The following is a 72,089-nucleotide window of genomic DNA, read 5'->3' as shown; positions in this document are numbered from 1 at the left end:
CAATGCACGTTAGTGTATGATGTCACAAAGCAGTCCTTATAAGGGCCTCAATGCACGTTGGTGTAGGATGTCACAAAGCAGTCCTTACAAGGGCCTCAATACACGTTGGTGTATGACGTCACAAAGCAGTCCTTATAAGGGCCTCAATGCACGTTGGTGTATGACGTCACAAAGAAGTCACGAGGCCGTCCCACAGCGCGACAAATGCGGTTTCCTCCTCCACCCCCCCTCCCTACCGAAATCTTTGGCCTTTCCGCGGTGAGAGCGTGGAGCGGTTTTGCAATTTTTGCAAAATTTGGGCACAAAGCGGCGGTATTACGACAAAGCTGCAAACGTCACCCACCGACGTGGGGGTTGGCCATGTTGCGCACGCACGCAGTTTTGTTGGGGTCCGTGGCTATCCCGGACTCGCTGACGATGTGCCCCAAGTAGCGAACCGATGTCTGCAGGAGATGACACTCCTGTGGTTTATACGTAAGATTGGCCGCCCGAACGTTTAACAAACACCGATCGCGACCGCTGCAGCTGCTCCTGGAACATGCATCCGAAGACGATCACGTGGTCCAAATAAATAAGGCACGAGTTCCATTGGAGGCCTGCTAGGACCAGCTGCGTGAGTCGCTGGAACGTGACCGGAGCCGAGTGGAGTCCCATCGGGAGACAATTAAACTGGAACAGAGCCCGAGGTGTTCCGAAGGCAGGATTTGGTTTAGAGCTCTCATCAAGAGGCAACTGCCAACACCCCGATGACAAGTCAAGTGTGGTAGAAAACCCACACGGCCGACAGGGCATCCAATGAATCGTCCATCCGTGGGAGCGGGTGTGCATCTGCCACGGAGACCCTGTTCAATTGGTGGAAATCCACGCGAAGCCGCAGACTCCCATCGTGTTTCTTAACGGGAACAACGAGAGCTCCCCTCGTCGACCGCAGTGGCGAACGTGGTCCTCTTCCTGACGACTAAGCCCGTGTGAATTCTGGCGTACGGAAGCGGCGTTGCCCGTGACAATGCGGTGCTGCCATCAGGGACGTGCGCCCAAAGTGTCATATTTACCCTGACTGAAAATGTTTTGAAAATTCGCCCCGCTGCTCGCCGGATAAAATCGGAATTCTTGCAGCGCAGCGCGTCCATCCATGATTCGTCCGGCTCGCTCCTCCGCTTCACCATGGCCACGAGACATCTGTGGTCGCCTTGCCGGCCTCCCCACGACACGCGGCCACTGCATGGGCCAGAACGGTGCCCGCCTGGACGACCACAGCACCCAGGCCGTTGTTGAACACTCTGAACGGCTACGTATGCATAGTCACACCGTTAGTGTCAGTAGCATAACTCTCAACCACTTATCAGTGCCCTACCTTATTACAGACCAACTCAGACCTTACTGATCACCCCGTGGCCCTTATAAATCTCAACGTTCATCCTATACATTATACTACACTATACACTACACGGCTGTCAACCCCTTATCGGCGCTCTGCCTTATTACAGACCAATTCAGACCTGGTCGATCACCCCGTGCCCCTTATAAATCTCAACGTTCATCCTATACATTATACTACACTATACACTACACAGCTGTCAACCCCTTATCAGTGCCCTACCTTATTACAGACCAATTCAGACCTTACTGATCACCCCGTGCCCCTTATAAATCGCAACGTTAATCCTACAAAGTCCCATCACAAGGAAGAAACACAAACAAATCGACACGGATTTGTATTGTTGTTTGCCCATATTGAAACGGCTGTATGCCCGTACGGGCCTGGGAACTCACTTTGCCTGCGCAAAGACCACGACGGGGTAAAAGCGTGATGGGCTTCTACAGCTCCGCAATAGTCGAGTGTGAATAGTCGCCTAATAGTCGCTATTGGCTATCAGAGGTTCTCCCCAACAACCAGTCAAACAACGTGTGGGCGGTCATCTTGGGTAGGGGGGTGTGTGGTGGCTTCTCCCTTACCAAGATGGCAACCCCCCTCCTACCACGAGTCACGTGGTGTTGATATTTTGTGGGTGTTTTTTAATTGGTCAGCTCCATTGCACGTGACATTGAACTTTATTTCATAGCCCGGATTAAGGCCCATGGTAAATAGCATAGAGTAGATAAGGCGCTGCTGCGTTTTAGACTATACCAAGCATAGCCCGGAAGAGGGGGAGGGGGATGAAAAGCATCAAAACTCAAGACGCGCTGAATAAATGTAGCGAATTTGTTTGATGTTTAATTATTTCATCCATAGCGACAAGAAGCAAGAGGGGCTCGCTAGCGTTAGTGAAAGGTGGGGTTTGCTGTGTACCCTCCTAAATTAAAACAATTTAAGTTCGCCGGTGGCATTCACCCCTCCCTCGCCCGCTGCTCGCGTTGGTTTCGCCCACGACCCTCTCCCTCCACCACCAAACTGTCGCGTTTTGGCGGGAGAAGGCGGCTGTGTGTTCTGAGGAGACTAACAACCAGCACCACCATCACCACAACATCTATAATCATAAGTATAACTACTACTATAATAGCAATAACATCTACAATCGTAACTATAACACTAATAATAACATCAACAACTTACAACAGCAATAATATAAACAATTACAATAGTAATAAAAACATGAACTGCTATAATAACTAATACTGTAATATCAACAACTACTACGACTATAATAAAACAAAAACGTGAACGAGAGCGAGCGACACAACGGGGGCGGTGAGTGAGAGAGTGGAGCCGACCTCTCGCCCTCACAGCCTGAGGCCCACAAAGACGCGCGGGCTCTGTCAGCCTCACGCAGTCCGTCAGGGAGACTACACGGGGAGACATTTGTGTTGTGTCTGTCTGTGTGTGTGTCTGTGTGTGTATGTGTCTGTGTGTGTGTCTCTGTGTGTGTGTCTCTGTGTGTGTGTTGTGTGTGTCTGTCTCTATGTGTGTGTGTGTGTCTCTGTGTGTGTCTGTCAGCCTCACGCAGCCCGTCAGGGAGACTACACGGGGAGACATTTGTGTTGTGTCTGTGTCTCTGTGTGTCTGTGTGTGTCTGTGTATGTGTCTGTGTGTGTGTCTCTGTGTGTGTCTCTGTGTGTGTGTTGTGTGTCTCTGTGTGTGTGTCTCTGTGTCTGTGTGTCTCTGTGTGTGTGTCTGTGTGTGTCTCTGTGTGTCTCTGTGTGTGTGTCTCTGTGTGTGTGTCTCTGTGTGTGTAAGCCTCACGCAGCCCGTCAGGGAGACTACACGGGGAGACATTTGTGTTGTGTTTGTGTGTCTGTGTGTGTCTCTTGTGCCAGGGGGCCAGGCGTCTATGACGTCTCCTGGCCAAACCCCAATTGGCAGAGCCAGGAGATTGAATACCTACCCTCGGGGCTACTCCAGAAACAACGAAAAGCCACTACGGGTGGCCACGTGGAATGTTCGAACGCTCACTGCAGAGGAGAGGCTGCCACTCCTCTGTCGGGAGCTGGACCGGTACCGCCTGGATCTATGCGGCATTCAGGAGGTCCGGTGGACCGGCTCTGGCTCCTGCCACCATGAGGGGTGGACAGTCCTCTACTCGGGGCAGCAGACTGCCAAACAACAGGGTGTGGGTCTTCTTTTGAACAAAAGAATGAAGGGGGCGTGGGAGCGTGGCGGTGAGGTATGGGAAGCTGTAAGCCCCAGGCTACTTTGGGATCGCCTTCCCATCAACCGGAGGTGAGGAATGGTGGTCGTGGTTACTTATGCCCCCACCGAAGATGAACATCCGTGGAGGGATGCAGGCAAAGCCGATGAGTCAGATGCCTTCTATGACCTTCTGTCACAGGTGCTGGCTAAAGTGGCCCCTCGGGATAGAGTCATCATGTTGGGTGACTTCAATGCCCGAGTTGGTCATGATACTGGCACCTGGTCTGGAGTGATTGGAGGGCATGGCCCAGATCAGCTCAATAACAACGGTAGGAGGCTGCTAGATTTTTGTGCAGCCCATGGGCTTGTAATTACCAACACGCTGTTCCGGCATCGGCGCATCCACACAACATCATGGATGCATGCCGGGTCCAAGCAAGAACATTTGCTGGACTACATAGTGACGGACCAGCGAATGCGAGCCCATGTCCTTGACACCAGGACCTACCGTGTAGCTGATCTGCCCTCTGACCATCGACTAGTCATCTGTAAGATGCGCCTGCCATTCTTCCACTCCGGTGGTGGGTGTACACCCAGGACCCCATTCCAACCTAAAGTGGCCTGGTCTCAGTTATCTGATGAAAGTTGCAAGCGAGAATTTCATCATCGCTTGCGGCTGGGATTGGCATCGTCCCCGACTCCTCCTGATGTCGAGGGTAAATGGGCGAGGTTTAGGACTGTGACTCATGCAGCTGCAATGGCTGCTTTGGGTACGTGGTCCAGACCTCCCCAGACACCCTGGATGACAGAGGAGTTGTTCAGGATGGTTGAGAAAAAGCGACAGGCCCACTGTCATCGGCTACAGAATCCCACATCAGAGAATGAGGCTTACCGCAGCCTTCGCTCGGAGGTTCGGAGAGCCGTGAGGCGCTGCAAGGATGGGTGGTGGTCGCGGGTTGCTGAGGAGATGGAGTCTGCCTCAGTGGCCCGTGATCACAAATCTCTATTTAACTCCATCCAAAAAGTAACCTGCAGTGCCACACCTATTACCATCATTAGGGGAAAAAACGGTGATCCAATTTCCGACCCCCAGGAACAGGTTCGCAGATTTGCTGAGCCTTTCTGTGAGGTCCTGGGGGAGGGAAAATCCCTCAGCCAGGAAAACATCGTGGCACAAAGTGAGGATGACCCTGCTGAGGCTGCGGTGCCTCAAATATTGGATGAAGTCACCCCCTGTGAGTGGCTGGCTGAGGTGCCATCTGCTGAGGAAGTATTGAAGGCGATCCGGAGTCTGAGACCAGGAAAGGCAGCGGGCAGAGATGATCTCCCAAGCGAAATGCTGAGGGAGGGTGGCGTTTGTGCACAGACTGCCCTATATGACATCATAACAACAGTCTGGACCACTGGACGGGTTCTGCAGGATTGGAAGGATGCCCTGGTGGTCCCCCTTTTTAAGAAGGGGGACCGCACAGACTGTAACAACTACAGGGGCATCTCACTCCTCAGTGTGCCGGGAAAGGTCTTGGCAAGGATTATTCAGCATCGCCTTGCCAGGCACGCTAAGGAGAGGCTTGCGGAGCCCCAATGCGGTTTCAGGAAAGGGCAGTCCTGCACAGATGCCATATTTTCTGTCCGTCTGCTACAGCAGAGGTGTAGGGAATTCCAACAAGACCTACATCTCTGCTTTATTGACCTGGTCAAGGCCTATGATACCATCAGTAGGCCTGGGCTCTGGGTCGTTCTTCGTGCTTTTGGAGTACCTGACCCTCTGCTCACGATCATTAAGGACCTTCATGATGGTGAGCGGGCCCGGGTAAAACTACGTGTCCGGGAGTCAGAGCCATTCCCTGTACACCTTGGGGTGCGACAGGGATGTCCTCTGGCTCCCACATTATTTAACATCTATTTTGACCACGTAGTTCGTGAAGCCTTCAATAGCTGTACCGGGGGAATCTCCATATGGTACAGATATAATGGGAGGCTAATCGATGCCCGGGTGCGGTCAAGGGATGGCTCCCTATTGCTCAACCACGTTATGTATGCTGATGACTTGGTAATAGCTGCTCAGTCAGAGGAGGAGTTGGAGACGCTGCTGCTGAGACTGGAGCGTGCCACTAAGAGGTGGGGCCTTACCATCAGCCCCACCAAAACTAAGCACCTGCCTGGGTATTTTGTACCATCGGACACTCCACCCCCACAACTCCCAATCGGTGATGGGGCAGTTGTGGAGAGAGTGGAGAGTTTCCCATACCTGGGCAGTGTGCTTATGACTGGCTCCAGTTTAACAGCAGAGGTCTCACTCCGAATCAGTCGAGCGGCAATATCTTTTCATCTGTTGCGTATCGCTGTGTGGAAGCTACCTGGTCTGTCGCTCCACACTAAGCTTCAGGTCTTCTCGGCCACGGTCATTCCCTCCCTTCTCTACGCTTGCGAAACGTGGACCCCCCTAATGGAACATCTTCACCGGTTAGAAACATTTAGGCTGGCCTGCCTACGATCCATCCTGGGTTTAACCAGACTGGATTGTGTGAGGAGCTCACAAATCCTTGAAAGATCTGGGCAGGGTCCCATCGGTGAGCTCCTCCGGCAGGCAAGGCTGCGATGGCTGGGTCATGTAGCCCGCATGCCCAGCCACCGCATGCCGAAACAGCTTTTGTTTGGCCGGATTGAGGGGGCTAAGCGGGCGCGGCACGGGCTATAGAAGAGATGGAGTGATGTGGTACAGGAGGACGTGGAGCTGAGTGGACTTGCCGATGACTGGTACCAGCGGTGTCAAGATCGGCCTCTGTGGAGGAGGCTCGTGAAGGATGCTACTGGGCAGTTGGAGGCAGTCGCCCTCCAACAACAACGGAGGGCGGAGGAGCGACGCTCACAACAGCGAGCGGAGCGCCGGGTGGCTAAAGCACAGCAGGTTGGCACAGTAGGGGGCACAGGTGGTGCATCAGCCAGTCATCTCAGTCAGTCGACCCGTGGCACCTGGGTCTGCCCCGTGACCTCCTGCCAGCGGGCGTTCGACACTTCACGTGGCCTCAGGGTGCACATAGCCTGGCACAAGCGTCGTGGTGACGTCACCGCCACTTAGTGGCGAATGGCGGTTGTTGTTGTCTCTGTCTGTGTATGTCTCTGTGTGTGTGTCTCTGTGTGTGTGCCTGTGTGTGTGTGTCTGTGTGTAAGCCTCACGCAGACCGTCAGGGAGACTACACGGGGAGACATTTGTGTTGTGTCTGTCTCTGTGTGTGTGTCTCTGTGTGTGTCTGTGTGTAAGCCTCACGCAGCCCGTCAGGGAGACTACACGGGGAGACATTTGTGTTGTGTCTGTGTGTGCGTGTCTCTGTGTGTCTGTGTGTGTGTCTGTGTGTGTCTCTGTGTGTGTGTGTGTGTGTCTGTGTGTGTGTCTGTGTGTGTGTCTCTGTGTGTGTCTGTGTGTGTGTCTGTGTGTGTGTCTCTGTGTGTGTCTGTGTGTGTAAGCCTCACGCAGCCCGTCAGGGAGACTACACGGGGAGACATTTGTGTTGTGTCTGTCTCTGTGTGCGTGTCTCAGTGTGTGTGTGTGTGTTGTGTGTCTCTGTGTGTGTGTGTCTGTGTGTGTGTGTCTTTGTGTGTGCGTGTGTCTGTGTGCGTGTGTCTCTGTGTGTGTGTCTCTGTGTGTGTGTGTCTCTGTGTGTGTTGTGTCTGTTGTGTCTGTGACTTCAATGCCCGAGTTGGTCACGATACTGGCACCTGGTCTGGAGTGATTGGAGGGCATGGGCCAGATCAGCTCAATAACAATGGTAGGAGGCTGCTAGATTTTTGTGCAGCCCATGGGCTTGTAATTACCAACACGCTGTTCCGGCATCGGCGCATCCACACAACATCATGGATGCATGCCGGGTCCAAGCAAGAACATCTGCTGGACTACATAGTGACAGACCAGCAGATGCGAGCCCATGTCCTTGACATCAGGACCTACCGTGGAGCTGATCTGCCCTCTGACCATCGACTAGTCATCTGTAAGATGCGCCTGCCATTCTTCCACTCCGGTGGTGGGTGTACACCCAGGACCCCATTCCGACCTAATTTGGCCTGGTCTCAGTTATCTGATGAAAGTTGCAAGCGAGAATTTCATCATCGCTTGCGGCTGGGATTGGCATCGTCCTCGACTCCTCCTGATGTCGAGGGTAAATGGGCGCGGTTTAGGACTGTGACTCATGCAGCTGCAATGGCTGCTTTGCGTACGCGGTCCAGACCTCCCCAGAGACCCTGGCTGACAGAGGAGGTGTTCAGGATGGTTGAGAAAAAGCAATAGGCCCACTGCCATCGGCTACAGAATGCCACGTCAGAGAATGAGGAGGGTTACCGCAGCCTTCGCTCGGAGGTTCGGAGAGCCGTGAGGCGCTGCAAGGATGGGTGGTGGTCGCGGGTTGCTGAGGAGATGGAGTCTGCCTCAGTGGCCCGTGATCACAAATCTCTATTTAACTCCATCAAAAAAGTAACCTGCAGCGCCACACCTATTACCATCATTAGGGGAAAAAACGGTGATCCAATCTCAGGAACAGGTTTGCAGATTTGCTGAGCATTTCTGTGAGGTCCTGGGGGAGGGAAAATCCCTCAGCCAGGAAAACATCTTGGCACAAAGTGAGGATGACCCTGCTGAGGCTGCGGTGCCTCAAATATTGGAAGAAGTCACCCCCTGTGAGTGGCTGGCTGAGGTGCCATCTGTTGAGGAAGTACTGAAGGCGATCTGGAGTCTGAGACCAGGAAAGGCAGCGGGCAGAGATGATCTCCCAAGCGAAATGCTGAGGGAGGGTGGCGTTTGTGCACAGACTGCCCTATATGACATCATAACAACAGTCTGGACCACTGGACGGGTTCCGCAGGATTGGAAGGATGCCCTGGTGGTCCCCCTTTTTAAGAAGGGGGACCGCACAGACTGTAACAACTACAGGGGCATCTCACTCCTCAGTGTGCCGGGAAAGGTCCTGGCATGGATTATTCAGCATCGCCTTGCCAGGCACGCTGAGGAGAGGCTTGCGGAGCCCCAATGCGGTTTCAGGATAGGGCGGTCCTGCACAGATGCCATATTTTCTGTCCGTCTGCTACAGCAGAGGTGTAGGGAATTCCAACAAGAACTACATCTCTGCTTTATTGACCTGGTCAAGGCCTATGATACCATCAGTAGGCCTGGGCTCTGGGTCGTTCTTCGTGCTTTTGGAGTACCTAACCCTCTGCTCACGATCATTAAGGACCTTCATGATGGTGAGCGGGCCCAGGTAAAACTACGTGGCCGGGAGTCAGAGCCATTCCCTGTATACCTTGGGGTGCGACAGGGATGTCCTCTGGCTCCCACATTATTTAACATCTATTTTGACCACGTAGTTCGTGAAGCCTTGAATAGCTGTACCGGGGGAATCTCCATATGGTACAGATATAATGGGAGGCTGATCGATGCCCGGGTGCGGTCACGGGATGGCTCCCTATTGCTCAACCACGTTATGTATGCTGATGATTTGGTAATAGCTGCTCAGTCAGAGGAGGAGTTGGAGACGCTGCTGCTGAGACTGGAGCATGCCACTAAGAGGTGGGGCCTTACCATCAACCCCACCAAAACTAAGCACCTGCCTGGGTATTTTGTACCATCGGACACTCCACCCCCACAACTCCCGATCGGTGATGGGGCAGTTGTGGAGAGAGTGGAGAGTTCCCCATACCTGGGCAGTGTGCTTATGACTGACTCCAGTTTAACAGCAGAGGTCTCACTCCGAATCAGTTGAGCGGCAATATCTTTTCATCGGTTGCGTAACGCTGTGTGGAAGCTACCTGGTCTGTCGCTCCGCACTAAGCTTCAGGTCTTCTCGGCCACGGTCATTCCCTCCCTTCTCTACGCTTGCGAAACGTGGACCCCCCTAATGGAACATCTTCGCCGGTTAGAAACATTTAGGCTGGCCTGCCTACAATCCATCCTGGGTTTAACCAGACTGGATTGTGTGAGGAGCTCACAAATTCTTGAAAGATCTGGGCAAGGTCCCATCGGTGAGCTCCTCCGGCGGGCAAGGCTGCGATGTCTGGGTCATGTAGCCCGCATGCCCATCCACCGCATGCTGAAACAGCTTTTGTTCGGTCGGATTGAGGGGGCAAAGCGGGCGCGGCACGGGCTAGAGCAGAGATGGAGTGATGTGGTACAGGAGGACGTGGAGCTGAGTGGACTTGCCGATGACTGGTACCAGCGGTGTCAAGATCGGCCTCTGTGGAGGAGGCTCGTGAAGGATGCTACTGGGCAGTTGGAGGTAGTCGCCCTCCAACAACAACGGAGGGCAGAGGAGCGACGCTCACAACAACGAGCGGAGCGCCGGGTGGCTAAAGCACAGCAGGTTGGCACAGTAGGGGGCACAGTTGGTGCATCAGCCAGTCATCTCAGTCAGTCGACCCGTGGCACCTGGGTCTGCCCCGTGACCTCCTGCCAGGGGGCGTTCGACACGTCACGTGGCATCAGGGTGCAAATAGCCTGGCACAAGCGTCGTGGTGACGTCACCGCCACTTAGTGGCGAATGGCGGTTGTTGTTGTTGTGTCTGTGTGTGTTGTGTGTGTGTCTCTGTGTGTGTGTGTCTCTGTGTTTTTGTGTGTGTTGTGTGTGTGTGTCTCTGTGTGTGTGTGTCTGTGTGCGTGTGTCTCTGTGTGTGTCTGTGTGTGTGTGTGTCTGTGTGTGTGTGTGTCTGTGTGTCTGTCTCTGTGTGTGTGTGTCTCTGTGTGTGTGTGTCTCTGTGTGTACACCACCAGCAGGTGGCACGTGTCCACAGCAGGTGGCACATGTCCACAGCAGGTGTCACGTGTCCACAGCAGGTGGTGTCACGTGTCCACAGCGCGTGTCTCACCCAGGCCCTCCTGCTGCTCCGCGTGGCCACCAGGAAAGCGGTGGCCGCCTCGTCCGTGGGCCTCGGAGTCGGCGGAGGTCGGAGTCGCCTCATTGAATCGCGACGGTCGATTCGTGACGGTCGACAATCGACGCGCGCGGGACATAGAATCTCTTCGGCGATTGGTTGATTTCTCATCAAGCAGGATTCGACGGGGAGGAATCGCGCTGACTTTAGATGTCGAGGAATCGATGCGGCGATTGGCTTGCGACGGCAAGCGTCAGCTCAGCGCATTTCCCGGCAAAACCAAAATCACGAAACCACGTGGTCTGGGTACAGTGAGTCCAGTCCGGGGTACAGAGAGTCCAGTCCAGGGCACATCGAGTCCAGTCCGTGTACAGTGAGTCCAGTCCGGGTACAGTGAGTCCATCACAGACACAGTGAGTCCATCACAGGCACAGTGAGTTCATCACAGACACAGCGAGTCCATCACAGACACAGTGAGTCCAGTCCGGGGCACAGCGAGTCCATCACAGACACAGTGAGTCCATCACAGACACAGTGAGTCCATCACAGACACAGTGAGTCCATCACAGACACAGTCAGTCCATCACAGACACAGTGAGTCCATCACAGACACAGCGAGTCCATCACAGACACAGTGAGTCCTGTCGGGGTACATTGAGTCCATCACAGACACAGTGAGTACAGTCCGGGCATAATGAGTCCAGTCCGTGCACAGTGAGTCCATCACAGACACAGTGAGTCCATCACAGACACAGTGAGTCCAGTCCGGGCACAGTGAGTCCAGTCCGGGCACAGTGAGTCCAGTCTGGGTACAGTGAGTCCATCACAGACACAGTGAGTCCATCACAGACACAGTGAGTCCAGTCCGGGCACAGTGAGTCCAGTCCGGGCACAGTGAGTCCAGTCTGGGTACAGTGAGTCCATCACAGACACAGTGAGTCCATCACAGACACAGTGAGTACAGTCCGGGAATAATGAGTCCAGTCCGTGCACAGTGAGTCCATCACAGACACAGTGAGTCCAGTCCGGGCACAGTGAGTACAGTCCGTGCACAGTGATTATCCGTCGGTATTTAAAATCCGGCGCATTCACACGCCCCACGACGCCGTCGTATTATCATTATCGATGATCGACCGCACGTCTACGTTGAACTTCTTTTGCACCGTACGTAGCCAACCGCGATAATCGGAGGTGCGGGGGTGGGGGGAAGGACAAACAAGCTAGACACAGCAGAAGCACTTCTAAAGAAATGATACTCTTTGGTTCTATTCGGTAAAGTCATGTAGGTAAAAAATAAAACAAAAATCACGACGTTTCGGCCACAACACAAGCGGCCTTCATCAGGTGAAGGGACCAGGCTGTCTCGAAGACTACGCTGGAGTGAAAGTCTTCGAGACAGTCTGGTCCCTTCACCTGATGAAGGCCACTTGTGTTGTGGCCGAAACGTCGTGATTTTTGTTGTTTTATTTTTTACCTACGTGACTTTACCGAATAGAACCAAAGAGTATGGATCCTTGCAGTCACGAAAGCTTCAAATCTAGAACTAGAGAAACGAGTTTCTCAATCGAGACGAATTAACAAGTGGCATAGCTCCGGTGGCTTCCTGACGTCGGAAGGGAAGAGCGTTCCAGACGGCCGCAGAAGCGCAGTCCGGAGCGCGTCGCTTGCCGTCGTCATCTGGAAGTCGCGACTCGAATACCGCAAAAGCGTTGCCGCCAGTTTTAATACGAAACGCGCCGAGGTTATTTTGATTTAAAGCTTTCGTGACTGCAGTAATTCATATTCTAGGCTCTTTCGGTAAAGTCACGTTGAAGGGAATGAAATGGTTGTGGTTTTTTTCTGTTTGCCTTTTAAGGGACGGCGTGACCCACCGTCAACTTTGAGCCGAACGAGCCGACTGACGAGAGGTCCCATTTGCCTTTCCCAAATCACGTCCCGTGACCATGAATGTCCCTCGCACCGCGAGACGCCGCCTGAACCACTGGGCGGGAGAAGACCTGTTCCCCGCCGGGCACGCCTGCACCTCGGACGGCCTCCTCGGCGGCGGCGGGCCGCCGACTTTGCCGGCGGCGGGGGAACAGGCTCGCCAGGGCCGAGCGTGGCGCCCGGAGGACGTTGACGGCACCGTGTTCGGAGAACAGGCGGCGGCGGCGGCGCGTGGAGCCCGGCCGGAACGCGGCGCCGGCGTCGGCGGCTTCGTCGCCAGCGCCGGCGGCCGCGAGTACCCCGAGGGAGCCGCCACCGCCGGTGCCGCGCGAGACGACTCCGCGGGGTCCCCTCGCGAGCCGGAGAGGCGCGCGGGCGGCGTGGGCGTCGAGGAGCTGGCGACGCGGGGGCGAGGCGCTGGCGGGGCGAGGAGGACGCGGCCGCCTTGAGGCGGGACGGCGGAGGGAGGAGGGAGGACGACGACGATGACGCGGCGCAGGTTCGCGGGTCGAAGCCCGCGCCAAGCGCGTCGGAAGCGGCCGGGGGCGAGCCGAGGGCTCGCTGCGAGCGCCTGCAGAACGATCTGCGGGTGGGTTTGGCCGCTCGGCAGGAGGCGGACGGGCGGGCGAAGCGCTGCCGGAGGCTCGAGCGTCAGGTGCAGCAGCTAGAGAAGTCGCTTGGAGCCCTGCAGGAGGTGAGAGGAAGCACGGTAACGTCATCTATCGCGGGGGTCACCAAACTACGGCCCACGGGCCGGATCCGGCCCGCGACGTCAGTCCATCAGGCCCGCCGACGGTACTTGAATTTGGTTGATAAAACGTATGGAACACGAGACGTTGTGATACAATTTAAATTTAAATATGTTTAGAATACTAGGAGATCTTCACACGTGCGGAGACCTCCTGACTGCTATGTGCCTTAAATTTACTATTTTAAATTGTAAATTATTGTATCTAGATGTTCTTGTTTATTGTAATGTTTGCTTATTTCGCGCCATCCCAAGTCCTTCCCCGGCTCGTGGTAGCTCCGCCTACGCTCTGACGTTACCGTGGTTTCCATGGCAACGTCATGGCAACACGTTGCCATGGTTTCCATGGCAACACAAACACGCATCTTTCCCGCCCCCAAGTATTGAACAGAATGATTTTGCGGCCCGCGCTCGTCATTCTATCAGTTATCCGGCCCGCTGTGAACAAAAGTTTGCTGACCCCTGATCTATCGCGTTGCTCTCTCCTCGCCCGATGTGTTTTGACGGAACTGAATGGTCTAAGTATGACGTGTGACTGAATATGCCCATAATGCGCCCGATTTTGTCATATCTAAGAAGCTAAGCGGGTTGAGTGTGGATTGTGCCAAGGACTCACGGCGGGGCTGCTCGCTGCATCCCACGTCTATGCTCCTCGCCTTCAGAAAGTCTCGTTGACCATTCTGGCGAAGTATGGTCAAATAACCCCGCACGAACTCAGTGGCGTGGACAGGGCCTCATCCATCCAGTAGATTGACGAAGGGCTTTGCGTGCATTTCCTTTCCGTAAAAAAAACAAAAATTAAAATTCTGCCTGTTACCAAATCACACTAAATGTACTTGTGGGGTTTCTCTGGGTGCTGTCATTTTTGTTTCCCCACACGGAGCCCAAAAACTTGTTGGTGTCGGCAAAGAAGAATTGCAAAGCGGCACGCTCCAGAAAAAGTCTCCAGACTCAGTGTGGGGGGCTTTGCTGAGCGCTATTTCACGCACGTAATTAACATCGTGGTATCCGGGGACTCCTCTACTTACAAACATTCGACTTATGAACTTTCAGCGATAAGAACAAACCCCTGTCCATATGTCCAGTCGGCCTGTTCGGACCGAGATTCGTAAGTTCAACCTCCCAAGTTGGCATCTACATCTACAGGAGATTACACAACTTGTAAACCCATTCCCCGTGTTGACTTCAGGATGTGACTATGTTACACACACACACACACAGCTTCAGGACGTGACTATGTTACACACACATACAGGATGTGACTATGTTACACACACACAGGATGTGACTATGTTACACACACACACAGGATGTGATTATGTTACACACATATCACACACACGATGTGACTATGTTACACACACACACACAGCTTCAGGACGTGACTATGTGACACACATACACAGCTTCAGGACGTGACTATGTTACACACACACAGCTTCAGGATGTGACTATGTTACACACACACACACAGCTTCAGGACGTGACTATGTTACACACACATACAGGATGTGATTATGTTACACACACATCACACACACGATGTGACTATGTTACACACACATACACGCAGGATGTGATTATGTTACACACACACATATACAGGATGTGACTATGTTACACACACACACGATGTGACTATGTTACACACACACAGGATGTGACTATGTTACACACACACACAGGATGTGATTATGTTACACACACACAGGATGTGATTATGTTACACACACACACAGCTCAAGTCCCAACTCGACCTGAGACCACACCCGAACAAACATGCAGGCGCTTTATACAGTGAGGGAAAAAAAGTATTTGATCCCCTGTTGATTTTGTACGTTTGCCCACTGACAAAGAAATGATCAGTCTATAATTTTAATGGTAGGTTTATTTGAACAGTGAGAGACAGAATAACAACAAAAAATCCAGAAAAACGCATGTCAAGAATGTTATAAATTGATTGCATTATCTCTCCCTGTGTAACATTCTTGACATGCGTTTTTCTGGATTTTTGTTGTTGTTATTCTGTCTCTCACTGTTCAAATAAACCTACCATTAAAATTATAGACTGATAATTTCTTTGTCAGTGGGCAAACGTACAAAATCAACAGGGGATCAAATACTTTTTTCCCTCACTGTATCTCTCCCCCGTGTATCTCTCCCCGTGTATCTCTCCCCCTGTATCTATCCCCGTGTATCTCTCCCCCTGTATCTCTCCCCGTGTATCTCTCCCCGTGTATCTCTCCCCGTGTATCTCTCCCCCGTGTATCTCTCCCCGTGTATCTCTCCCCCTGTATCTCTACCCCTGTATCTCTCCCCCTGTATCTCTCCCCCGTGTATCTCTCCCCGTGTATCTCTCCCCCTGTATCCCTCCCCCTGTATCTCTCCCCCGTGTATCTCTCCCCGTGTATCTCTCCCCGTGTATCTCTCCCCGTGTATCTCTCCCCCGTGTATCTCTCCTCGTGTATCTCTCCCCCGTGTATCTCTCCCCCGTGTAACTCTCCCCCTGTATCTCTCCCCGTGTATCTCTCCCCGTGTATCTCTCCCCCGTGTATCTCTCCCCGTGTATCTCTCCCCCTGTATCTCTCCCCGTGTATCTCTACCCCTGTATCTCTCCCCCTGTATCTCTCCCCGTGTATCTCTCCCCGTGTATCTCTCCCCCTGTATCTCTCCCCCGTGTATCTCTCCCCGTGTATCTCTCCCCGTGTATCTCTCCCCCTGTATCTCTCCCCCCTGTATCTCTCCCCCGTGTATCTCTCCCCGTGTATCTCTCCCCCTGTATCTCTCCCCCTGTATCTCTCCCCGTGTATCTCTCCCCCTGTATCTCTCCCCTTGTATCTCTCCCCGTGTATCTCTCCCCCTGTATCTCTCCCCCTGTATCTTTCCCCCGTGTATCTCTCCCGTGTATCTCTCCCCCTGTATCTCTCCCCCTGTATTTCTCCCCGTGTATCTCTCCCCGTGTATCTCTCACACGTACACACACTCACACGTACACACACTCACACGTACACACTCACACGTACACACACTCACACGTACACACACGTACACACACTCACACGTACACACACACACGTACACACACTCACACGTGCACACACGTACACACTCACACGTACACACACTCACATGTACACACGTACACACACTCACACGTACACACACTCACACGTACACACACGTACACACTCACACGTACACACGTACACACACTCACGTACACACACTCACACGTGCACACACTCACACGTACACACACTCACACGTACACACACTCACACGTACACACAAGGAGAGATGTGTGGAGTGGTTTTGGATGGAGGGAGGTGGGAGGGGAGCCGAAAGCCTCAACAAACCTTCACTTCTGCCAGGGTTAATAATTCATTGGTGTCTTCTCCAGCTGGGTCAATCATTAATCGTACACACCCCACTCACTCTGACTCATTCCATTCTTTTAAATCCTCTCGCCTGCTCGTCTCCCTCGCAGGAGGAAAAGAGGAGGGTTGGTGAACCGAGCCGATCCATGCATCACCACCACCAGCAGCAGCACCACCACCACCACCAGCACCACCACCACCAGCAGCACCACCACCAGCACCACCACCACCAGCAGCAGCACCACCACCAGTAGCAGCACCACCACCAGCACCACCACCACCAGCACCACCACCACCAGCAGCACCACCACCAACAGCAGCACCACCAGCACCACCAGCACCAGCAGCAATGTCCCCAGGCTCCGTCTCCGCGCCCCTCCGCAGCTGCAGGAGTCTGGCTCCATCTCCTGTCGCCGTTGGCATCGTCGCCGTCTTGGCGGTGGCCGCTGCTTACGAAGGTGGGCGCAGCGTTGGTGGTGCACCAGGGGTTGGTGGTACACACACAGCGTTGGTGGTGTACACACAGTGTTGGTGGTGTACACACAGCGTTGGTGGTGTACACACAGCGTTGGTGGTGTACACACAGCGTTGGTGGTGTACACACAGTGTTGGTGGTGTACACACAGCGTTGGTGGTGCACCAGGGGTTGGTGGTGCACCAGGGGTTGGTGGTGCACCAGGGGTTGGTGGTGCACACACAGCGTTGGTGGTGCACCAGGGGTTGGTGGTGCACACGCAGCGTTGGTGGTGTACACACAGTGTTAGTGGTGTACACACAGCGTTGGTGGTGTACACACAGTGTTGGTGGTGCACACGCAGCGTTGGTGGTGCAGTGTTGGTGGTGCATCAGGGGTTGGTGGTGCACCAGGGGTTGGTGGTGTACACACAGTGTTGGTGGTGTACATACAGTGTTGGTGGTGTACACACAGTTTTGGTGGTACACACACAGCGTTGGTGGTGTACGGTGCTTTTTTCAGGAATATTTTTGCTGGCGTTTTTTTTCACGGATTTTCTGTTTGCACAGTCACCACATAGTCACTCTGTTTTCTCGTTCGTGTTTTTGTGTTTGTTGCGGTTGCACCCGATTCAAGAGCCGAACGGCTCACAGGGGCTATAACCAAAATAAACTGAAACTGAAGAAAAAAAAACATCTGATAAACTGAAGGTGACAAAAACACAAAGCGGCTCGTGGCTCCGCACAACGATGGCTCTTTGAAAGCTCCGCGTCTCTCTCCGCGTCTCTCTCGTTCCCCGCGGAGTCAACTCGTTCGCCGAGACGGAGCGCTCCGACGGAGCCTTTGACGCTAGCAGGCGAGGCTGCTCGCTTGTTTAGACGACGCCGACGCCGCTCGAAGCGTCTCACCGCGTGCTGAGATGATGCACAGCGAGCGGTGACCACAAACTGATGATGATGATGCCCCGCGTGGCGGCCACGTCAATTCTCGATGTGGGGGTGGGGGTGGTCGGGGAAGCGGAGGACACGGAGGGAAAAATCCACGCGACCACATGAAGAGAGAGTGTGTACGTGTGTGTACGTATGAGTGTGTGTTTGTGTACGTGTGTGTACGTGTGTGTACGTATGTGCATATGTGTGTGTACGTGAGTGTGTCTGTGTACGTGTGAGTGTGTGTCTGTGTACGAGTGTGTGTGTTTGTGTACGTGTGAGTGTGTGTACGTGTGTGTACGTGTGTATGTGCGATAGTGTAGCGGTTAGCGCGCTGCGCTATGAACCTGGCAACACGGGTTCGATTCCCGCTCACGGCCAACACCAGTGACGATTATTCGAACCGGTCCCGGGCCTACCTTAGGTCGACTCAGCCTCAAATGAGTACATTGCCACTAGGGAGACAAAGGCGGTCGGGCGTGGTGCTGGCCACCCACCCCCTCGTGTACAGTTTCGGCCTTCATAGGTGCTCGCTAACAGCACTTGCCCCTACAGTCTGTTAAGGCTATATGGGGATCTTTGTCTTATCTTGTACGTGAGTGTGTCTGTGTACGTGTGAGTGTACGTGTGTACGTGTGAGTGTGTGTCTGTGTACGTGTGTGCGTGTGAGTGTGTGTCTGTGAGTGTGTGTACATGTATGTACGTGTGAGTGTGTGTCTGTGTACGTGTGAGTGTGTGTCTGAGTACGTGTGAGTGTGTGTCTGTGTACGTGTGTGAGTGTGTGTGTCTGTACCGGGGGAATCTCCATTTGGTACAGATATAATGGGAGGCTGTTCGATGCCCGGGCGCGGTCAAGGGATGGCTCCCTATTGCTCAACCACGTTATGTATGCTGATGATTTGGTAATAGCTGCTCATTCAGAGGAGGAGTTGGAGACGCTGCTGCTGAGACTGGAGCGTGCCACTAAGAGATGGGGGCCTTACCTTCAGCCACACCAAAACTAAGCACCTGCCTGGATATTTTGTACCATCAGACACTCCACCCCCACAACTCCCAATCGGTGATGGGGCAGTTGTGGAGAGAGTGGAGAGTTTCCCATACCTGGGCAGTGTGCTTATGACTGGCTCCAGTTTAACAGCAGAGGTCTCACTCCGAATCAGTCGAGCGGCAATATCTTTTCATCGGTTGCGTAACGCTGTGTGGAAGCTACCTGGTCTGTCGCTCCGCACTAAGCTTCAGGTCTTCTCGGCCACGGTCATTCCCTCCCTTCTCTACGCTTGCGAAACGTGGACCCCCTTAATGGAGCATTTTCGCCAGTTGGAAACATTTAGGCTGGCCTGCCTACGATCCATCCTGGGTTTAACCAGACTGGATTGTGTGAGGAGCTCACAAATCCTTGAAAGATCTGGGCAAGGTCCCATCGATGAGCTCCTCCGGCAGGCAAGGCTGGGTCATGTAGTCCGCATGCCCAGCCACTGCATGCCGAAACAGCTTTTGTTCGGCCGGATCGAGGGGGCTAAACGGACGCGGCACGGGCTAGAGAGGAGATGGAGTGATGTGGTACGGGAGGACGTGGAGCTGAGTGGACTTGTCGATGACTGGTACCAGCGGTGTCAAAATTGGCCTCTGTGGAGGAGGCTCGTGAAGGACGCTACTGGGCAGTTGGAGGCAGTCGCCCTCCAATAACAACGGAGGGTGGAGGAGCGACGCTCACAACAACGAGCGGAGCGCCGGGTGGCTAAAGCACAGCAGGTTGGCACAGTAGGGGGCACAGGTGGTGCACCAGCCAGTCATTTCGGTCATCTCAGTCAGTCGACCCGTGGCACCTTGGTCTGCCCCGTGACCTGCCAGCGTGACCTCAAGGTGCACATGGCCTGGCACAAGCGTCGTGATGTCACCGCCACTTAGTGGCGAATGGCGGTTGTTGTGTGTGTGTATGTAGCTGTTAGTGCGCTGCGCTACGAACCCGGCGACCCAAGTTCGATTTCCTCTCACGGCCAACACCGTCAGTGACGATTCTCTGAACCGGTCCTGGGCCTCCCCTAGGTCGACTCAAGCTCAAATGAGTAACCTGGTGCGGTGTGTAGTAAACATCGCCACTGGGGAGACAAAGGCGGCCGGGCGTGGTGCTGGCCACCCACGCTCTCGTGTGCCACAGTGCCAGTAGCCTTGGTAGGTGCTGCTACTCGCGAGCAGCAGCAGCACTTGCCCCGGCAGTCCGTGACAGCCGTCGTGTACACGGTGGTGGGGATTTTTTGCACGCGGCGTTTTATATTAAATATTTGCTGTTTTTTTCCAGGATGTTTCTGTTACGCGTTGTCGCTTTAAGATGTTCTGTGTTCATATTTTGTTTGTTGCGGCTGCACCCGACTTGAGAGCCGCATGGCTCACAGCGCTATCTCCATAGATATAAAAGGCAAAGTTGTGATTGTGTGTGTCTGTTCAAAATGTTTAGCGTACTGCCCGACATGCAACAAACTGGAAATTTGCCACGTGGGTACTTTCCAGACTGTACACCATCCTAAAATTATAAAAATACACTTTTGCTTTTTCTTTAGGGGGGTAGCTCAATAATGCATCTATTTTTTTTGCACGTTAAGTGAGCTGTGACGTCAAATCTGTCATGTGACCCGCGCACGTGGAAGCGTAACGCGTTGTAGTGTAGTGACCCAAGTTCGATTCCCGCTCACGGCCACCGCCGGTGACGATTATTTTTTTACCGGTCCTGGGCCTACCCTAGGTCGACTCGGCATCAAATGAGTACCTGCTCTGCTGTGTGAACATCGCCACTGGGGGGACGTGGTGAATCCTCGTCCCGGGCGTAGCCGGGTAGTACAGCTCGTACCTAACAAACTTGAAACTTCGTCTCTCTCTCTGTGCGCGCGTGCGCGTGTCTCTCCCCCCACCCACCCACCCCGCCGCAGTGGACCTGCTCGACACGGAGACCACGCAGGGTGACCTCGGCTGGGTCGCCTCCCCGCCCGACGGGGTGAGTCGAGCGTGGAGGCCACGAGACCTCTGTGGATGTTCGGGGGGGGAGGGGCGTCCATAGATGACGTCACGCACTTAGGGGGCGGGGTCAGACATTTGTGACGATGCGTGACGAGAGAGGGAGGTTTGAGAAATGTGACGTCACATCATCAAAATGCGCAACTTTAAATAAATACAGACAACACTAAGTTGCCTCGGTGGGAGTAGTTACATTGGAGAAACCAAACGACATGTCTCGGACCGCATTCGTGAACACAAAGCAGACCTGAAACACGGTAGGACCAACACCTCGGCCGTGGCAGATCACTGTTATAATTAAGTAGGCTCACATGACATTGACTTCTCCAAGACAGAGGTTCTTTGCAAGCCATCTGGCTACCATGAGAGATTCGTTCATGAGTCTATTCACATATACAAACACAGAGACAATTTCAACCGAGAAGATGGATTCTGGCTTAGCAATCATTGGAAGGATTTCATAAACCATTTCGGGTCTTAATTGATTGTTCACGCTTACGGTGGCTTTCAGACCTCATCCATTATTTTTCGTCTCCCCCCTCCTCTTTTCCGAACATAGATGGACTCGTCCTTCTGAACTGCCAAATTGCTCTCCGTGGTGCTAACGTAAAAAAAAAACGCCACTTTTTTCAAAATTTCTTGCTGTGGTTTTCACACCTGATGATGATTATGTTAGGGTCATCGGCCCCCGGGATCTCTCCTGCCTGCGACCCTGCCCGCGAAGTACCGACGCCCCCAGACTCTCCACTAGTGTGGGAGCTGCCGCCGCTGCACTCCTCACCGGGCGGGGAAGGGCCGCCGCGCTCCAGTTCCCCCCCCTGGGCTGTCGAGAGTGATGCCTTACCGGCAGGAAACCCAATCTTCCTCGCTCGCCTCATGGTCCTTGTGTGCAGGTCCTTGAGGGTTGGTAGATTGCAGGCAATTACCTTCTCAGCAGTGTGGATGATACGCTGCAGTCTGCTCTTGTCCTTGGCAGTGGCAGCAGCGTACCAGACGGTTATGGAGGAGGTGAGGATGGATTCAATGATTGCTGTATAGAATTGCACCATCATTGTCTTTGGCAGGTTGAATTTTTTCAGCTGCCATAGAAAGTAAATCCTCTGTTGAGCTTTCTTAGTGAGGGAGCTGATGTTCAGTTCCCACTTGAGGTCCCAGGAGAGAATAGTGCCCAGAAAGCGGAAGGACTCTACAATTTTGACTGGGGAGTCTAACAGAGTGATGGGGGTGAGTGGGGCTGTATTCTTCCTGAAGTCCACAACCATCTCAACTGTCTTTAGAGCATTTAGCTCTAAGTTGTTCTGGCTACACCAGGTCACCAGGTTGTCAGCTTTCCACCTATAGTCAGACTCATCCCCACCAGAGATCAGCCCAATGAGGGTGGTGTCGTCCGCAAACTTCAAGAGTTTGACGGACAGATGATTGGAGGTGCAGCTGTTGGTATACAGAGAGAAGAGCAGTGGGGAAAGGACGCAGCCCTGAGGAGTTCTGGTGCTGATGGAGCTGGAGTCAGAGACTTGTGTTCCCAGCTTAACGCACTGCTTCCTGTCAGACAGGAAGTCTGTGATCCAGTAGGGCACGTTCAGCTGGAAGAGCTTGTCCTGAAGCAGGGCAGGGATGATGGTGTTGAAGGCAGAGCTGAAGTCCACAAACAGGATCCTAGCGCAGGATGCTGGGGCGTCCAGATGCTGTAGGATGAAGTGGAGGGCCATGTTAACTGCGTCGTCCACAGACCTGTTGGCTCTGTAGGCAAACTGAAGGGGGTCCAGGAGAGGGTCTGTGATGGCTTTGAGGTGTGCCAGGACCAGGCGCTCAAAAGACTTCATTACCACAGATGTAAGGGCGACCGGTCTGTAATCATTTAGTCCTGTTGGCCTTAGCTTTTTGGGCACAGGGATGATGGTGGAGGACTTGAGACAGGCTGGTACATGGCATGTCTCCAGGGAGGTGTTAAAGATGTAGGTGAACACCGGAGACAGCTGGTCAGCGCAGTGCCTGAGGGTGGCTGGAGAGACAGAGTCCGGCCCGGCTGCTTTGCGTGGATTCTGCCTCTTGAAAAGTCTATTAACTTCTCCCTCCTGAAAGGAGAGAGTCGTCTCTGTAGTATGGGTGGGGGATGGGGCCTCTTGAGTGGGAAGGGGTAGTTCAGGACAGTCCAATTGTCTTTCAAATCTGCAGTAGAACTCGTTCAGGTCGTTGGCCAGGCGGGAGTCGTTAGTGGTGTGGGGAGCTCTGGGCTTGTAGTTGGTGATCTGTCTGAGCCCTCTCCAGACAGAAGCAGAGTCGTTAGTAGAGAACTGGTGTTTTAGTCTCTCTGAGTACAGTCGTTTAGCCTCTCTCACCGCTTTGCTAAACCTGTTCTTCGACTCCTTGAATCTGTCTCTATCTCCACTCCTAAACGCTTCCTCCTTCTCCAACCTCAACCTTCTGAGCTTTGCTGAGAACCAGTGCTTGTTGTTGTTAAAGTTCACCCTGTTACGTGTTGGGATACAGCAGTCCTCACAGAAGCTGATGTAGGACGTCACAGCCTCTGTGAGTTCATCCAGACTATTGGTAGCAGTCGTGAACATATCCCAGTCAGTACAGTCTAAGCACGCCCGCAAATCTTCCACAGCCTCACTGGTCCACTGTTTAGATGTCCTCACAGCAGGTTTACAGAGTTTTAGTTTCTGCCTGTATGCAGGAATCAGGTGGACCATGGCATGGTCAGAGTGTCCTAGTGCGGCTCGGGGGACGGCGTGGTAGGCTCTACTGACTGTAGAGTAGCAGTGATCCAGAGTGTTCCCTTCTCTGGTTGGGCATTTAATGAATTGTATGTATTTGGGGAGTTCGTGGCTGAGATTACCTTTGTTAAAGTCGCCAAGTACGATAACCAACGAATCTGGATTTGCTCGCTCCACACTCAGAATCTGATCGGCGAGCATGCGTTGGGCCTCTTTAACCTGAGGACACGGCGGCAAATCAACTCCGACCAAAATGAGCGACGCGAACTCGCGAGGCGAGTAAAACGGTTTACAGGTTATAAAAATTGATTCAAGGAGTGGAGAACAATGTTTCAGAATCACTGTGACATCTACACTCCCCCCCACACTCCCTCCCACACTCCACTCCCTCTCCCCTCACCACGACCGCAGTGGCAGCAGCCTACGAGTGGCCAACGCTCAAGGCCCAGGCTGTACCAGGCGCAGTGCCGCCCCGCCGTGCCCAGGCAGGACAAGTGGCTGCGCACCGCCTGGATCCCGCGCGGCGACGCTCGCCGCGTCTTCCTCGAGATCCGCTTCGGCTTACGGCGGCGGTGCCCCCGTCGCCTCCCGGCCGCCTCCGCCGCCGGCTGCGACGACGACGCGTTGAACGTTTACTACCGGGAGTCGGACGACCCCGGCGACGTCGCCGCCGGGGTCTTCGCCGACGACGAGCGGCGGCTCTTCTCCAAGGTCGACGTCGTCGGCTCGGGCGGGTCGGAGGTCGAGGCGGCGGGCGACGTGGGGCCCCTCTCCCGGGGCGGCCTCCGTCTGGCGTTCCGCGACACGGGGGCCTGCGCGTGGCTGGCGTCCGTGCGCGTCTACCGCAGGCGCTGCCCGGCCCTCGCGCTCCGCCTCGCCGAGTTCCCCGACGCTCCGGCCGCCGGCGACGGGCCGTGGGCGCTGTCGGAGGTGACAGGGGCGTGCGTGGGCCACGCGCTCCGGCCCGAGGGGGAGCCGGAGCCGGCGATGTTCTGCAACGCCGACGGCGAGTGGGAGGGCCACCTCGGGAGCTGCGTCTGCGTGCCGGGTACCAGCAGGCGGGGAACGCCTGCCAAGGTGACGCGTTGGGATTTGTTTTAGTAGATTCATCATCGCTTACCCTCGAGAGAGATGTGGAAAGACCCAGCGGACCTCCCACACACTCACTCGCCCACTCACCCACTCACTCACCCACTCACTCACCCACCCACCCACCTACTCACTCACTCACCCACCCACCCACCCAACCACTTATCCACCCACCCACTCACTCACTCACCCACTGACTCACCCACTCACTCACTCAACCACTCACCCACCCACTCACTCACTCGCCCACCCACTCACTCACCCACCCACCCACTCACTCACTCACCCATTCACCCAACCACTCACTCACCCACTCACTCACCCACTCACCCACTCACCCACTCACCCACCCACTCACCCACCCACATACCTACTCATCCACTCACTCACCCACTTTCTCACTCACCCAACCACTTACCCACCCACGCACTCTCTCACCCACCCCATCTCATCTCTCTCCCCATCTGCTCATCTCTCTCCCCATCTGCTCATCTCTCTCCCCATCTCTCGCTACTGACAGCACCAACAGTCTGTAAAGGTTCATAATAAAGGTGTTAAACTGAGTCTGTAAAGGCTACAGGTCAGGGGGCGGGACCTTTGTGCGTGCAGTGTGTGAGCAGGGCTCTTATAAGGAGACGGCCCAAGACAGCTCCTGCTCCCGGTGTCCGCCACACAGCACGGGCAGCGTCATCGGAGCGACGTCCTGCACCTGCCACGATGGATACTTCCGGCCCAGCGGCGAGCCCCAGTCTGTGGCCTGTGCAAGTTCGTTCACTATGCGCCATACACTACATCATACACTACTACACTATACACTACTACACTACACTATACACTATTACACTACACTATACACTACACTACTATACTACACTATACACTACTACACTACACTATACACTACACTATACACTACCTACTACACTACACTACACACTACACTATACACTACACTATACTATACACTACTACACTACACTATACACTACACTATACACTACTACACTACACTATACACTACACTATACACTACTACACTACACTATACACTACTACACTATACTATACACTACTACACTACACTATACACTACTACACTACACTCTACACTACTACACTACACTATACACTACTACACTATACACTACTACACTACACTATACACTACCTACTACACTACACTATACACTACACTTTACACTACACTATACACTACTACACTACACTATACACTACACTATACACTACTACACTATACTATACACTACACTATACACTACTATGCACTATACACTACTACACTATACACTACACTATACACTACCTACTACACTACACTATACACTACACTATAAACTACTACACTACACTATACACTACACTACACTATACACTACTACACTATACACTACACTATACACTACACTATACACTACCTACTACACTACACTATACACTACACTATACATTACACTATACACTACACTATACACTACCTACTACACTACTCTATAAACTCCGTTCTGCCCCCCCCCCCCCGGCCAGAGCCGCCGTCGGCCCCCAGGGACGTCGTCACCTCGCCACTCTCCGCCGCCGCCTCGGTGACGCTCCGGTGGAGCCCGCCGGCAAATCCCGGCGGGCGCTCCGACCTCGCCTACTCCGTCGTGTGCCGGCTCCACCCGCCCCCCCGGCAGGGGGGGGGGGGTGGGGAGAGGGGCCAGGAGCCGGCGCCGCCGTGCGGCCCGGCCGTGAGGTTCCGGCCTCCGCTCCCGCTGACGAACGCCTCGGTGGAGGTGAGCGGCCTGCGTGAGAACGCCGCCTACACCCTGGAGGTGCACGCCACCAACGGCGTCTCCCGCCTGAGCGGCGTCCCCTCGGCGTTCGCGGCCGTCCACGTCGCCACGTCACGGGATCGTGAGTCGTCGTCCCCTCCCCTCCTCCTCTCGCTCACGGCCATCGTCTTTCTTTTTTTGAAATCTCTTTTTCATCTTTAGATATTTAGTCGTTTTTGTCAAATATTTTTTTCTATCTTTTTTTAAATGTTTTTTTAAAATATATATTTTTAAATACATTCTCCTTTTTTAAAAGCTATAACATGCATATAACATAATAATATTATTCTTAAATGCTATGCAAAAACATGACAATTATATTACGATTAAAGACAATGCCGCCTGCATTTGCAGCCAGCCAATCACCGCTCTGCATCTTAGTTGGCCATCTGCATTTGCAGCCAGCCAATCACCGCTCTGCATCTTAATGATCCACCTGCCTTTGCAGCCAGCCAATCACCGCTCTGCATCTTAGTTGTCCGCCTGCATTTGCAGCCAGCCAATCACCGCTCTGCATCTTAGTTGGCCGCCTTCATTTGCAGCCAGCCAATCACCGCTCTGCATCTTAGTTGTCCGCCTGCATTTGCAGCCAGCTAATCACCGCTCTGCATCTAAATTGTCCGCCTGCATTTGCAGCCAGCCAATCACCGCTCTGCATCTAAATTCGCCGCCTGCATTTGCAGCCAGCCAATCACCGCTCTGCATCTAAATTGTCCGCCTGCATTTGCAGCCAGCCAATCACCGCTCTGCATCTAAATTGGCCGCCTGCATTTGCAGCCAGCCAATCACCGCTCTGCATCTTAGTTGTCCGCCTGCATTTGCAGCCAGCCAATCACCACTCTGCATCTAAATTGTCCGCCTGCATTTGCAGCCAGCCAATCACCGCTCTGCATCTTAGTTGTCCGCCTGCATTTGCAGCCAGCCAATCACCGCTCTGCATCTAAATTGTCCGCATGCATTTGCAGCCAGCCATCACCACTCTGCATCTAAATTGGCCGCCTGCATTTGCAGCCAGCCAATCACCGCTCTGCATCTTAGTTGTCCGCCTGCATTTGCAGCCAGCCAATCACCGCTCTGCATCTAAATTGTCCGCATGCATTTGCAGCCAGCCAATCACCGCTCTGCATCTAAATTGGCCGCCTGCATTTACAGCCAGCCAATCACCGCTCTGCATCTTAGTTGGCCGCCTTCATTTGCAGCCAGCCAATCACCGCTCTGCATCTTAGTTGTCCGCCTGCATTTGCAGCCAGCCAATCACCGCTCTGCATCTAAATTGTCCGCCTGCATTTGCAGCCAGCCAATCACCGCTCTGCCTCTAAATTCGCCGCCTGCATTTGCAGCCAGCCAATCACCGCTCTGCATCTAAATTGTCCGCCTGCATTTGCAGCCAGCCAATCACCGCTCTGCATCTAAATTGGCCGCCTGCATTTGCAGCCAGCCAATCACCGCTCTGCATCTTAGTTGTCCGCCTGCATTTGCAGCCAGCCAATCACCACTCTGCATCTAAATTGTCCGCCTGCATTTGCAGCCAGCCAATCACCGCTCTGCATCTTAGTTGTCCGCCTGCATTTGCAGCCAGCCAATCACCGCTCTGCATCTAAATTGTCCGCATGCATTTGCAGCCAGCCATCACCACTCTGCATCTAAATTGGCCGCCTGCATTTGCAGCCAGCCAATCACCGCTCTGCATCTTAGTTGTCCGCCTGCATTTGCAGCCAGCCAATCACCGCTCTGCATCTAAATTGTCCGCATGCATTTGCAGCCAGCCAATCACCGCTCTGCATCTAAATTGGCCGCCTGCATTTACAGCCAGCCAATCACCACTCTGCATCTTAGTTGTCCGCCTGCATTTGCAGCCAGCCAATCACCGCTCTGCATCTTAGTTGGCCGCCTTCATTTGCAGCCAGCCAATCACCGCTCTGCATCTTAGTTGTCCGCCTGCATTTGTAGCCAGCCAATCACCGCTCTGCATCTAAATTGTCCGCATGCATTTGCAGCCAGCCATCACCACTCTGCATCTAAATTGGCCGCCTGCATTTGCAGCCAGCCAATCACCGCTCTGCATCTAAATTGGCCGCCTGCATTTACAGCCAGCCAATCACCGCTCTGCATCTTAGTTGTCCGCCTGCATTTGCAGCCAGCCAATCACCGCTCTGCATCTTAGTTGGCCGCCTTCATTTGCAGCCAGCCAATCACCGCTCTGCATCTTAGTTGTCCGCCTGCATTTGCAGCCAGCCAATCACCACTCTGCATCTAAATTGTCCGCCTGCATTTGCAGCCAGCCAATCACCGCTCTGCATCTTAGTTGTCCGCCTGCATTTGCAGCCAGCCAATCACCGCTCTGCATCTAAATTGTCCGCATGCATTTGCAGCCAGCCATCACCACTCTGCATCTAAATTGTCCGCCGGCATTTGCAGCCAGCCAATCACCGCTCTGCATCTTAGTTGGCCGCCTTCATTTGCAGCCAGCCAATCACCGCTCTGCATCTTAGTTGTCCGCCTGCATTTGCAGCCAGCCAATCACCGCTCTGCATCTAAATTGTCCGCCTGCATTTGCAGCCAGCCAATCACCGCTCTGCATCTAAATTGTCCGCCTGCATTTGCAGCCAGCCAATCACCGCTCTGCATCTTAGTTGTCAGCCTGCATTTGCAGCCAGCCAATCACCGCTCTGCATCTAAATTGTCCGCCTGCATTTGCAGCCAGCCAATCACCGCTCTGCATCTAAATTGGCCGCCTGCATTTGCAGCCAGCCAATCACCGCTCTGCATCTTAGTGTCCACCTGCATTTGCAGCCAGCCAATCACCACTCTGCATCTAAATTGTCCGCCTGCATTTGCAGCCAGCCAATCACCGCTCTGCATCTAAATTGGCCGCCTGCATTTGCAGCCAGCCAATCACCGCTCTGCATCTTAGTTGTCCGCCTGCATTTGCAGCCAGCCAATCACCGCTCTGCATCTAAATTGTCCGCATGTATTTGCAGCCAGCCATCACCACTCTGCATCTAAATTGTCCGCCTGCATTTGCAGCCAGTGAATCACCGCTCTGCATCTAAATTGGCCGCCTGCATTTGCAGCCAGCCAATCACCGCTCTGCATCTTAGTTGTCCGCCTGCATTTGCAGCCAGCCAATCACCGCTCTGCATCTTAGTTGGCCGCCTGCATTTGCAGCCAGCCAATCACCGCTCTGCATCTTAGTTGGCCGCCTGCATTTGCAGCCAGCCAATCACCGCTCTGCATCTTAGTTGTCCGCCTGCATTTGCAGCCAGCCAATCACTGCTCTGCATCTAAATTGTCCGCCTGCATTTGCAGCCAGCCAATCACCACTCTGCATCTAAATTGTCCGCCTGCATTTGCAGCCAGCCAATCACCGCTCTGCATCTTAGTTGTCCGCCTGCATTTGCAGCCAGCCAATCACCGCTCTGCATCTAAATTGTCCGCATGCATTTGCAGCCAGCCATCACCACTCTGCATCTAAATTGGCCGCCTGCATTTGCAGCCAGCCAATCACCGCTCTGCATCTTAGTTGTCCGCCTGCATTTGCAGCCAGCCAATCACCGCTCTGCATCTAAATTGTCCGCATGCATTTGCAGCCAGCCAATCACCGCTCTGCATCTAAATTGGCCGCCTGCATTTACAGCCAGCCAATCACCGCTCTGCATCTTAGTTGTCCGCCTGCATTTGCAGCCAGCCAATCACCGCTCTGCATCTTAGTTGGCCGCCTTCATTTGCAGCCAGCCAATCACCGCTCTGCATCTTAGTTGTCCGCCTGCATTTGTAGCCAGCCAATCACCGCTCTGCATCTAAATTGTCCGCATGCATTTGCAGCCAGCCATCACCACTCTGCATCTAAATTGGCCGCCTGCATTTGCAGCCAGCCAATCACCGCTCTGCATCTAAATTGGCTGCCTGCATTTACAGCCAGCCAATCACCGCTCTGCATCTTAGTTGTCCGCCTGCATTTGCAGCCAGCCAATCACCGCTCTGCATCTTAGTTGGCCGCCTTCATTTGCAGCCAGCCAATCACCGCTCTGCATCTTAGTTGTCCGCCTGCATTTGCAGCCAGCCAATCACCACTCTGCATCTAAATTGTCCGCCTGCATTTGCAGCCAGCCAATCACCGCTCTGCATCTTAGTTGTCCGCCTGCATTTGCAGCCAGCCAATCACCGCTCTGCATCTAAATTGTCCGCATGCATTTGCAGCCAGCCATCACCACTCTGCATCTAAATTGTCCGCCTGCATTTGCAGCCAGCCAATCACCGCTCTGCATCTTAGTTGGCCGCCTTCATTTGCAGCCAGCCAATCACCGCTCTGCATCTTAGTTGTCCGCCTGCATTTGCAGCCAGCCAATCACCGCTCTGCATCTAAATTGTCCGCCTGCATTTGCAGCCAGCCAATCACCGCTCTGCATCTAAATTGGCCGCCTGCATTTGCAGCCAGCCAATCACCGCTCTGCATCTTAGTTGTCCGCCTGCATTTGCAGCCAGCCAATCACCGCTCTGCATCTTAGTTGGCCGCCTTCATTTGCAGCCAGCCAATCACCGCTCTGCATCTTAGTTGTCCGCCTGCATTTGCAGCCAGCTAATCACCGCTCTGCATCTAAATTGTCCGCCTGCATTTGCAGCCAGCCAATCACCGCTCTGCATCTAAATTCGCCGCCTGCATTTGCAGCCAGCCAATCACCGCTCTGCATCTAAATTGTCCGCCTGCATTTGCAGCCAGCCAATCACCGCTCTGCATCTAAATTGGCCGCCTGCATTTGCAGCCAGCCAATCACCGCTCTGCATCTTAGTTGTCCGCCTGCATTTGCAGCCAGCCAATCACCACTCTGCATCTAAATTGTCCGCCTGCATTTGCAGCCAGCCAATCACCGCTCTGCATCTTAGTTGTCCGCCTGCATTTGCAGCCAGCCAATCACCGCTCTGCATCTAAATTGTCCGCATGCATTTGCAGCCAGCCATCACCACTCTGCATCTAAATTGGCCGCCTGCATTTGCAGCCAGCCAATCACCGCTCTGCATCTTAGTTGTCCGCCTGCATTTGCAGCCAGCCAATCACCGCTCTGCATCTAAATTGTCCGCATGCATTTGCAGCCAGCCAATCACCGCTCTGCATCTAAATTGGCCGCCTGCATTTACAGCCAGCCAATCACCGCTCTGCATCTTAGTTGGCCGCCTTCATTTGCAGCCAGCCAATCACCGCTCTGCATCTTAGTTGTCCGCCTGCATTTGCAGCCAGCCAATCACCGCTCTGCATCTAAATTGTCCGCCTGCATTTGCAGCCAGCCAATCACCGCTCTGCCTCTAAATTCGCCGCCTGCATTTGCAGCCAGCCAATCACCGCTCTGCATCTAAATTGTCCGCCTGCATTTGCAGCCAGCCAATCACCGCTCTGCATCTAAATTGGCCGCCTGCATTTGCAGCCAGCCAATCACCGCTCTGCATCTTAGTTGTCCGCCTGCATTTGCAGCCAGCCAATCACCACTCTGCATCTAAATTGTCCGCCTGCATTTGCAGCCAGCCAATCACCGCTCTGCATCTTAGTTGTCCGCCTGCATTTGCAGCCAGCCAATCACCGCTCTGCATCTAAATTGTCCGCATGCATTTGCAGCCAGCCATCACCACTCTGCATCTAAATTGGCCGCCTGCATTTGCAGCCAGCCAATCACCGCTCTGCATCTTAGTTGTCCGCCTGCATTTGCAGCCAGCCAATCACCGCTCTGCATCTAAATTGTCCGCATGCATTTGCAGCCAGCCAATCACCGCTCTGCATCTAAATTGGCCGCCTGCATTTACAGCCAGCCAATCACCACTCTGCATCTTAGTTGTCCGCCTGCATTTGCAGCCAGCCAATCACCGCTCTGCATCTTAGTTGGCCGCCTTCATTTGCAGCCAGCCAATCACCGCTCTGCATCTTAGTTGTCCGCCTGCATTTGTAGCCAGCCAATCACCGCTCTGCATCTAAATTGTCCGCATGCATTTGCAGCCAGCCATCACCACTCTGCATCTAAATTGGCCGCCTGCATTTGCAGCCAGCCAATCACCGCTCTGCATCTAAATTGGCCGCCTGCATTTACAGCCAGCCAATCACCGCTCTGCATCTTAGTTGTCCGCCTGCATTTGCAGCCAGCCAATCACCGCTCTGCATCTTAGTTGGCCGCCTTCATTTGCAGCCAGCCAATCACCGCTCTGCATCTTAGTTGTCCGCCTGCATTTGCAGCCAGCCAATCACCACTCTGCATCTAAATTGTCCGCCTGCATTTGCAGCCAGCCAATCACCGCTCTGCATCTTAGTTGTCCGCCTGCATTTGCAGCCAGCCAATCACCGCTCTGCATCTAAATTGTCCGCATGCATTTGCAGCCAGCCATCACCACTCTGCATCTAAATTGTCCGCCTGCATTTGCAGCCAGCCAATCACCGCTCTGCATCTTAGTTGGCCGCCTTCATTTGCAGCCAGCCAATCACCGCTCTGCATCTTAGTTGTCCGCCTGCATTTGCAGCCAGCCAATCACCGCTCTGCATCTAAATTGTCCGCCTGCATTTGCAGCCAGCCAATCACCGCTCTGCATCTAAATTGTCCGCCTGCATTTGCAGCCAGCCAATCACCGCTCTGCATCTTAGTTGTCAGCCTGCATTTGCAGCCAGCCAATCACCGCTCTGCATCTAAATTGTCCGCCTGCATTTGCAGCCAGCCAATCACCGCTCTGCATCTAAATTGGCCGCCTGCATTTGCAGCCAGCCAATCACCGCTCTGCATCTTAGTGTCCACCTGCATTTGCAGCCAGCCAATCACCACTCTGCATCTAAATTGTCCGCCTGCATTTGCAGCCAGCCAATCACCGCTCTGCATCTAAATTGGCCGCCTGCATTTGCAGCCAGCCAATCACCGCTCTGCATCTTAGTTGTCCGCCTGCATTTGCAGCCAGCCAATCACCGCTCTGCATCTAAATTGTCCGCATGTATTTGCAGCCAGCCATCACCACTCTGCATCTAAATTGTCCGCCTGCATTTGCAGCCAGTGAATCACCGCTCTGCATCTAAATTGGCCGCCTGCATTTGCAGCCAGCCAATCACCGCTCTGCATCTTAGTTGTCCGCCTGCATTTGCAGCCAGCCAATCACCGCTCTGCATCTTAGTTGGCCGCCTGCATTTGCAGCCAGCCAATCACCGCTCTGCATCTTAGTTGGCCGCCTGCATTTGCAGCCAGCCAATCACCGCTCTGCATCTTAGTTGTCCGCCTGCATTTGCAGCCAGCCAATCACTGCTCTGCATCTAAATTGTCCGCCTGCATTTGCAGCCAGCCAATCACCACTCTGCATCTAAATTGTCCGCCTGCATTTGCAGCCAGCCAATCACCGCTCTGCATCTTAGTTGTCCGCCTGCATTTGCAGCCAGCCAATCACCGCTCTGCATCTAAATTGTCCGCATGCATTTGCAGCCAGCCATCACCACTCTGCATCTAAATTGGCCGCCTGCATTTGCAGCCAGCCAATCACCGCTCTGCATCTTAGTTGTCCGCCTGCATTTGCAGCCAGCCAATCACCGCTCTGCATCTAAATTGTCCGCATGCATTTGCAGCCAGCCAATCACCGCTCTGCATCTAAATTGGCCGCCTGCATTTACAGCCAGCCAATCACCGCTCTGCATCTTAGTTGTCCGCCTGCATTTGCAGCCAGCCAATCACCGCTCTGCATCTTAGTTGGCCGCCTTCATTTGCAGCCAGCCAATCACCGCTCTGCATCTTAGTTGTCCGCCTGCATTTGTAGCCAGCCAATCACCGCTCTGCATCTAAATTGTCCGCATGCATTTGCAGCCAGCCATCACCACTCTGCATCTAAATTGGCCGCCTGCATTTGCAGCCAGCCAATCACCGCTCTGCATCTAAATTGGCTGCCTGCATTTACAGCCAGCCAATCACCGCTCTGCATCTTAGTTGTCCGCCTGCATTTGCAGCCAGCCAATCACCGCTCTGCATCTTAGTTGGCCGCCTTCATTTGCAGCCAGCCAATCACCGCTCTGCATCTTAGTTGTCCGCCTGCATTTGCAGCCAGCCAATCACCACTCTGCATCTAAATTGTCCGCCTGCATTTGCAGCCAGCCAATCACCGCTCTGCATCTTAGTTGTCCGCCTGCATTTGCAGCCAGCCAATCACCGCTCTGCATCTAAATTGTCCGCATGCATTTGCAGCCAGCCATCACCACTCTGCATCTAAATTGTCCGCCTGCATTTGCAGCCAGCCAATCACCGCTCTGCATCTTAGTTGGCCGCCTTCATTTGCAGCCAGCCAATCACCGCTCTGCATCTTAGTTGTCCGCCTGCATTTGCAGCCAGCCAATCACCGCTCTGCATCTAAATTGTCCGCCTGCATTTGCAGCCAGCCAATCACCGCTCTGCATCTAAATTGGCCGCCTGCATTTGCAGCCAGCCAATCACCGCTCTGCATCTTAGTTGTCAGCCTGCATTTGCAGCCAGCCAATCACCGCTCTGCATCTAAATTGTCCGCCTGCATATGCAGCCAGCCAATCACCGCTCTGCATCTAAATTGGCCGCCTGCATTTGCAGCCAGCCAATCACCGCTCTGCATCTTAGTGTCCGCCTGCATTTGCAGCCAGCCAATCACCACTCTGCATCTAAATTGTCCGCCTGCATTTGCAGCCAGCCAATCACCGCTCTGCATCTAAATTGGCCGCCTGCATTTGCAGCCAGCCAATCACCGCTCTGCATCTTAGTTGTCCGCCTGCATTTGCAGCCAGCCAATCACCACTCTGCATCTAAATTGTCGGCCTGCATTTGCAGCCAGCCAATCACCGCTCTGCATCTTAGTTGTCCGCCTGCATTTGCAGCCAGCCAATCACCGCTCTGCATCTAAATTGTCCGCATGCATTTGCAGCCAGCCATCACCACTCTGCATCTAAATTGGCCGCCTGCATTTGCAGCCAGCCAATCACCGCTCTGCATCTTAGTTGTCCGCCTGCATTTGCAGCCAGCCAATCACCGCTCTGCATCTAAATTGTCCGCATGCATTTGCAGCCAGCCAATCACCGCTCTGCATCTAAATTGGCCGCCTGCATTTACAGCCAGCCAATCACCGCTCTGCATCTTAGTTGGCCGCCTTCATTTGCAGCCAGCCAATCACCGCTCTGCATCTTAGTTGTCCGCCTGCATTTGCAGCCAGCCAATCACCGCTCTGCATCTAAATTGTCCGCCTGCATTTGCAGCCAGCCAATCACCGCTCTGCCTCTAAATTCGCCGCCTGCATTTGCAGCCAGCCAATCACCGCTCTGCATCTAAATTGACCGCCTGCATTTGCAGCCAGCCAATCACCGCTCTGCATCTAAATTGGCCGCCTGCATTTGCAGCCAGCCAATCACCGCTCTGCATCTTAGTTGTCCGCCTGCATTTGCAGCCAGCCAATCACCACTCTGCATCTAAATTGTCCGCCTGCATTTGCAGCCAGCCAATCACCGCTCTGCATCTTAGTTGTCCGCCTGCATTTGCAGCCAGCCAATCACCGCTCTGCATCTAAATTGTCCGCATGCATTTGCAGCCAGCCATCACCACTCTGCATCTAAATTGGCCGCCTGCATTTGCAGCCAGCCAATCACCGCTCTGCATCTTAGTTGTCCGCCTGCATTTGCAGCCAGCCAATCACCGCTCTGCATCTAAATTGTCCGCATGCATTTGCAGCCAGCCAATCACCGCTCTGCATCTAAATTGGCCGCCTGCATTTACAGCCAGCCAATCACCACTCTGCATCTTAGTTGTCCGCCTGCATTTGCAGCCAGCCAATCACCGCTCTGCATCTTAGTTGGCCGCCTTCATTTGCAGCCAGCCAATCACCGCTCTGCATCTTAGTTGTCCGCCTGCATTTGTAGCCAGCCAATCACCGCTCTGCATCTAAATTGTCCGCATGCATTTGCAGCCAGCCATCACCACTCTGCATCTAAATTGGCCGCCTGCATTTGCAGCCAGCCAATCACCGCTCTGCATCTAAATTGGCCGCCTGCATTTACAGCCAGCCAATCACCGCTCTGCATCTTAGTTGTCCGCCTGCATTTGCAGCCAGCCAATCACCGCTCTGCATCTTAGTTGGCCGCCTTCATTTGCAGCCAGCCAATCACCGCTCTGCATCTTAGTTGTCCGCCTGCATTTGCAGCCAGCCAATCACCACTCTGCATCTAAATTGTCCGCCTGCATTTGCAGCCAGCCAATCACCGCTCTGCATCTTAGTTGTCCGCCTGCATTTGCAGCCAGCCAATCACCGCTCTGCATCTAAATTGTCCGCATGCATTTGCAGCCAGCCATCACCACTCTGCATCTAAATTGTCCGCCTGCATTTGCAGCCAGCCAATCACCGCTCTGCATCTTAGTTGGCCGCCTTCATTTGCAGCCAGCCAATCACCGCTCTGCATCTTAGTTGTCCGCCTGCATTTGCAGCCAGCCAATCACCGCTCTGCATCTAAATTGTCCGCCTGCATTTGCAGCCAGCCAATCACCGCTCTGCATCTAAATTGGCCGCCTGCATTTGCAGCCAGCCAATCACCGCTCTGCATCTTAGTTGTCAGCCTGCATTTGCAGCCAGCCAATCACCGCTCTGCATCTAAATTGTCCGCCTGCATTTGCAGCCAGCCAATCACCGCTCTGCATCTAAATTGGCCGCCTGCATTTGCAGCCAGCCAATCACCGCTCTGCATCTTAGTGTCCGCCTGCATTTGCAGCCAGCCAATCACCACTCTGCATCTAAATTGTCCGCCTGCATTTGCAGCCAGCCAATCACCGCTCTGCATCTAAATTGGCCGCCTGCATTTGCAGCCAGCCAATCACCGCTCTGCATCTTAGTTGTCCGCCTGCATTTGCAGCCAGCCAATCACCGCTCTGCATCTAAATTGTCCGCATGCATTTGCAGCCAGCCATCACCACTCTGCATCTAAATTGTCCGCCTGCATTTGCAGCCAGTGAATCACCGCTCTGCATCTAAATTGGCCGCCTGCATTTGCAGCCAGCCAATCACCGCTCTGCATCTTAGTTGTCCGCCTGCATTTGCAGCCAGCCAATCACCGCTCTGCATCTTAGTTGGCCGCCTGCATTTGCAGCCAGCCAATCACCGCTCTGCATCTTAGTTGGCCGCCTGCATTTGCAGCCAGCCAATCACCGCTCTGCATCTTAGTTGTCCGCCTGCATTTGCAGCCAGCCAATCACTGCTCTGCATCTAAATTGTCCGCCTGCATTTGCAGCCAGCCAATCACCGCTCTGCATCTAAATTGGCCGCCTGCATTTGCAACCAGTGAATCACCGCTCTGCATCTAAATTGGCCGCCTGCATTTGCAGCCAGCCAATCACCGCTCTGCATCTTAGTTGTCAGCCTGCATTTGCAGCCAGCCAATCACCGCTCTGCATCTAAATTGTCCGCCTGCATTTGCAGCCAGCCAATCACCGCTCTGCATCTAAATTGGCCGCCTGCATTTGCAGCCAGCCAATCACCGCTCTGCATCTTAGTGTCCGCCTGCATTTGCAGCCAGCCAATCACCACTCTGCATCTAAATTGTCCGCCTGCATTTGCAGCCAGCCAATCACCACTCTGCATCTAAATTGTCCGCCTGCATTTGCAGCCAGTGAATCACCGCTCTGCATCTAAATTGGCCGCCTGCATTTGCAGCCAGCCAATCACCGCTCTGCATCTTAGTTGTCAGCCTGCATTTGCAGCCAGCCAATCACCGCTCTGCATCTAAATTGTCCGCCTGCATTTGCAGCCAGCCAATCACCGCTCTGCATCTAAATTGGCCGCCTGCATTTGCAGCCAGCCAATCACCGCTCTGCATCTTAGTGTCCGCCTACATTTGCAGCCAGCCAATCACCACTCTGCATCTAAATTGTCCGCCTGCATTTGCAGCCAGCCAATCACCGCTCTGCATCTAAATTGGCCGCCTGCATTTGCAGCCAGCCAATCACCGCTCTGCATCTTAGTTGTCCGCCTGCATTTGCAGCCAGCCAATCACCGCTCTGCATCTAAATTGTCCGCATGCATTTGCAGCCAGCCATCACCACTCTGCATCTAAATTGTCCGCCTGCATTTGCAGCCAGTGAATCACCGCTCTGCATCTTAATTGGCCGCCTGCATTTGCAGCCAGCCAATCACCGCTCTGCATCTTAGTTGTCCGCCTGCATTTGCAGCCAGCCAATCACCGCTCTGCATCTTAGTTGGCCGCCTGCATTTGCAGCCAGCCAATCACCGCTCTGCATCTTAGTTGGCCGCCTGCATTTGCAGCCAGCCAATCACCGCTCTGCATCTTAGTTGTCCGCCTGCATTTGCAGCCAGCCAATCACTGCTCTGCATATAAATTGTCCGCCTGCATTTGCAGCCAGCCAATCACCGCTCTGCATCTAAATTGGCCGCCTGCATTTGCAGCCAATCACCGCTCTGCATCTTAGTTGTCCGCCTGCATTTGCAGCCAGCCAATCACCGCTCTGCATCTAAATTGTCCGCCTGCATTTGCAGCCAGCCAATCACCGCTCTGCATCTAAATTGGCCGCCTGCATTTGCAGCCAGCCAATCACCGCTCTGCATCTTAGTTGTCCGCCTGCATTTGCAGCCAGCCAATCACCGCTCTGCATCTTAGTTGGCGGCCTGCATTTGCAGCCAGCCAATCACCGCTCTGCATCTTAGTTGGCCGCCTGCATTTGCAGCCAGCCAATCACCGCTCTGCATCTTAGTTGTCCGCTTGCATTTGCAGCCAGCCAATCACCGCTCTGCATCTAAATTGTCCGCCTGCATTTGCAGCCAGCCAATCACCGCTCTGCATCTAAATTGGCCGCCTGCATTTGCAGCCAGCCAATCACCGCTCTGCATCTTATTTGTCCGCCTGCATGTGCAGCCCGCCAATCACCACTCTGCATCTAAATTGTCCGCCTGCATTTGCAGCCAGCCAATCACCGCTCTGCATCTAAATTGGCCGCCTGCATTTGCAGCCAGCCAAGCACCGCTCTGCATCTTAGTTGGCCGCCTGCATTTGCAGCCAGCCAATCATCGCTCTTCATCTTAGTTGTCCGCCTGCATTTGCAGCCAGGCAATCACCGCTCTGCATCTAAATTGTCCGCCTGCATTTGCAGCCAGCAAATCACCGCTCTGCATCTTATCTCGGCGTCTCTCGCTGCTCCTGTTCGCCCCAATGCGACCTCACACATCCGTGCACACCGCTTGCAAACCCCCCCAGCGCGTGCGTTACTCCACTACACATGTAACATTATAATTATATTATTCTTAATGCATATACCACTCTAATTATTATTCTTAAAGACAATGCATCATCTGTTATTATTATCATCATCATAGCCATGTTCGCATGTTCACCACAAAGCACCGCGTGTGTGGCTTTTGCAAGTTGAGTTGATGGCTCGCAAAGCGGCGTCCGTCTGCTTGGTGTTTGAACATCTCACCGCAACTCGTATTTCATTCAGCAGCAAGGGGAAACGCACACCGATTGTCACTCACCGCACCTCGAGACGGGGGCCAGGGGGGTAAACAAACGAGTTAGCGCGTGACCACGTGCTGTGATTGCCCGCAGCGTTCTGGACTATGAAGTCAAATGCTTTGACGAGGTGCGTAGCGGCTCGCGATTATCCATTTTACTTGCACGCGCGTGCGTGCTGAGCGGTGGTGCAGCGGTACGCGCAACGCTGCGCTACGAACCCGGCGTCCTGAGTTCGATTCCCGCTCATGGCAACCGGCACCGGTGACGATTATCTGAACGAGTCCTGGGTCTCCCCTAGGTCGACTCAGCCTCAAATTGAGTACCCTGGTGCGGTGTGTAGTAAACATTGTTGTATATATAGGTGTTATGAAAATTGATGAAAATAATGAAAATTAACTGAAATTTGAGATTCGCATAATTTATCCGAAATTATGTTAATCAGTGTAATTATGCGCATAAATTATGCTGATTCGAGAGATAATCGTATTAATTTATGCGAGTGGGCGTGGTTATGATAATGCAGGTCGTTATGGATTATCAGGTCGAGCCTCGGTGACGAGGATTGTGTTATGAATTGGAATAACGCAATTAATCGTATGCAGTGACGCAGGCGTTGTGAGCGTGAATGAGAGAGAGTCGATTCGACTCTGCTCTTTAATTCCGTATTATCGATAAGGATACGATTACTCTCGATTGAACATCATGAATTATGTGTGTTATGGATTATGTGTGGTGATAGTGTGCTTATGATAGGTCCCCAGGATTCAGATAATTTTTGGATAATATGAAAACTCAATCTCGGGATTTGGAATTTCAACACAGCGTTAACATGATAACATCACGATTGCGTTGTTTCACCTCGATAGCGGCACCTGTGGTTAATTCCCGACGCGTAACGCAATCGATCGGTTGTTGAGAGAGAGATTAAAAACATGCGAACTATTCTATCAAACCTTAACTTTATAATATGCAAACTCGTATACTTGAATTGTTACACAATACGGCACTTGGTCTTTGATTCGTATCCAATCCTTAATACATTCTGATATGCGAAGTTATTATGCTTGAAATCGTCAGCACAGTACCACGTTGATGTTCGTTCATTGATTCATAACGATTATGAATTTAAAGCGTTCGACTGAAATACCTCTAATTACCTTATCAACACCACTCGATGGCCGCAATGCTTCGTTACTTGAATTGTCACACAACACAGCATTCGGTCATTGATCATGCGCGGCCCTTAATGCAATTATTGTCACGTTGTTAACAATAGGATGACTGATTATTATCCAACGCTACTCGTTGAAAGGGCACTCCAACCACTATTATTCTTGGAGGCACAAATATGCGTTTGAATTCGTTATTTCATTCGTGGATACCAGCAAGATTATGTAGAAAGAAAAATATTAACGAACGACTCAAGTATTTCTAATCGACTTCTCAACCCGACTCAATGGGTGGCGATGTTTCCTTTTTAGATCCTTATCTCGGGCCAATCTTTTAATTAATTGTGGCCAGATCCCTGACAGGGAACCGGTTGAGCACGCTCTTCACCCCCGCGAGCGGCGCTCCGTGGTGAGGTGCCAAGAATTAATCCTTGTTAATGGGTCAGTTGGTAATTTATGCGGTTAGAAGTACAGCCCCAGCACAATATTACAGAGGAAAATTATGAACACTCTTAAAAACGATGGATTATTCACTTGGTCGTTGCGATGTTTCCACAATCACGGATGGTTCAATGGCTTGAGGTTTTAGGCTTTGTTAATGACCCGTGTGTGTGTGTGTGTTGAATGGTATGAGTGGTGAAAGAGTAGGCCAATGTTTGGAATCGATTCTTTGCGTCAAGCAGATGTCTGGTTTGTCGTGTAGTGGGGGGCAGTGTATCATACGTATCAGTTGATTCTTCTTTCAGTAGTTGGTTCGGACTCGACGGACGTTGGTGAACGAGTAGATACGTTGTTGTAGCTGCGATGACCGTCTGGTAGACGGCGTTAGAAGCACGCCCGCAGCGGCGCGATTGTACGTGGACGGTAGGTAATGCGCGCAGTGCGTCTGCGAGCAGCTGGCACGCTGGTGCTCCGTCGTCGGCGGTTGTAGATTGCAGGCTCATGATTCGCTCGTGGTGGCGCTGGCCGCTAACAGCGGCAGCGGGACGCCAATCGGCGACACTCGCCAATTCGGCGAGTTGTAGAGGCGTCTCCGGCGTCGGTGATGGCTGGTCTTCTGCTGAGATGAGTTGAGCGGGTCTTCTGCTGAGATGAGTTGAGATGAGTCTTCTTCTGTTGAGCTGGCCCCGAGGGCTGATGAGCTGATTTCAATGCTGAAACGGCTCCTTTTTACGCCAAAAATCTCTCTCCTTCTCGGCTCCCCCTCACGAGGCGGAGCTATCTTTGATCTGATCGTATGTCGGTGGGGGGGTTCGTGTGTCGGTGGTGGGGGGGGGTTTGTGTGTCAGTGTGTATGTTTGTGTGTGTGTCATTTATGACACGGTTCTGTTCGGGTCTTTCCTCAAGCCATAAACATCAAGACAACAGACACCTCGATTCATCTTGAAGGCGTCTGGTTGTCTACTCCATCCACCCAGAGAGAGGGGCGGGTCCCCCCCCCCTTTTCGTACACGTTTTCGACGCACAAAGAAATGGTTAAGATTTTTTTTCAAGTTTAACATTTCACATCACAGTTGGTATCTTATCATACACAGTTATGATCCTGCTTGTGATTCATAGTATTTGATTTATTTCCAAGTGAAGATGCTCTTCCGAGCGTATGCATTTTATCACGTGCTGCAGGGAAAGACAAAGGGGGCCGGGATCTTCCCATCTCTCTATACTTTGCAAATATCATTTCGACTCCACATTCTACCAGCCTAATCCACCCCGTTACCTTGGCTCTTACTTAGTTTATTAATTTTCGTCACTTTGTGTGTTTATAAATGTGTGACAGTTTAACTTAAAGCTCGCTCGCTCTTTTGCTGCCCGTGTGCAGGGTGGGGTGGGGGCCACTACTAAGTCCCGTGTGTGGCAGATGGTCCCCGCGACAACGATCTGGTTGCCCTGGCGTGAAATTCCTCTCTCGCGCTCTTCGGGAGAAACAAAGGTGGTCGGGAGCACCTCTTTATACTTTGGACTTATATTTCTCAAATACCATTTGGTCCCATGTTCGCCAAGACTCGTGTTTGTAACTACGTCCTCCCGACACCTCTCGGTTTTACCGAGGTTCGAATTGTTATGATGGAATTATTAAAAAGAAAAATAATTATCATCCTGAGTTTAAGAGGTCCGTTTCTTGATTGTTGGAATCCATATCCCTTGGTTCTGTAAGGTTCTATAATGGAATGTCGTGTAAGGTTAACACGTTGTTATTATTAATATTATATTGCAATTTTCTTTAAAACTTTCTTTGCCTGGTTGCCGTGTGTGGGGTGGGTGTGTCTCCTTATCAAACCCAGCTAGCTTTTCCAGATGGCCCCTTGTGATAAGGTGTAATTCCTGCTTCTCCACGCTGTGAGAGAGACAAAGGTGGTCGGGGTTGCTTGGGATATTGTTTAAACTCTTTTGCAAGTTTGCCCGTTGTCTCATTCCTTCTCGATAACCTTTGATATGACTCGGTATTCCTGCTCCAAGCTTTGTTTTAACAGTAAAAGTATTAAAGGTGAAAATCATTTGATAGCGAATTAATCATTGGATAATAATTCACTGATGTGTCTGGTGGCCTGTTCTTAATTGGAGTGAGCGTTATGATTGCTAATTCTATCTTATTCTTGTTGTTGCCTTTTGATTTTTTGTTGTTGTTTTACTGGCAAATAAGGAAAAGAATATGTATACGATTTACCCTGTTGGCGTCTCCGTGTCTGCTCTCTTGGTGTTCTGACCTCGGAGGGACCTTTCCTAAGGGGCCCATCAAACTCTTGTTCATCTGGAGATTTTTGCCGATAGCTGTTACATCCTCGCCTTGAGAGTTTTATTATTTCTTTATATATATATGGCCTGTTTATGACTGACATCTGGTTTTTCGTGTTTCTGGCTTACGGGTTTTATTCCTTAAAAAAATATATATTGTTTGTCACGAAAGAAAGGAAAAAGAAATCTAGGTGTATGCATCCGTAAATATTCTTATGGATATTAATTGTGGAAAAAGGGCCGTATACAACAACATCACCACTGTGGATACAAAGGCGGCCGGGCGTGGTGCTGACCACCCACCCCCTCGTGTGCCTCCATAGGTGGTCGCTAACAGCACTCGCCCCGACAGTCTGCTGACACTATACGGGGGGTCTTTGTCTTTGCATTAGCAAGTGGAGGGCAGTAGAGTTAACACAACAATATGCCGTGAACCACGTGACCCAGGTTCAATGGGTCTCTGTGGGATGAGTCTGAACCCATCCCCCCCCCATCTGTACCCCCCCCATCTGTACCCCCCCCCCATCTGTACCCCCCCCCCCCACCAGGATGACGACGACGAGAGAGAGGTAATGAGGCTGATCTCCAGCGTGCCGAGCATCACCGTGACGGGGCTCTGGCATGCCGCGGTTTACTCACTGCAGGTCCGCGCTCGCAACGCCGCCGGCTACGGAGACTACAGCCCCACACTCCACTTCCAGACGTCTCCCGCACGTGAGCAACAACACCACCATCCAATCACCACCACCACCACCCAATCACCACCACCACCCAATCACCACCACCACCCAATCACCACCACCACCCAATCATCACCACCACCCAATCCAGCCACCACCCACCACCACCAGCCACCACCACCCAATCACCACCAACCAGCATCAACCCTACCCAACCACTACCCAACCACTACCCACCCACCACCAACCAGCACCAACCCCACCACCACCAACCACCACCAACCCCACCACCACCAACCCCCAACCACCACCCCACCACCACCAACCAGCACCACCACCACCCACCACCAATCACCACCCACCCACCACCAACCACTACCAACCCCACCACCACCAACCACCACCCCAGCACCATCCCCACCCAACCACTACGCCGCCACCACCACCACCCCACCACCACCACTCACCAGCACCACTCACCAGCACCATCCCCATCATCTCAGCACCATCCCCACCCAACCACTACGCCACCACCACCACCCATCCACCACCACTCACCAGCACCATCCCCACCCAACCACTACGCCACAAGGACCACCACCACCACCCACCACCACCACCACTCACCAGCACCATCCCCACCCAACCACTACGCCACCACCAACCCCACTACCAACCTACCACGACCCCACCAACAGCACCACCACCCCACCCCTCCTGTCTGTTGTAGTTGTTGTGGTTGTTGTTGTAGGTGTTGTCCTGTTGTTTGTTGTTGTGTTGGTGGTTATTGTGGTGTTGTTGTAGTTGTTGTGTTTGTTGTTGTGGTTGTTGTGGTTGTTGTGGTTGTTGTAGTAAGTGAAGGATGTGTTTGTAACTCTTTCCCTCCCCCTCCCCCAGCACAAGCGACTCAGGAAGTGACCCTCTGGGCCTCCTTGCTGTCCGCTGGCCTCGTGGGGCTGATGCTGCTCATCGCTGCTGCCTGCATCATCGTCAAGAAGAGGTGGGGGGGGTCACACTGGGGGGGGGGGTCACACTGGGGGGGGTCACACTGGGGGGTCACACTGAGGGGTCACACTGGGGGGGGGTCACACTGGGGGGGGTCACACTGGGGGGGGGTCCCACGGGCGTTCTGAGTGTTCCCACGTGATCTGGCTGCACCACCAAGAGGCAATCTCCCTGAACGTTGGGTAAGAGGCGGCACCCTCCAGAGCGAACTCGCTTCTTCAGCACTGCCGCCGCCGCCGCCTTGATGGCTGCGTGCATCGCGTTGCGTTTGAAGGAGGAGGAGCAGGAGGAGGAGTGGTCACTGGCAAGCAGCAGAGTCGGAGCCTCGCGAAGAGAGACGACCTCGCTTCTACAGCGTGCGGGGTAAACGCTGCTCCACCTCGCGCGCACAGACACACACACCACCTCTAAAACACACACACACACATCTCATACACACACACATCTCTCATACACACACACCACTCACACACACACCTCTCACACACACACCTCATACACACACACCACTCATACACACACATACACACACCACTCATACACACACACACACACCACTCATACACACACACCTCTAATACACACACACCTCTCATACACACACACACACCTCTAATACACACACACACACACACACCACCTCTCACACACACACACCACTCCTCATACACACACACACCACCTCTCATACACACACACACCTCATACACACCACTCCTCATACACACACACACCACTCACACACACACCACTTCTCATACACACACACCTCTCACACACACACACACCACCACTCATACACACACACACCACTCCTCATACACACACACACACCTCACACACACACACCACTCATACACCCACACACACACCACTCCTCATACACACGCACACACCACTCACACACACACACCACCCCTCATACACACACACCACCCCTCATACACACACACACACACACCACCCCTCATACACACACACCTCTCACACACATACACACACACCACCCCTCACACACCACCCCTCACACACCACCCCTCATACACTCACAACAACAACCGCCATTCGCCACTAAGTGGCGGTGACGTCACCACGACGCTTGTGCCAGGCTATGTGCACCCTGAGGCCACGCGAAGTGTCGAACGCCCACTGGCAGGAGGTCACGGGGCAGACCCAGCAGGTGCCACAGGTCGACTGACTGAGATGACTGGCTGATGCACCACCTGTGCCCCCTACTGTGCCAACCCGCTGTGCTTTAGCCACCCGGCGCTCCGCTCGTTGTTGTGAGCATCGCTCCTCCACCCTCCGATGTTGGTGGTGGTAGTGGTACGCCACTCAAGACATTGATGCATGCACAAGTCGCTCTCCGCTCCTCCACTATTGAGAGACAGTGTTCTTCCTCTTCCCACGAAGAGGTGGCAAAAACCCCACCTGCCACCAGCACACCAACCACAATCACCGTTACCGCCATTGCCATCTTCACCCTCGAGCAACGGGGACGGAGCGAAGCGCGTGACAACGAGCGTGCGACTGGGAATCATGTCGCAGCTGGAGAGGGCGGTGTGACCTGGCCTTGACCAGGTCACTAAAGCAGAGATGTAGGTCTTGCTGGAATTCCCTACACATCTGCTGTAGCAGACGGACAGAAAATATCGCATCTGTGCAGGACCGCCCTTTCCTGAAACCGCATTTGGGCTCCGCAAGCCTCTCCTCAGCGTGCCTGGCAAGGCGATGTTGAATAATTCTTGCCAGGACCTTTCCCGGCACACTGAGGAGTGAGATGCCCCTGTAGTTGTTACAGTCTGTGCGGTCCCCCTTCTTAAAGAGGGGGACCACCAGGGCATCCTTCCAATCCTGTGGAACCTGTCCAGTGGTCCAGACTGTTGTTATAATGTCATATAGGGCAGTCTGTGCACAAACGCCACCCTCCCTCAGCATTTCGCTTGGGAGATCATCTCTGCCCGGTGCCTTTCCTGGTCTCAGACTCCGGATCGCCTTCAGTGCTTCCTCAACAGATGGCACCTCAGCCAGCCACTCACAGGGGGTGACTTCTTCCAATATTTGAGGCACCGCAGCCTCAGCAGGGTCATCCCCACTTTGTGCCATGATGTTTTCCTGGCTGAGAGATTTTCCCTCCTCCAGGACCTCACAGAAATGCTCAGCAAATCTGCAAACCGGTTCCTGGGGGTCGGAGATTGGATCACCGTTTTTTCCCCTAATGTTGGTAATAGGTGTGGCGCTGCAGGTTGCTTTTTTGATGGAGTTAAATAGAGATTTGTGATCACGGGCCACTGAGGCAGACTCCATCTCCTCAGCAACCCACGACCACCACCCATCCTTGCAGCGCCTCACGGCTCTCCGAACCTCCGAGCGAAGGCTGCGGTAAGCCTCCTCATTCTCTGATGTGGGATTCTGTAGCCGATGACAGTGGGCCTGTCGCTTTTTCTAAACTATCCTGATCACCTCCTCTTTCAGCCAGGGTCTCTGGGGAGGTCTGGACTGCGTAACCAAAGCAGCCAATGCAGCTGCATGAGTCACAGTCCTAAACCTCGCCCATTTACCCTCGACATCAGGAGGAGTGGGGGACGATGCCAACCCCAGCCGCAAGCGATGATGAAATTCTCGCTTGCAACTTTCATCAGATAACTGAGACTAGGCCACTTTAGGTTGGAATGGGGTCCTGGGTGTACACCCACCACCGGAGTGGAAGAATGGCAGGCGCATCTCACAGATGACTAGTCGATGGTCAGAGGGCAGATCAGCTCCACGGTAGGTCCTGGTGTCAAAGACATGGGCTCGCATCCGCTGATTCGTCACTATGTAGTCCAGCAGATGTTCTTGCTTGGACCCGGCATGCATCCATGATGTTGTGTGGATGCGCCAATGCCGGAACAGCGTGTTGGTAATTACAAGCCCATGGGCTGAACAAAAATCAAGCAGCCTCCTACCGTTGTTATTGAGCTGATCTGGCCCATGCCCTCCAATCACTCCAGACCAGGTGCCAGCATCATGACCAACTCAGGCATTGAAGTCACCAAACAAGATGACTCTATCCCGAGGGGCCACTTTAGCCAGCACCTGTGACAGGTCATAGAAGGCATCTGACTCATCGGCTTTGCCTGCATCCCTCCACGGATGTTCGTCTTCGGTGGGGGCATAAGTAACCACGACCACCACTCCTCGTCTCCGGTTGATGGGAAGGCGAGCCCAAAGTAGCCTGGGGCTTACAGCTTCCCACACCTCATCACCACGCTCCCATGCCCCCTTCATTCTTGTGTTCAAAAGAAGAGCCACACCCTGTTGTTTGGCAGTCTGCTGCCTCGAGTAGAGGACTGTCCACCCCTCATTGTGGCAGGAGCCAGAACCGGTCCACCGGACCTCCTGAATGCCACAGAGATCCAGGCGGTACCGGTCCAGCTCCCGACAGAGGAGTGGCAGCCTCTCCTCCGCAGTGAGCGTTCGAACATTCCACGTGGCCACACGAAGTGGCTTTTCGTTGTTTCTGGAGGAGACCCGAGGGTAGAGATTCAATCTCCTGGCTCTGCCAATTGGGGTTTGGCCAGGAGACGTCATAGACGCCTGTCCCCCCGGGGCCTCCGGCACAAGCTTATTAGTTAAATTTTTTATTTGTAGTTTCGTGGTAAAAATGTTGAAGGTGGAGGGGTTACCGGCCCCTCGTACCCATCCAGAGCCCCCGTTTAGCCACTGTGGTGGTCACAGACGCCATGAGAGGAGGGGCCAATCGGAATTGGCCCTCCCCCCACAGCACTGTCCACGACAGAGTTTCCCGTCCGGCACCGCGAGGAGGTAGGGGGTTGTTTTGCCGGACACTCACACACACACCACCCCACACACACCACCCCTCACACACCACCCCTCATACACTCACACACACACACCCTGTGCACGGTTGATTTCGCCGTTGCCACCCACAGTGAAGATGCCGGGCTTCAGGCTGTACATTGACCCACACGACTACGACGAGCCCAGCGATGCTCTCCGCGAGTTCGCGACGGAAATCGACGCCTCGCGAATCAAACTTGGACGCGTCATCGGAGCAGGTGAACGGGGGGGGGGGGGGGGGGGGGGGACGGGGGCGGGCACGTCTGTACCGTGGTACCCGTTAACTAAAACTTACTCACAGGGCGCCCACTTCAAATGTTGACACTGCTGAGAATTTGCAACGCCGCCGCAAGAAATGTTTGTGCCTCCGGGGCTCTGGAGACCGCCTGGAGAAGGTTCCAGGCGCACGGTGACAACGACGGCGAACGAGTGGGAGAAACTCTTTGACTTTTGGAAGCTATTAACGTTACATTTGTTATCATGTTTAACACGTAGGCTTTCGCGAACCCAGATCATCCATACGTGACAAGCCTTACTAGTTGGCTGGGTCGGGTGGTGGCGAGTTTAACCATACATTTATAAATTTACGTGCACTAACCAGAGAAAAAAAATCTCCATTATGGATTTGTTATCATGTTACAGCGTAGTATTATTATTATCCGTTCTCTTTCCATGAAAAACCAATAGTCCAATATAAGTGTTAACATTTTCTTTGGTTCTTTCGGTAAAGTCACGTAGAATGAGAATAAAATAATAAATTGATAAAATAAAATAACACAATAATATTCTCACGACGTTTCGGCCACAACACAAGCGGCCTTCATCAGGTGAAGGGGACGAGACTGTCTGGACAGCGCTGTCCTCCAGACAGTCTCGTCCCCTTCACCTGATGAAGGCCGCTTGCGTTGTGGCCGAAACGTCGTGAGAGTTTTACCACGTTATTTTATTTTAGCAATTTATTATTTTAGTCTCATTCTACGTGGTGGTGACTTTAGCGAAAGAACCAAAGAAGATGAATCCTCGCAGTCACGAAAGCTTCAAATCGAAAAGTGTTAACATTGTTTTGCAGCACCCCGTCGTTTGCCGTGGGTTCACACTCCCCAACGCATGCACCACACAGCGACCGGCCAGTGCACAACCAGCAAGCAATCGGCACGTTTTATTCACGTGACGAACCTTACTTAGCAGCTGGACGGGGGGGGGGGGGGGTCCTCACACCTGCTCTACGTGCTACCCACTGTCATCGACCCCTCGGCCCGCAGGAGAGTTTGGGAAGGTGCACGTCGGATACCTGAAGCGCCAGGGCAGCAGCGGAGGGGCGGCGACAGTGCGCGTGGCCATCAAGACGCTGAAGGGCGGATCCAGCAAGCATAAGCAGCAGCAGGACTTCCTGTGTGAGGCGAGCATCATGGGCCAGTTCGAGCATGACAACATCGTCCGCCTGGAGGGCGTCGTCACCAAGAGTGAGCTTCGAGAACGTCCAATCGATGCCACACGCATTTTAAACAAACTAAAAACTGGCAATTAATCTTTGTTTGTTTTTTCCGGTAAAGTCACATATAAATAAGAAGTAATAAAATAACATAATAGCGTACGACGTTTCGGTTGCAACGCAAGCAGCCATCATCAGGTACAGAAGAACTAAATTTAAGAGAGAGGGGAAATACATAACCCCAGATGTATACAACCGAAACGTCGGACGCTATTATGTTATTTTATTATTTCTTATTTATACGTGACTTTACCGAAAAAAACAAAGATTAATTCCTGCAGTCACAAAAGCTTCGAACCAAGTTTAAAACTGGCAAGTCTGTTATGTAGCTGGCTGTCCAGCTGATTATGCCCGTTGTTGTAATCACTGGTGATTGTACTCAGATTGGAAATGTTGTGGATTTGCTCTCCAACACACCGGTGTGGTGTACTTCTATACTACACTATACACACTGCACATTACACTATACACAACACTATACACGACTATACACTACACTCCTCTATACTACATTATACACTACTATACACTACATGCCACTGGTTCTTTATGTTCTAAAGATGTAGATGCCACAGGTTCCTCACGTGCTGCAGATGTAGATGCCACTGGTTCTTCACGTTCTGCAGATGTAGATACCACTGGTTCTTCACGTTCTGCAGATGTAGATGCCACTGGTTCTTCACGTTCTGTAGATGTAGATGCCACTGGTTCTTCATATTCTGCAGCTGTAGATGCCACTGGTTCTTCACATTCTGCAGATGTAGATGCACTGGTTCTTCACATTCTGCAGATGTAGATGCCACTGGTTCTTCACGTTCTGCAGATGTAGATGCCACTGGTTCTTCACGTTCTGCAGATGTAGATGCCACTGGTTCACGTTCTGCAGATGTAGATGCCACTGGTTCTTCACGTTCTGTAGATGTAGATGCCACTGGTTCTTCACGTTCTGCAGATGTAGATGCCACTAGTTCTTCACGTTCTGCAGATGTAGATGCCACCACCATCTATTGCGCAGAGGTTGAACCTCTGACTCTCGGTTCAGAACGGGCAACCGGACGTACGAACAGGTTTGTTTGTACCTCTGAGAGTTCGTAAGAGGAACATTCGTAAGTAGAGGAGTCCCTGTGTATGAACCCACAGCGACGCATCTTGGCAGAGATACAAGGTGTGTATGTGACCAAGTGATGATGTTACGGTATAAGTCGTGAATGCTGTGCGTGGATTGCTAACGTTTGGTTTTCTTGTCCTCTCGACGAAGGTAAACCTGTCATGATCATCACCGAATTCATGGAAAACCATTCCTTGGATTTATTCCTCAGGGTAAGAAGTGGCAATGCCAAATGATGCGATCATCGGTGTGTTGCAGTCTCACACTCCTCAGTGGTTGTGTGTGTAACTGTCCACAAATGGAGAGCACACGGTGGCGTTGTTGTGTGTGTGTGCCGTAGATCCTACTAACCGGGGCTCCGCTTGTGGTGACAACTGCACGCGTCTGCGTCAAACTTCCTTTGTACCTTACGTAGCCAACTGGCGCGGGGGGGGGGGCAAACTAAACACAACAAGCGAGAGTTCTAAACAAATTAGTTTAGACAACAATGACTTAAACGCACATAGCAGCTCCCGGAAGAGCATTCCAGACGGCCGCACGACAAGCAGCACAACGACAACCAGGCGGCTCCTCATCGCCTCCTCTTCTCCCTCCCTTCCTCTTCCTTCTCCCCCCTCTCCTCCCCCCTCTCCCCCCTCTCCTCCCCTCCTCCCGCCCTCTCTCCCCCCTCTGGCCGGGCACGGTGTAGATGAAGAAGGGGCACCTCGTGGTGACCCAGCTGCTCGGGATGCTGCGTGACGTCGCATCGGGCATGGAGTACCTGTCCCGCAGGGGCTATGTGCACCGCGACCTGGCCGCCCGCAACGTGCTCGTGAGTGGCGAGCTGACGTGCAAGGTGTCCGACTTTGGCCTCTCGCGGACGCTTCTACTGGACGCCGACCCCGAGGGAGCGTACACCTCCCGGGTAAGGCGGGGCAGGAAAAAAGAAGCGCCGGCGTCGTCGACGGCCGACGTTCGGCCGACGTTCGGCCGACGTTCGGCCGGAGTCGAGGAGAAGGCAAAGCCGCGCTGGCCCGGCGTGTGTCAGCGCGGCGTTACCGCTCCCTAAGGGGCTTCCGTTTTTCGCCGAAAGTACTTGCCGCCGCCGTGCGTCGAGCGAAATGCATTAACCTCACACACACACACACGCACACACGCACACACACACACATACGCACACACACACACACACGCACACACGCACACACACACGCACACACACACACACACGCACACGCACACACACGCACACACACACGCACACACACACGCACACACGCACACACACATACACACGCGCACACACACACACGCACACACGCACACACGCGCGGTGAAAGTGCGAACGTGCAGCGTTCGGTGCCGTTGTCTTTGGGATTCACGGGTCCACACCGGAGACGGGTTTCTTGACGGTCTCGTCTCGCCGACGTCACACCGGGGAACGACGCCGAGGGGCGAACGGCACGAGGACAACGCCACCGTCGGGGCGTCCGTCGCTTGTGAGGTGGCGGTCCGGCGCGCCGCCTCGACGCGCCGCTCGGCGCGTCGAGGCGGCGCAAACTCGCGACGCCGGCTTTGACCCGGCAAACCCTTCGCCGCGTGCCGACGACGTCGGGCCGCGAGAGCCCCGCGTGCCGGACCCGAGGGCGAGGTCCCGTTGTGAATGTTCCCCACCAGGGGGGGAAGATCCCGATCCGCTGGACCGCCCCGGAGGCCATCGCACAGCTCAGGTTCACGTCGGCGAGCGACGTGTGGAGCTACGGCATCGTCGTGTGGGAGGTGACGTCGTACGGCGAACGGCCATACTGGGACATGAGCAACCGGGACGTGAGTTCAGCACCGGCACCCCTGTGTGTGTGTCTGTGGTCTCTGTGTGTGTGTCTGTGGTCTCTGTGTGCGGCTGTGGGTCTCTGTGTGAGTAGTCTATGGGTCTCTGTGTGTAGTCTATGGGTCTCTGTGTGAGTAGTCTATGGGTCTCTGTGTGTAGTCTATGGGTCTCTGTGTGAGTAGTCTGTGGTCTCTGTGTGCGGCTGTGGGTCTCTGTGTGAGTAGTCTATGGGTCTCTGTGTGAGTAGTCTATGGGTCTCTGTGTGTGTGTCTGCGGTCTCTGTGTGAGTAGTCTGTGGTCTCTGTGTGCGGCTGTGGGTCTCTGTGTGATTAGTCTATGGGTTTCTGTGTGAGTAGTCTATGGGTCTCTGTGTGGTGAGTCTATGGGTCTCTGTGCGAGTAGTCCATGGGTCTCTATGCGAGTAGTCTGTGGGTCTCTGTGTGAGTAGTTTATGGGTCTCTGTGTGAGTAGTCTATGGGTCTCTGTGTGAGTAGTCTATGGGTCTCTGTGTGAGTAGTCTATGGGTCTCTGTGTGAGTAGTCTATGGGTCTCTGTGTGAGTAGTCTATGGGTCTTTGTGTGAGTACTCTATGGGTCTCTGTGTGAGTAGTCTATGGGTCTCTGTGTGAGCAGTCTATGGGTCTCTGTGTGAGTAGTCTATGGGTCTCTGTGCGAGTAGTTTATGGGTCTCTGTGAGTAGTCTATGGGTCTCTGTGAGTACTCTATGGGTCTCTGTGTGAGTAGTCTATGGGTCTCTGTGTGAGTAGTCTATGGGTCTCTGCGTGAGTACTCTATGGGTCTCTGTGTGTAGTCTCTGGGTCTCTGCGTGAGTACTCTATGGGTCTCTGTGTGTAGTCTATGGGTCTCTGTGTGAGCAGTCTATGGGTCTCTCTGTGAGTAGTCTATGGGTCTCTGTGTGAGTCGTCTATGGGTCTCTGTGTGAGTAGTCTATGGGTCTCTGTGTGAGTAGTCTATGGGTCTCTGTGTGAGTAGTACTCTATGGGTCTCTGTGTGAGTAGTACTCTATGGGTCTCTGTGTGAGTAGTACTCTATGGGTCTCTGTGTGAGTAGTACTCTATGGGTCTCTGTGTGAGTACTCTATGGGTCTCTGTGTGTAGTCTATGGGTCTCTGTACGTGTAGTCTATGGGTCTCTGTGTGAGTAGTCTATGGGTCTCTGTGTGAGTAGTCTATGGGTCTCTGTGTGAGTAGTAGTCTATAGGTCTTTGTGTGAGTAGTCTATGGGTCTCTGTGTGAGTAGTACTCTATGGGTCTCTGTGCGAGTAGTCTATGGGTCTCTGTGAGTAGTCTATGGGTCTCTGTGTGAGTAGTACTCTATGGGTCTCTGTGTGAGTAGTACTCTATGGGTCTCTGTGTGAGTAGTACTCTATGGGTCTCTGTGTGAGTAGTACTCTATGGGTCTCTGTGTGAGTAGTACTCTATGGGTCTCTGTGTGAGTACTCTATGGGTCTCTGTGTGAGTAGTACTCTATTGGTCTCTGTGTGAGTAGTACTCTATGGGTCTCTGTGTGAGTAGTACTGTATGGGTCTCTGTGTGAGTAGTCTATGGGTCTCGTACCCCCCAGGTGATGGAGGCAGTAGAGGGCGGCTGGCGTCTGCCGTGCCCCATGGACTGCCCCATGCTTCTCCGCCGCCTCATGCTGAGCTGCTGGCAGCAGGAGAGCTCCTGGCGGCCCTCGTTCAGCCGCCTCGTTACCGCCGTCACTGACGCGCTGCACGACACGGCCAGGTGCGTTTGTGTGTGTGCGTCTGTGTGTGTGTGAGTTTGTCTGTGTGTGCGTGTGTCTGTGTGTGTGTGTGGGGAGCAAGAAAACAACCCCCTACCTCTTCGTGGTGCCGGACTGCAACGCTGTCGTGGGCGGTGCCGTGGGAGGAGGGACAATTTAAATTGGCCTTTCCCTTCATGGTGTTTGTGACCACCACAGCGACCAAATGGGGGATCTGGACCCCTCCACCTTCAATTAATTACGACTAAATCATGAATGAAATTTTTAATTAATAAGCTTGTGCCGGAGGACAGGCATCTATGACATCTCCTGGCCAAAACCCCATTTGGCGGAGCCGGGAGACTGAATCCTCACCATCGGAGCTCCTCCAGAAACAACAACAAAAAACCACTACGCGTGGCCACGTGGAATGTTCGAACACTCACTGCGGAGGAGAGGCTGCCACTCCTCTGTCGGGAGCTGGACCGGAACCGCCTGGATCTCTGCGATATTCAGCAGGTCCGGTAGACCGGCTCTGGCTCCTGCCACTATGAGGGGTGGATAGTCCTCTACTCGGGGCAGGAGACTGCTAAACAACAGAGAGCGAGTGGCTCTTCTATCTAAACAAAAGAATGAAAGGGGCGTGGAAGCGTGGCGGTGAGGTGGGGGAAGCTGTAAGCCCCAGGCAACTTTGGGCTCGCCTTCCCATCAACCGGAGGCAAGGAGTGGTGGTCGTGGTTAGTTATGCCCCCACCGAAGACGAACATCCATGGAGGGATGCAGGCAAGGCCGATGAGTCAGGTGAGCACCTGTCAAAGGTGCTCACCTGAGTTGGTCATGATGCTGTCACCTGGTCTGGAGTGATTGGAAGGCATGAGCCAGATCAGCTCAATAACAGCGGCAGGAGGCTGCTAAATTTTTGTGCAGCCCATGGGCTTGTCATTACCAACACGCTGTTCCGGCATCGGCGCATCCACGCACCATCATGGATGCAAGCAAGAACATCTGCTGAACTACATAGTGACAGAAGAGCATGTTCTGTCAGTCGACCCGTGGCACCTGCTGGGTCTGTCCCGTGACCTCCTGCCAGCGGGCGTTAGACACTCCACGTGGCCTCAAGGTGCGCATGGCCTGGCACAAGCGTCGTGGTGACGTCACCGCCACTTAGTGGCGAATGGCGGTTGTTGTTATGTATGTGTGTATGTGTGTGTATGTGTGTGTGTATGTGTGTATGTATGTTTGTATATGTGTGTATGTGTGTGTATGTTTGTATGTATGTTTGTATGTGTGTGTATGTGTGTGTGTATGTGTGTGTATGTATGTGTGTGTATGTGTGTATGTATGTATATGTATGTATGTGTGTACGTATGTGTGTACATGTGTATGTATGTGTGTGTGCATGTGTGTATGTGTGAGCGATAGTGTAGCGATAGTGTATGTGTGTGTGTATATGTGTGTGTATGTGTGTGTGTATGTGTGTATGTGTGTGTGTGCGTGTGGGGAGCGGTGGTATAGTGGTCAGCACGCCGCCCTACGAACCCGGCGACACCGGATTTGATTCCCGCTCACGGCCAACACCAATGACGATTATCTGAACCGGTCCTGGGCCTCCACTAGGTCGACTCGGCCTCAAACGAGTACCCGGTGCGTTGTGTAGTAAGCATCGCTAGCACTGGGGCGACGTGATGATGACGCGCACCGCTTCCCGGTAAAACAAAAACAGGAAACGAGAGCGGGCGGCACAAACGTCGCGACCACTTTGGCCTTCTCACGGTCTCAATGAGGGTCTGCCCGGTGGTCGGTGTTCCACCCTCGTCACCTTCCACTCCCTTCTCTCCCCCTGCCCAGCTTGTCGTCTCCGGCGGCGGTGGCCTCCATTCACGGCGACGCCTTCTCACCGCCAACGCCAACGCCGATTCCGCCGCCGTCTCCTCCCACTCGGTTGTAGTCGTGTTCGCTGGCGCGTCCTCCACTCGGGGTCTCAGCGTTTGCCTCTCGTGTCCCGTTGGGTTTTTCTCACGGCGCTCCCCCGTCGGTTTTAACACTTTCTATTGTTTTTCCCCCGCTCGCGACGACCTGCGTCTTCCCCGTGCTCGTTTGTTGTTCGCGTGCCTCCTCTTTGATCCCTTAACTTGTGTAATGACAGGGTGACACCTGCCGGCCTGTAGGGTTAATTGACGGTCGTGGCTGCATCACATCGTCTCTTCTGCTGGATGACGCCGTTACTGCTGCTGCTGCTGCTGCGTGCGGCCGTGATTCGACTGCTGCTGCTGCCACGTCTCCAGGCGTTTGAGTTGTGCGCTGAGTTGAGGCTCTTTATGTAATCACTACCTGGGGGCTGCTGCGTTGGTTCATCCACTAAGGGGGAGTTGGGACATCGCCCCACAAAGCAGCTCGAGATGACAAATTACTTTTCTAATAAAAAAATTAACTTTTCCCGCAAATTGTTTTGTCGTGTTTCAAAAAAAAAGTCGTATTGTCTATAAGCGCCCGCCGCCGGTAGATGAGACAGTTTTATCACTTTCATGGGAAGCCCCGCCTAGTGGCAATGTCACGGAGCGACGTCGCAATGGCAACCTGTGGCGGAACGAACGAGCGAGGAGCCAAAGTGGAATGGCAGAAGCTCACGCGGCAGGAGGTCGCAAGACAATTCGGATTGTGGTGGGGAGGTCAACTGACTGGGTGGGTGGGGGGGCGACTGGCAGAGCTGCCCACCATGCCAACTCCACCAGCAGGGAGAGCCGCCACCTCACGCCCGTGGTGCCTTTCAAATTGCGGTTGAAACTTGAACTTTTGAACTTGCGGTTGAAACTTGAACTTTTGAACTTGCGGTTGAAACTTGAACTTTTGAACTTGCGGTTGAAACTTGAACTTTTGACCTTGCGGTTGAAACTTGAACTTTTGAACTTGCGGTTGAAACTTGAACTTTTGAACTTGCGGTTGAAACTTGAACTTTTGGACTTGCGGTTGAAACTTGAACTTTTGAACTTGCGGTTGAAACTTGAACTTTTGGACTTGCGGTTGAAACTTGAAATTTGAACTTGCGGTTGAAACTTGAACTTTTGGACTTGCGGTTGAAACTTGAAATTTTGGACTTGCGGTTGAAACTTGAACTTTTGAACTTGCGGTTGAAAATACTCTTTGTTTTTTTCGGTAAAGTCACGTAGAAATAATAAATAATAATGAAATAAAATTACATGATAGCATACGACGTTTCGATTGCAAAGCAAGCAATCATCATCAGGTATAGAAGAGCTAAATTTAAGGGAGAGAGGAAACACAGAGAGATGGAGAAGCACATCAAATTGAAACAAGATTTAGTAAAATTTTGGAAACAATATAATGCAGCACAGAGGGTCGGTCAAAACACAATTAACGCATGGTCTGGCTGATTAAGTTATTTCAAAGATTGCTAAATTATAGGTTAAGAGTGATAGAGTACAGATCACAGACACATATACTGACATCCAAGCAGAGAGAGCCAGCACAGAGACACAGAGAGAGACACACACATGGGACAGAGTGAAACAATGCTTCTATTTAGCTATCAACACATACACTACATTATACACTACACTATAAACTACACAGAACATCTATATACATATCTATCAACACATACACTACATTATACACTACACTATAAACTACACACAACATCTATATACATAGCTATCAACACATACACTACACTATAAACTATACACACCATATATATACATAGCTATCAACACATACACTACACTATACACTACATAATAAACTACACTCATCTATATACATAGCTATCAACACATACACTACACTATACACTACACACACAACATCTATATACATAGCTATCAACACATACACTACACTATACACTACACACACAACATCTATACACCCACATCAACCGTCACCACCAACCCCCACATCAACCATCATCATCACCACCCACATGAACCATCACCACCACCACCCACATCAACCATCACCACCACCACCAACATCACCACCACCCACATCAACCATCACCACCACCACCCACATCACCACCACCCACATCAACCATCACCACCACCACCCACATCAACCATCATCACCACCACCACCCACATCAACCACACCATCACCACCACCCACATCACAATCACCCACATCAACCATCATCACCACGACCCACATCAACCATCATCATCACCACCCACATGAACCATCACCACCACCACCCACATCAACCATCACCACCACCACCAACATCACCACCACCCACATCAACCATCATCATCACCATCCACATCAACCATCACCACCACCACCCACATCACCACCACCCACATCAACCATCACCACCACCACCCACATCAACCATCATCACCACCACCACCACCCACATCAACCACACCATCACCACCACCCACATCACAACCACCCACATCAACCATCAACACCACGACCCACATCAACCATCATCACCACCACCCACATCACAACCACCCACATCAACCATCATCACCACCACCCACATCACCACAACCCACATCACAACCACCCACATCAACCATCATCACCACGACCCACATCAACCATCATCACCACCACCCACATCACAACCACCCACATCAACCATCATCACCACCACCCACATCACCACAACCCACATCACAACCACCCACATCAACCATCATCACCACAACCCACATCACAACCACCCACATCAACCACACCATCACCACGACCCACATCAACCATCATCACCACCACCCACATCAACCATCATCACCACCACCCACATCAACCATCATCACCACCACCCACATCAACCACCATCACCACGACCCACATCAACCATCATCACCACCACCACCCACATCACAACCACCCACATCAATCACACCATCACCACCACCCACATCAACCATCATCACCACCACCCACATCAACCATCATCACCACCACCCACATCAACCATCATCACCACCACCCACATCAACCATCATCACCACCACCCACATTAACCATCATCACCACCACCCACATCAACCATCATCACCACCACCCACATCAACCATCATCACCACCACCCACATTAACCATCATCACCACCACCCACATCAACCATCATCACCACCACCCACATCAACGACCCTCACGTGTTGCACACTGCGCATCGACTTGCCCCTCGGTCAACTGTACGCACGGCGTATTTCACTACACTACAGTGTGTGTGTGTGCGCACGTTGGAACTATACGTGTAGCGTGTACTATAGTGTAGACTCTAGTGTATACTATAGTGTATAGTGTAGGGTGTACTATAGTGTAGTGTGTACTATAGTGTCGTGTGTACTATAGTGTACTGTAGTGTGGTGTGTACTGTAGTGTAGTGTGTACTGTATACTGCAGTGTAGTGCGTACTATATACTATAGTGTAGTGTGTACTATAGTGTCGTGTGTACTATAGTGTACTGTAGTGTAGTGTGTACTGTAGTGTGTACTGTAGTGTGGTGTGTACTACAGTGTAGTGTGTACTATAGTGTAGTGTGTACTACAGTGTAGTGTGTACTATAGTGTACTGTATACTGTAGTGTAGTGTGTACTATAGTGTAGTGTGCAGTGTAGTGTACTGTATACTACAGTGTAGTGTGTACTATAGTGTAGTGTGTACTGTAGTGTGGTGTGTACTATAGTGTAGTGTGTACTATAGTATAGTCTGCTGTATACTACAGTGTAGTGTGTACTATAGTGTAGTGTGTACTATAGTGTGGTGTGTACTATAGTGTAGTGTGTACTATAGTGTAGTGTGTACTATAGTGTAGTGTACTGTATACTACAGTGTAGTGTGTACTATAGTGTAGTGTGTACTGTAGTGTGTACTATAGTGTAGTGTGTACTATAGTGTAGTGTGTACTCTAGTGTAGTGTGTACTATAGTGTAGTGTAGCTATCAACACATACACTACACTATACGCTACACTATAAACTACACACATCTATATACATAGCTATCAACACATACACTACACTATACACTACACACACAACATCTATACACCCACATCGACCATCACCACCACCACCCACATCAACCATCATCATCACCACCACCCACATGAACCATCACCACCACCACCGCCCACATCACCACCACCACATCAACCATCATCACCACCACCCACATCAACCATCATCACCACCACCCACATCAACCATCATCACCACCACCCACATTAACCATCATCACCACCACCCACATCAACCATCATCACCACCACCCACATCAACCATCATCACCACCACCCACATTAACCATCATCACCACCACCCACATCAACCATCATCACCACCACCCACATCAACGACCCTCACGTGTTGCACACTGCGCATCGACTTGCCCCTCGGTCAACTGTACGCACGGCGTATTTCACTACACTACAGTGTGTGTGTGTGCGCACGTTGGAACTATACGTGTAGCGTGTACTATAGTGTAGACTCTAGTGTATACTATAGTGTATAGTGTAGGGTGTACTATAGTGTAGTGTGTACTATAGTGTCGTGTGTACTATGGTGTACTGTAGTGTGGTGTGTACTGTAGTGTAGTGTGTACTGTATACTGCAGTGTAGTGCGTACTATATACTATAGTGTAGTGTGTACTATAGTGTCGTGTGTACTATAGTGTACTGTAGTGTAGTGTGTACTGTAGTGTGTACTGTAGTGTGGTGTGTACTACAGTGTAGTGTGTACTATAGTGTAGTGTGTACTACAGTGTAGTGTGTACTATAGTGTACTGTATACTGTAGTGTAGTGTGTACTATAGTGTAGTGTGCAGTGTAGTGTACTGTATACTACAGTGTAGTGTGTACTATAGTGTAGTGTGTACTGTAGTGTGGTGTGTACTATAGTGTAGTGTGTACTATAGTATAGTCTGCTGTATACTACAGTGTAGTGTGTACTATAGTGTAGTGTGTACTATAGTGTGGTGTGTACTATAGTGTAGTGTGTACTATAGTGTAGTGTGTACTATAGTGTAGTGTACTGTATACTACAGTGTAGTGTGTACTATAGTGTAGTGTGTACTGTAGTGTGTACTATAGTGTAGTGTGTACTATAGTGTAGTGTGTACTCTAGTGTAGTGTGTACTATAGTGTAGTGTAGCTATCAACACATACACTACACTATACGCTACACTATAAACTACACACATCTATATACATAGCTATCAACACATACACTACACTATACACTACACACACAACATCTATACACCCACATCGACCATCACCACCACCACCCACATCAACCATCATCATCACCACCACCCACATGAACCATCACCACCACCACCGCCCACATCACCACCACCACATCAACCATCATCACCACCACCCACATCAACCATCATCACCACCACCACCCACATCACCACCACCCACATCATCACCACCCACATCAACCATCATCACCACCACCCACATCAACCATCATCACCACCACCCACATCAACCATCATCACCACCACTCACATCAACCATCATCACCACCACCCACATCAACCATCATCACAACCACCCACATCAACCACCATCACCACCACCCACATCAACCATCATCACCACCACCCACATCAACCATCATCACCACCACCCACATCAACCATCATCACCACCACCCACATCAACCATCATCACCACCACCCACATCAACCATCATCACCACCACCCACATCAACCATCATTACCACCACCACCCACATGAACCATCATCACCACCACCCACATCAACCATCATCACCACCACCCACATCAACCATCATCACCACCACCCACATCAACCATCATCACCACCACCCACATCAACCATCATCACCACCACCACCCACATCAACCATCATCACCACAAACCACATCAACCATCATCACCACCACCCACATCAACCATCATCACCACCACCCACATCAACCATCATCACCACCACCCACATGAACCATCATCACCACCACCCACATCAACGACCCTCACGTGTTGCACACTGCGCATCGACTTGCCCCTCGGCCAACTGTGCGCACGGCATATTTCACTACACTGCAGTGTGTGTGTGTGCACGTTGGAACTATACGTGTAGCGTGTACTATAGTGTAGACTCTAGTGTATACTATAGCGTATAGTGTAGGGTGTACTATAGTGTAGTGTGTATTATAGTGTCGTGTGTACTATAGTGTACTGTAGTGTGGTGTGTACTATAGTGTAGTGTGTACTGTATACTACAGTGTAGTGTGTACTATATACTATAGTGTAGTGTGTACTGTATACTATAGTGTAGTGTGTACTGTATACTATAGTGTGTACTATAGTGTAGTGTGTACTGTAGTGTAGTGTAGCTATCAACACATACACTACACTATATGCTACACTATAAACTACACACATCTATATACATAGCTATCAACACATACACTACACTATACACTACACACACAACATCTATACACCCACATCGACCATCACCACCACCACCCACATCAACCATCATCATCACCACCACCCACATGAACCATCACCACCACCACCGCCCACATCACCACCACCACATCAACCATCATCACCACCACCCACATCAACCATCATCACCACCACCACCCACATCACCACCACCCACATCATCACCACCCACATCAACCATCATCACCACCACCCACATCAACCATCATCACCACCACCCACATCAACCATCATCACCACCACTCACATCAACCATCATCACCACCACCCACATCAACCATCATCACAACCACCCACATCAACCACCATCACCACCACCCACATCAACCATCATCACCACCACCCACATCAACCATCATCACCACCACCCACATCAACCATCATCACCACCACCCACATCAACCATCATCACCACCACCCACATCAACCATCATCACCACCACCCACATCAACCATCATTACCACCACCACCCACATGAACCATCATCACCACCACCCACATCAACCATCATCACCACCACCCACATCAACCATCATCACCACCACCCACATCAACCATCATCACCACCACCCACATCAACCATCATCACCACCACCACCCACATCAACCATCATCACCACCACCCACATCAACCATCATTACCACCACCACCCACATGAACCATCATCACCACCACCCACATCAACCATCATCACCACCACCCACATCAACCATCATCACCACCACCCACATCAACCATCATCACCACCACCCACATCAACCATCATCACCACCACCACCCACATCAACCATCATCACCACAAACCACATCAACCATCATCACCACCACCCACATCAACCATCATCACCACCACCCACATCAACCATCATCACCACCACCCACATGAACCATCATCACCACCACCCACATCAACGACCCTCACGTGTTGCACACTGCGCATCGACTTGCCCCTCGGCCAACTGTGCGCACGGCATATTTCACTACACTGCAGTGTGTGTGTGTGCACGTTGGAACTATACGTGTAGCGTGTACTATAGTGTAGACTCTAGTGTATACTATAGCGTATAGTGTAGGGTGTACTATAGTGTAGTGTGTATTATAGTGTCGTGTGTACTATAGTGTACTGTAGTGTGGTGTGTACTATAGTGTAGTGTGTACTGTATACTACAGTGTAGTGTGTACTATATACTATAGTGTAGTGTGTACTATAGTGTAGTGTGTACTGTATACTATAGTGTAGTGTGTACTGTATACTATAGTGTGTACTATAGTGTAGTGTGTACTGTAGTGTGGTGTGTACTGTATACTATAGTGTAGTGTGTACTGTATACTATAGTGTGTACTGTAGTGTAGTATGTACTATAGTATGTACTGCAGTGTATAGTGTAGTGTAATAACGCGGGTTTGTGACGGTGTAAGGGGCACTGACGGCAGGGGGCAGTGCACACGTTGGCGTGAGGAGATCACGTGGGGAGCCCAGGACAGGGGTCCATCTGGAAGCTGAGAACCCGCAAGTCGCTTTTAGAAGGGGGGGCGTGGCTATGTAGGGCGTGGCTAGGTAGGGCGTGGCTAGGTAGGGCGTGGCTAGGTAGGGCGTGGTTAGGTTGGGCGTGGCTAGGTAGGGCGTGACTAGGTAGGGCGTGGCTACGTAGGGCGTGGCTAGGTAGGGCGTGGCTAGGTAGGGCGTGGCTAGGTAGGGCGTGGCTAGGTAGGGCGCGACTAGGTAGGGCGTGGCTAGGTATGGCGTGGCTGTGTAGGGCGTGGCTAGGTATGGCGTGACTAGGTAGGGCGCGGCTATGTGGGGCGCGGCTATGTAGGGCACGGCTAGTGCATGACTAGGTAGGGCGTGGCTATGTAGGGCGTGGCTAGGGCGTGACCTCGCCCCGCCCTTGCCAGGATATGAGAGGGGCCCGGGGCCGTTGCTGGCAGTGTCGCCCTTCGTCTCGACCAGTGACGTGCGGTGAGGTCAATGGCTAGGCAGGCACTGGCCAGTGTCAGAGCCAGATTCACACACTGAGGGGGGCGTGGCCTCACTGAGAGGGGGCGTGGCCTCACTGAGGAGGCGTGTTAGACACGTCCCCCTCAGTGAGGCAGATGTGATAGCTGCCTCCCCCGATGCTTTTTCATTGCAGTTTCACGATGAGACCAGCGAGTCTAAATATCTTTATACACATACGTGAAGTAAGTTACCTGGACTATGGAAGGCGAGGACATGAAATGAAGGGGTCTACAAACATTACATTAGTGACATATTGAGACAGTAACAGGCACGCGCTTATTGCCCGCGCTCCATCCAGTTATTGAGGGGTTGCGCAATCAGAGGGGAGGCTGAGCTCGTCGCTGCCTCACCTCTCACCCCTCCCTGTATTTGCAGCGGAGCTCCGCAAATTTGCGATTTTAACTGTAAAAAATGATCGTGGAGTCATACAGAAATGGCATAACACAGATCAGTGGGAAAAACGTAATCTTTATTTGATCAGATTTTTTTTTACTTTTAGTAACAGCTTATTTTCATTGTGGCATGACAGGTAAAGGCTCTGCCTCCCCTGCCTCCCGTGACCGCACGTCCCAGGTCTCGACCACCTTTAGGCGACGTCGCTAGCTGGCTGGCCAGGCAGCCTGCCGACTGCGCTAGCGAGGCAGTACCTCCACGCGATGGACTTGCGGCTGACTTGCAGTCAGCGCGCAGGGCGTCTGGGGTTCCCTTACGTGTAGAAATGAAGGCGGTGTCTTAAGAACCCCGTCTCGGAGTGAGTCGCTACAGTAGTGTAGTGTTTACTGTAGTGTAGTGTATAGTGTAGTGTATACTATAGTGTAGTGTATACTGTATACTATAGTATAGTGTGTACTGTAGTGTAGTGTGTACTATAGTGTAGTGTATACTATAGTGTAGTGTATACTATAGTGTAGTGTGTACTGTAGTGTAGTGTGTACTATAGTGTAGTGTATAGTGTAGTGTGTACTATAGTGTAGTGTATACTATAGTGTGTACTATAGTGTAGTGTATACTATAGTGTAGTGTGTACTATATACTATAGTGTAGTGTGTACTATAGTGTAGTGTATACTATAGTGTAGTGTATAGTGTACTATAGTGTAGTGTATAATATAGTGTGTACTATAGTGTAGTGTATACTATAGTGTACTGTATACTTCAGTGAAGTGTGCACTATATACTATAGTGTAGTGTGTACTATAGTGTAGTGTGTACTATATACTATAGTGTAGTGTGTACTATAGTGTAGTGTGTACTGTATACTATAGTGTATACTATAGTGTAGTGTACTGTATACTACAGTGTAGTGTGTACTATATACTATACTGTAGTGTGTACTATAGTGTAGTGTGTACTGTATACTATAGTGTAGTGTGTACTATAGTGTCGTGTGTACTATAGTGTACTGTAGTGTGGTGTGTACTGTAATGTAGTGTGTACTGTAGTGTGGTGTGCACTATAGTGTAGTGTGTACTACAGTGTAGTGTGTACTATAGTGTAGTGTGTACTATAGTGTGGTGTGTACTATAGTGTAGTGTGTACTATAGTGTAGTGTGTACTATAGTGTAGTGTACTGTATACTACAGTGTAGTGTGTACTATAGTGTAGTGTGTACTGTAGTGTGTACTATAGTGTAGTGTGTACTATAGTGTAGTGTGTACTCTAGTGTAGTGTGTACTATAGTGTAGTGTAGCTATCAACACATACACTACACTATACGCTACACTATAAACTACACACATCTATATACATAGCTATCAACACATACACTACACTATACACTACACACACAACATCTATACACCCACATCGACCATCACCACCACCACCCACATCAACCATCATCATCACCACCACCCACATGAACCATCACCACCACCACCGCCCACATCACCACCACCACATCAACCATCATCACCACCACCCACATCAACCATCATCACCACCACCCACATCAACCATCATCACCACCACCCACATTAACCATCATCACCACCACCCACATCAACCATCATCACCACCACCCACATCAACCATCATCACCACCACCCACATTAACCATCATCACCACCACCCACATCAACCATCATCACCACCACCCACATCAACGACCCTCACGTGTTGCACACTAAGCATCGACTTGCCCCTCGGTCAACTGTACGCGCGGCGTATTTCACTACACTACAGTGTGTGTGTGTGCGCACGTTGGAACTATACGTGTAGCGTGTACTATAGTGTAGACTCTAGTGTATACTATAGTGTATAGTGTAGGGTGTACTATAGTGTAGTGTGTACTATAGTGTCGTGTGTACTATGGTGTACTGTAGTGTGGTGTGTACTGTAGTGTAGTGTGTACTGTATACTGCAGTGTAGTGCGTACTATATACTATAGTGTAGTGTGTACTATAGTGTCGTGTGTACTATAGTGTACTGTAGTGTAGTGTGTACTGTAGTGTGTACTGTAGTGTGGTGTGTACTACAGTGTAGTGTGTACTATAGTGTAGTGTGTACTACAGTGTAGTGTGTACTATAGTGTACTGTATACTGTAGTGTAGTGTGTACTATAGTGTAGTGTGCAGTGTAGTGTACTGTATACTACAGTGTAGTGTGTACTATAGTGTAGTGTGTACTGTAGTGTGGTGTGTACTATAGTGTAGTGTGTACTATAGTATAGTCTGCTGTATACTACAGTGTAGTGTGTACTATAGTGTAGTGTGTACTATAGTGTGGTGTGTACTATAGTGTAGTGTGTACTATAGTGTAGTGTGTACTATAGTGTAGTGTACTGTATACTACAGTGTAGTGTGTACTATAGTGTAGTGTGTACTGTAGTGTGTACTATAGTGTAGTGTGTACTATAGTGTAGTGTGTACTCTAGTGTAGTGTGTACTATAGTGTAGTGTAGCTATCAACACATACACTACACTATACGCTACACTATAAACTACACACATCTATATACATAGCTATCAACACATACACTACACTATACACTACACACACAACATCTATACACCCACATCGACCATCACCACCACCACCCACATCAACCATCATCATCACCACCACCCACATGAACCATCACCACCACCACCGCCCACATCACCACCACCACATCAACCATCATCACCACCACCCACATCAACCATCATCACCACCACCACCCACATCACCACCACCCACATCATCACCACCCACATCAACCATCATCACCACCACCCACATCAACCATCATCACCACCACCCACATCAACCATCATCACCACCACTCACATCAACCATCATCACCACCACCCACATCAACCATCATCACAACCACCCACATCAACCACCATCACCACCACCCACATCAACCATCATCACCACCACCCACATCAACCATCATCACCACCACCCACATCAACCATCATCACCACCACCCACATCAACCATCATCACCACCACCCACATCAACCATCATCACCACCACCCACATCAACCATCATTACCACCACCACCCACATGAACCATCATCACCACCACCCACATCAACCATCATCACCACCACCCACATCAACCATCATCACCACCACCCACATCAACCATCATCACCACCACCCACATCAACCATCATCACCACCACCACCCACATCAACCATCATCACCACAAACCACATCAACCATCATCACCACCACCCACATCAACCATCATCACCACCACCCACATCAACCATCATCACCACCACCCACATGAACCATCATCACCACCACCCACATCAACGACCCTCACGTGTTGCACACTGCGCATCGACTTGCCCCTCGGCCAACTGTGCGCACGGCATATTTCACTACACTGCAGTGTGTGTGTGTGCACGTTGGAACTATACGTGTAGCGTGTACTATAGTGTAGACTCTAGTGTATACTATAGCGTATAGTGTAGGGTGTACTATAGTGTAGTGTGTATTATAGTGTCGTGTGTACTATAGTGTACTGTAGTGTGGTGTGTACTATAGTGTAGTGTGTACTGTATACTACAGTGTAGTGTGTACTATATACTATAGTGTAGTGTGTACTGTATACTATAGTGTAGTGTGTACTGTATACTATAGTGTGTACTATAGTGTAGTGTGTACTGTAGTGTGGTGTGTACTGTATACTATAGTGTAGTGTGTACTGTATACTATAGTGTGTACTGTAGTGTAGTATGTACTATAGTATGTACTGCAGTGTATAGTGTAGTGTAATAACGCGGGTTTGTGACGGTGTAAGGGGCACTGACGGCAGGGGGCAGTGCACACGTTGGCGTGAGGAGATCACGTGGGGAGCCCAGGACAGGGGTCCATCTGGAAGCTGAGAACCCGCAAGTCGCTTTTAGAAGGGGGGGCGTGGCTATGTAGGGCGTGGCTAGGTAGGGCGTGGCTAGGTAGGGCGTGGCTAGGTAGGGCGTGGTTAGGTTGGGCGTGGCTAGGTAGGGCGTGACTAGGTAGGGCGTGGCTACGTAGGGCGTGGCTAGGTAGGGCGTGGCTAGGTAGGGCGTGGCTAGGTAGGGCGTGGCTAGGTAGGGCGCGACTAGGTAGGGCGTGGCTAGGTATGGCGTGGCTGTGTAGGGCGTGGCTAGGTATGGCGTGACTAGGTAGGGCGCGGCTATGTAGGGCGCGGCTATGTAGGGCACGGCTAGTGCATGACTAGGTAGGGCGTGGCTATGTAGGGCGTGGCTAGGGCGTGACCTCGCCCCGCCCTTGCCAGGATATGAGAGGGGCCCGGGGCCGTTGCTGGCAGTGTCGCCCTTCGTCTCGACCAGTGACGTGCGGTGAGGTCAATGGCTAGGCAGGCACTGGCCAGTGTCAGAGCCAGATTCACACACTGAGGGGGGCGTGGCCTCACTGAGAGGGGGCGTGGCCTCACTGAGGAGGCGTGTTAGACACGCCCCCCTCAGTGAGGCAGATGTGATAGCTGCCTCCCCCGATGCTTTTTCATTGCAGTTTCACGATGAGACCAGCGAGTCTAAATATCTTTATACACATACGTGAAGTAAGTTACCTGGACTATGGAAGGCGAGGACATGAAATGAAGGGGTCTACAAACATTACATTAGTGACATATTGAGACAGTAACAGGCACGCGCTTATTGCCCGCGCTCCATCCAGTTATTGAGGGGTTGCGCAATCAGAGGGGAGGCTGAGCTCGTCGCTGCCTCACCTCTCACCCCTCCCTGTATTTGCAGCGGAGCTCCGCAAATTTGCGATTTTAACTGTAAAAAATGATCGTGGAGTCATACAGAAATGGCATAACACAGATCAGTGGGAAAAACGTAATCTTTATTTGATCAGATTTTTTTTTACTTTTAGTAACAGCTTATTTTCATTGTGGCATGACAGGTAAAGGCTCTGCCTCCCCTGCCTCCCGTGACCGCACGTCCCAGGTCTCGACCACCTTTAGGCGACGTCGCTAGCTGGCTGGCCAGGCAGCCTGCCGACTGCGCTAGCGAGGCAGTACCTCCACGCGATGGACGTGCGGCTGACTTGCAGTCAGCGCGCAGGGCGTCTGGGGTTCCCTTACGTGTAGAAATGAAGGCGGTGTCTTAAGAACCCCGTCTCGGAGTGAGTCGCTACAGTAGTGTAGTGTTTACTGTAGTGTAGTGTATAGTGTAGTGTATACTATAGTGTAGTGTATACTGTATACTATAGTATAGTGTGTACTGTAGTGTAGTGTGTACTATAGTGTAGTGTATAGTGTAGTGTATACTATAGTGTAGTGTATACTATAGTGTAGTGTGTACTGTAGTGTAGTGTGTACTATAGTGTAGTGTATAGTGTAGTGTGTACTATAGTGTAGTGTATACTATAGTGTGTACTATAGTGTAGTGTATACTATAGTGTAGTGTGTACTATATACTATAGTGTAGTGTGTACTATAGTGTAGTGTATACTATAGTGTAGTGTATAGTGTACTATAGTGTAGTGTATAATATAGTGTGTACTATAGTGTAGTGTATACTATAGTGTACTGTATACTTCAGTGAAGTGTGCACTATATACTATAGTGTAGTGTGTACTATAGTGTAGTGTGTACTATATACTATAGTGTAGTGTGTAC

The 72,089-nt window shown here is 51.9% G+C and overlaps 1 protein-coding gene across 1 annotated transcript; it reads left to right on the top strand.

Annotated features, from left to right (window-relative positions):
• Positions 1-16,823: 16,823 nt before the first annotated feature.
• LOC142920142 (ephrin type-A receptor 3-like) lies at positions 16,824-57,971 on the top strand. Its single transcript, XM_076062599.1, has 14 exons — positions 16,824-16,932; positions 23,998-24,663; positions 25,285-25,440; positions 26,221-26,633; positions 44,426-44,591; positions 45,455-45,557; positions 45,837-45,925; positions 49,498-49,623; positions 50,668-50,868; positions 52,156-52,217; positions 52,694-52,909; positions 53,662-53,811; positions 55,395-55,558; positions 57,384-57,971. The coding sequence occupies exons 1-14, from the start codon at positions 16,824-16,826 to the stop codon at positions 57,481-57,483; spliced, it is 2,721 nt and encodes a 906-aa protein (XP_075918714.1). The 3' UTR covers positions 57,484-57,971.
• Positions 57,972-72,089: the final 14,118 nt, after the last annotated feature.

The sequence above is a fragment of the Petromyzon marinus genome, unplaced genomic scaffold (genome assembly GCF_048934315.1).
Source record: "Petromyzon marinus isolate PM22_M1 ecotype Great Lakes invasive population unplaced genomic scaffold, UKy_Petmar_22M1.pri1.0 PM_G_Scaffold_68, whole genome shotgun sequence".
Taxonomy (NCBI): domain Eukaryota; kingdom Metazoa; phylum Chordata; class Hyperoartia; order Petromyzontiformes; family Petromyzontidae; genus Petromyzon; species Petromyzon marinus.
Note: the sequence above shows the minus strand (reverse complement) of the source record. Positions and strands in the feature narration are given on the sequence as shown.

Bases quoted from the DNA above. Each gene is read 5' to 3' on its own strand.
- LOC142920142 (XM_076062599.1), top strand. From the start codon at position 16,824: ATGTCCCCAGGCTCCGTCTCCGCGCCCCTCCGCAGCTGCAGGAGTCTG. The intron at 45,558-45,836 runs GTGGGGGGGGTC...TTGCGTTTGAAG, and splicing joins TGCATCATCGTCAAGAAGAG to GAGGAGGAGCAGGAGGAGGA. The intron at 55,559-57,383 runs GTGCGTTTGTGT...CCCCCTGCCCAG, and splicing joins GCGCTGCACGACACGGCCAG to CTTGTCGTCTCCGGCGGCGG.